A 72,089-nucleotide genomic window follows, 5' to 3' on the forward strand; every position below is an offset into this window, starting at 1 on the left:
CAAGCTAAGTAAAATAGATTAGCTACACAAGCTAACAACAAGTGAGCAACTATTTTATAATAGGTATGATTAGATATACAAGAGCATACAAGAGCATACAAGAGCAACAAATACTCACTAGCATAAGTATATGAACAAGTAAATACAAGCTAGTGAGGAAAGTTGCAAACCAACGGGAAGATGATGACACTTGGCACAATGATTTTTTCTCGTGGTGTCGATGACTTGCCGGTCACCCCTAGTCCATGTTGAGGTAGATTCAAAGCACCCAACCGCTCCTCTATCAAGTCTCCACTTGATCTCTTGAGCCAAATTGGTCAATGAACCCTCAAACCTCAATTCCACTAGAGTTGCTTTTCACCGCTCCGGCGAGGCAAGCACAACGCCTCTCACAATCACCACCGCGGCCTCTTCACAATCTCCGTTGAACAGCTCACGGGGAACTACCACCAAGCCGTCTAGGAGGCGGCAACCTCCAAGAGTAACAAGCCAACGACCCCACTTAATTATCTCCCTAGTGCCTCAAAGATCAACAACTTGATGCAATGCACTAGATGGCTCTCAATCTCACTAGAATGCAATCCCAACCAATATGAGTGAGAGAGAGGGAGAGGAAAGGATCCAATATGCTCACAAGTGTTCCAAATGGCCTCCTTTTTCCTTTCAACTCGGGCAACACAAGTATATATAGCCCCCTCTCCAAAACTAGCCGTTATGGGCCAATTACCCCTTTTCTGCGCACATGCGGACGGTCTGCAATACAAGCCCGGACCGTCCGCACAAGAATCCCAATGACTATAAACGATTATAAAAATGTCAGAGCATTCAAGAATGACTTGCAGACGGTCTGCCCCTCAAGGTCGGACGGTCCGTGATACATAAAACTGAGCCAAAACGAAGTTTTGCTGACTCTGCACATTTGCTGAAATTTGTACCGCGGACGGTCCGCAATACAAAAAGGAAAACCAAAATAGTACTTCTCGAGTTCTGTCCAAACACCAGTCCTTCAACTACGGACGGTCCACCACCTCGGACCAGACGGTTCGTAGTACAAAAACTTCGCGAAACACAGAAACTCCGTGTTTGTGCCCATCACCTCAAGTTAGACCTATGGACGGTCCGCCATGCTGGCCCGGACGGTCCGCGGTACCTCAATTCAGCCCACATTTAAGAAATCGCTTTTGAATAAGTTTTTGTTTCATGAACCAAAGCGTTGTTAGTCCTCATGCAAATGCACCAACTATATGAGCAATGGGGAACTAAAGACATGTCAAGTAAGATAATTGACCCCTCTTGATAGTACGACTATCTAGCCTACTAACCCGGTCAATTATCAACCTCTAAGCACCTTTTGACTGGTAAAACAAAAACCTATTGTTATACCTTTGTCTTGAGCATTCATTTCCATCTCCTTAAATGATGAACAATGGGCATCCATAAGTGTAGCCAACCATGATACCTTTTACCATTTGTCCATAGCATGAAGTTCCTTCACCATCATCATCAAGCCACTTGATCAATAGCCCAGACCAACACATGGCATGATAATTCTATAATGATATGATCCACTCCATGTTATCCCATGGCCTTCTTGGTTCATCAATCTCAACATAGCTTGCTCTTCACCATTGCTTTATGTCCATCGGTGCTAAGTCCTTGCTCTAGCTTCACCGCCATGTGGTCCATCACACATGAGACTTTGACTTGCCCTTCACACTAGCCACTCAGTCCATCGAAATCAAGCCATATTCTTGATCTTCTCCATATAGCCACATGACACCATGTCATGTCTTCATATGCAATGAGCTCCTTTATCACACTAGTTGAGCATCTCAATATCACCAAGCCACATCACCACCATGGCTTAAATAACTCAAACTAGTGTACCTGTGGACTAATCACATGTGTATCTCAACATAAACACTTATTAGGTCATATAAGTTGTTAATCAATTACCAAAACCAAACAGGGTCTCACAGCAGGCTACTGCTTCAATTATGCGGAAGGTTGATCGACTCCCAACCAATCCGAAGCGATTAATCATTGAGTCAAGTCAAGAATGCTTTAGTGTTGACATTCCGCACTCGGCAGACACCGGAGACCCGACAAAAACGCGATGTGATGGTGATCCTCCGCAACATAGAAAGAGAGGTGTTGCTGCCGATGCTAAAAAGCTCCTAATGCCTAGTGTGGATGATGATGATGACTTTGAGCCCCTAAAAAAGAAGTGTAATATCAAAATGGATGCTCCAAACAAGACGCAGGTGAGTTTACAACATTGCAGAAACTTATCTTTTCCAATATTTTAATCATGCATACAATCACAATGTATGCTTTCTGTGTTGAAACATACAACTTACTATATTACCTTAGCACATCAATCCAAAATAGTAATAGGCCATGGAACTATGTAAAAATAAGAATGCAGATATTATGATATTTAATTTTTAACATATTTATCCATCTATCCACCTTTTTTTACAGAGACTCAACATCAGATGCAACCTAGGAGATGTTCTTGCGTCCATTCAGATATTGAATGAAAGACAACATCAAGCTATAGTTAGAAAAGGTTTCTCCAGTATTCTTGACATGACAATTGATGCAATTGGATGTCAGACACTTCTTTGTTGGCTCATGCAGAAGCTGGACCCCAGAGACATGACTCTTCGTATTGGTCCAGACAAAGAACTGAAAATCACCAAGAAGACTGTCCATCTGATATTGGGTCTTCCAAATTCTGGTGGTAGGAAGCCACTAAATATTGACGAAGCGAATGCTACGGCAACCCTTTGGTCCTCCCTGAGTATTAGCAAGGATGAGTTTGTGATTTCAAAGCTACAAGACAGACTGAGGCTAGGCAACGATGATGAGCTCTCAATCCGATGTTTTTTATCCTCTTCAACCGACTGCTTTTTCCAATAGCTAGCTGGTCGATATCTTACAACGAGATTCTACTGATGGAAGAATTGGAGCAGTTCCCTCACATTGATTGGTGCCATCTCATTTTCAGCGATCTGTGTGAAGCTGCCCAGAAATGGCACAATAGGAGCACTAATAACGTCTCGGCGACGTTATACTGGTGTTCCATCGTTGTTCTTGTAAGTTTCATACTTAATATGATAAATCTTCTATTAGATTAATCAATTGCAATCTAAAAATATATACATATATTATGTGTTTATGTTCACTTATCTTCATTTGCATATGACTCACATGTTATCTATATGTTATGTAGTTGTATTATTTGGATCACTTGCACCATGCCGCAGCTCCCAACAACAAAAGTGGCACTCCACACATCAAGTATTTTAACAAGAATATCATAAGGGCGCTCTCAATGGCTGATAAGCGTAAGCCTCGACAGGGTGGCGAACCATTTGGTTATTGCCCTGTGAGTATTCACTTCTTCTATCATAATTTTAGCATTATGCACATTGTTTTGGTACTATATTTGTTTTGTAGTGTTTCCATTTTGCATAATATAAGGTGTCATCTATGTTAGGTGTATCACATCAGATTTTTTTTGTTTTTTACAACAATGTTATCTATGACTATTTTTAAATCCAATTGATTTTAGTAGTTATCTCATGATCTCACTTGATGGTACGAGTCAATCCATATACATAATTATTAATTTTCATTCGGTTTCATCAGTTTTGGAGCAGCATTGAGACTTGTTACGTCTCAAAATTGGGATTTATTGGCTAGCTCGAGGTTAGATCACATACCCACACTGTTCTTTGTGTGTCTGTTTCTTTAACATATTTATTATCTTATTATATTTTTTTACTTCAGCATACAATTAGGCCAGATTCCGGTGAGGTTGACCCAAATGAACATGGTCGACTTCCCAACATAAACATCCAACTGCCTCTTATCCAAGATCGGATGTCAACTAAGATCCAGCAGCTTCCTATACATCAACGCTCCAAGTTCCAAGCTAAGTTGCTTGCTTATGACTCAGAGGTTGGCAAGATAGTTGCCACTATGAAGCAAAGTCTGATTAATATTGGTAGGAAGCATTATAAGCTAGCTCATACATTTGGAGAGTTGATTGACGAGGTTCTTCGGGCTGAGTCATATAGTTCAGACATTGAAGATAATGTGACACAATCTTGCAATAAATCTGTTCTAGGTCAGTTGTCATTTTCATATATGTATCCTTCATGCAAACATATGATGCACTAATCCATAGTTTTCAATGTGTTGAACCAGCCTCCCAATCTGGTGATCAATTTGTATCTGAACCATTGATGACACCCACCCAGATGGAGTCGCAGATGACTCCTAGTCAAGTGGAAAAGTTAGTTATCAGATAGCAGGAAGTGCGATGAGTCTTCGATAGTTGCCCTGATGAATCTGTTACACCTAATACTGTTAGTATTTAAGTTTGACTTATATATAATTTCTGGCTTGATATTGTGCATTTGACGTTTACATATTATGATGAACGAATACTTCACTTTTTTGTGTAGCAAGGTCACACCGTGCTAGGTGACATAGTTGACCATGACTCTGGCCCAGTCTTTGACAAGACTCCTATTGGAAGTGGCGGATCGAGAAATAGATGAAAAGGGGGGCTGAATTATGTATTGGAGAGACTAAATATGGCCCCACAATGTGAATTAACGAAACCACTGTGGAGAGGATGCGCGAATTACATGGACATATAGCTTGTTACCATGCATCAGCAATTATGGAGCTTTCTTCCCATGACTATGCTAAAATTTCTATAAAATAGTATAGAGTAACAACTTTGTCGAAATATAAAACTAAAATTCTAATAGAAAAGGGTTAAAATAAAAAATCATCACTGTAACGCCGCCAGCGTGGCGGCTGAAAACGACAAGTAGTGCCACCTCGAGTTCGACTACGCAGACGTAAAACAAAGACCAAATAGACGTGCGTATGTAGCGCGGGATAACAACTACTCATATAGAGGGTATGTTCACTTTATAGATTATCTTTGTGATATGGCAGATTAACTGGCCAGGCAGAAATGACAGAAGCAGAAAAGATCAGAGTTCTGAGGAGACACGAGCTGCTGGACCGGGGCTGCAGCCCCGACAGCTCCGGTCCTGGATCCGCCCCTGCCTATTGGTCGACTTCCCACCACACACACACACACACACACACACACACATATATATATATATATATATATATATATATATATATATATATATATATATATATATATATATATATATATATATATATATATATATATATATATATATATATATATATATATATATATATATATAGCAGGTATAATGGGAGCCCTGAGCTTCCAATAGTTAAAGGAAGCCTAGGCCGACCACCCCTACAACCTGGTTCAACCTAGCGCGCTGACTCAACCATGTTGTGCGCCACCCGCCCTACGTCTGAGCCCGCAAAAAAGGAATGCACGCATGAGTCAAACACGTTCCCTTGCATGCGCGTAAATTTAGGAAAGATATGTGTTGCAGTTTCTATTTTTAAATGCTTTATTTCCTCCATATGTTTAGGATCGCTACAATAGCCATGCAGCTAGACGCGTAAGGACCATTTTATGATATATACTGATACTAAATATGCTACACTGTGTAGATAATTATGCAATTCGGTACACTGCGTGAAAATCTGTTACCAGCTGCATGCACACGAATTTATAATGGAAAGAATGTGCAATGAAAGGAAATGAATTGCATGCATAGAAACAAAAAATCGTATTTAATGTTTTATTTCCTTCATAAATATAGGATTCCTCCAACAGCCATGAGGTTAAACACATTAGAACTAGTTTATGATATATATTGATACTAATTATACTACACGGTGTAGGTATTTATGCAATTCGGTACACTGCGTAAAAAATCTGACATGTTATTCACTGGTGGATGCATCTACAGGTTGGAGCGTAAAAACCTTAAGTTTTGAGCAAAAAATCTCTCAATTATAAGCGTAAATACCGAGCCAATGTGAGAGGTTGATAGCTCTAGTAGGTTGTTATTACGATCTTATTTTTATGGCAGATCCGAAAAACATGGAAGCCACATGCATGCGGTTTCTATTTTTATACCGATCCAAAAATTATGGGAAAATGCATGCATGAGTCAAATGCGTTGTCTTGCATGCGCGTAAATTTAGGAAAGATATGTGTGGCGGTTTGTATTTTTAAATGTTTTATTTCCTTCATAAATTTAGGATCGCTGCAAAAGCCATGCGAGTAGACTCGTAAGAACCATTTTATGATATATACTGATATTAAATATGCTACACTGTGTAGATAATTATGCAATTCGATATACTGAGTAAAAATCTGTTACTAGCTGCATGCGCACGAATTTATGATGGAAAAATGTGCAATGAAAGGAATTGAATTGCATGCATAGAAACAAAAAATCGTATTTAATGTTTTATTTTCTTCATAAATATAGGATCCCTCCAACAGCCATGCAGCTAACCACATTAGAACTAGTTTATGATATATACTGATACTAATTATACTACACGGTGTAGGTATTTATGCAATTTTGTACACTGCGTAAAAAATCTGACATGTTGTTCACTAGTGGACGCATCTCCAGGTTGGAGCGTAAAAACTTTAAGTTTTGAGCATAAAATCCCTCAATTATAAGTATAAATACCGAGTCAATGTGAGAGGTTGATAGCTCTAGTAGGTTGTTATTATGATCCTATTTTTATGGCAGATCCGAAAAACATAGCAGCCGCATGGATGCGGTTTCTATTTTTATACAGATCCAAAAATTATGGCAAATCGTGAGAGTTTCCATTGCATGCGCACAAATTTTGGATTATATTTTCCTTTCCCGTTCATGCGCCCAAAATATTGGATGACATGAGTCACATAGAGCATAATTTATTATACAACGTCGCATAAATATTTACACCGTGTAGCATAATATATCGGTTCAACTAAGAACACCAACAAAAATTAGAGACGGTTTTATGGCAGACGCAAAAATCTGGCATTTACAAACATAAGTGATTTGATTTTTTATGATAATTATGAACAGCATAAATCAAGGAATTGCCTTTTCAATGTGCATGCAAAAAGATATGCATGCAAAAAACTGATATATGAACTCCATGTTCAAGTATAAAATCGTACAGTTTTTAGTGTAAACAGTACATGCGGTAGGCATAAAACATAATAATCGAAAAAACACGAATTGGATGAGGTAGTGGCTGGAGGACGTCGTTGATGACACAAGCACAAGTGTAGGTCGTCAATCGGGCCGCTCAAACTGCGCCGGATCGGAGGATGTCACGAGCGATCAACGCTGCGCGCACCTCGCGCCTTCCGTGACGCCGCTCGCTCAAACCTCGCGCCTCATGCGTCGCTGTCGCTACTCGCACGTCGAGGGGCGCCGCTTGCTCGCCGGCCTTGGAAGTGCCGCCGCCTCGGGGCCCCGGGGACGCCGCCGCTTGCCCGCACAAGGGTCCCGTTGTCGCTCACCCTCTAGATCGGGGAGCCGCCGTCGCAGACCTGGGAACCACCGCCACCGCGCGTCGAGGTCAGGGAGTCGCGGCCACCGGCTGGGAGTCCACCGCCGCGCACGCTCTCGGGCAACCGCCGTCGTCGCACGCGCCATCGCTAATGAATCAGGGTGGAGCATGAAAAACTAAACCCTAGCACTCTGGGTCTTGTTTTATAGACGTCCGGACCTGGTCCGGCTCGATCGGATTGCACCGTCCGACCCGGGCTTCCTCTAGTTATTGGAAGCCCAGGGCTCTTATTATATAAACTATATATATATAATTAAAACTGCAACTTTAGCATAAAATATGTGTGTAACTTGATTCTGGTGCACATATGAGATACATATGGATTCGTGGATGTGATAGATCTTCATAGAAACGATATTTGAAACCAGTGTTCTGGTTTTAAAACAATCGAAACAAAAGTCGATGGACGAAAACTCATTCTCTAGGAGTGCTTCTTCCCCTTGTACTTAATTTAGATGATTTTAGATCTATGGCTGTGGTCGGAGATGGAACTCTCCTACATGCTATAGAGTTTGTCAAATTGGAGCATCTGGTTGGCAGCACTTCAGTCCATGTGAAAGCTATTTTTGTCGCGGGCCGGGGCAATGGCGCCTGTCAGTACCCTAAAACAGGGGTACCCCTTACTACCGTATGAATATGCAGTACCCACGCGGCTATCTTTAGTCGCGTGGTAAAGGAGTTGTGCGTGGGACCAGACCATGGCTCACCCCAGGCTCGGGCGACTACTCTGGGCCAGCGACAGCACCCGACCCCTCCACGTGGACGGTTCCGGGGCCGCCACATGGCTAGAGAAGATGATATACTCCAAGATATCAACAGTGAGTCCGGACCCCCATGGAAAAATGTCGGACCCCTGTATATACAGACCGGGCCTCCGGGTAAGGTCCAGGACCCCCACGGGCGCAAATCGGACCCCTAGGATGGGGTCCGGACCCCTAGGATGGGGTCCGGACCCCTCTATGTGGGGTTCGGGCCGCTCATAGCTGGGTCCCGAGATTCTGGGATAGAGAATACCCAGACCTTAATCAAGGCCAGGCGGGGGTCCGGAGCCGACACATGTCCGGACCTTATCGTATACACTTCTGCTCCCCGCCCAGGCGGAGACCCAATGCTGCCACGTGGCCTACTACACGTGACGTAAGCCAACGGGCAAAGCCTGACGTAAGGCCTCGGGACTGCGCGGCCTCTGCATTTATTGCAGATAAGGCGCGCCGCCCTGTCCATTCCGCTGGCAGGCGGCGACCAGTCCGTTCTGCAGGCGGCGTGCCTATCCATTCCATTGGTAGACGGTACGTCCATACTGCTGCGTGCATTATGCTCATCATCACTCGCGCGTTACCAAGGAAGCAGTCGCCGCATATCAATACTGCGTGGACTGCGGATATCAGGGCGCCAAGAGAATGCACAGTTGTTAGTTACTCCTATAATATATTCCTTCTGTTATGTTCCTGGGCCCACATGTCGGGGCTCAGCATCCTTGTATGTGCCTCCCTTGAGCTATAAAAAGGAAGGCACACAACGTTACAAGGCAGGTTCACTCAGACTCTCAGACTCACAAGTTCATACAAGCTTTCAAGCTCAAAGACTCAATATAGCACACAGTGGAGTAGGGTATTACGCTCCGGCGGCCTGAACCACTCTAAACTCTAGTGTCCTCGTGTGTTCTTCCACCTTCCAATAGACAGGCAAAACGCTTAGGCCCCTCCTCATCTTAGGATTTAGGGCGAGTGCGTTCCGCCACCCAGCCGGAGATTTTCCTCTCCGACATTTGGCGCGCCAGGTAGGGGCTTAGCATTAGGTTTTTGCTTGTTTTCCTGCTCGACATCATGGTTCAGATCGTCGAGCACCATGACTTCATTCCCGACGACTTCCCAATGGAGGAAGAAGCTGCGTCCTCCACGCCACGGGCCTCCAGCCGCCCTGCGCCTGGTGCTGCTGTTGTGCGCTCTGCGCGGCAACACACTCCTGCGTAGACATCCAGAGTGTCAAGGGCAGCGCCTGGGGCCTTGTCTGCAGCCAGGGAATTGCTACGCCACCCTCCTAGCTCCACAGCCCCGCCGGGGGCCATGAAGCAGTGGTGAGACGATGTCGACCGTCTGCTCGGCATGGCGCATTCTGGCTCACCCAGGCCCAGGCCTCGGTCATCCCAGCGTCAACAAAAGGCATCAGCGTCAGTGCGCTCACCCTCGGAGAGGGCCGCACTGACTGAGGACCTGCGGGCGGAGCTCAACCACAGGCGTGCGGGAGAGGACGCTCCAGTCTCTCTGGAGAGGCCGGATGACCTGCGGACAGAACTCAACCACCGGCGTGCGGGCGAGGACGCACGAGTCTCTCTGGAGAGGGTGCGTGAGCGCTGGCTAAACTTCGAGGGTCGCAACCTCAATCAAGACTTCGCTGCGGTCGCACCGCAAACTCCAGTGGGTGCCCGATTCCAGGCGGGTGTCCCATTGGCCGGTGTGGGCTACGCCGCACTGGCGGATCATCTCCGCGCGGCGACTTGGCCATCCAAGTTCCGGCCACACCTGCCGGAAAAGTACGACGGTAAGTCAAACCCGTCGGAATTCTTGTAGGTATACGTCACCGCTATTACGGCAGCAGGTGGAGACACTGTTGTAAGGGCAACATACTTCAATGTAGCCTTGTCTAGGCAGGCCCGGACTTGGCTCATGAACCTCACCCTAGGATCGATCTACTCCTGGGAAGAGCTCTGTGCGTGGTTCACAGCGAACTTCGCCAGCGCTTATCAGCAACATGGCGTGAAGGCTCACCTCCATGCAGTGAGGCAGGAGTTCAGGGAAACACTCCGGGCTTCATCTCCCGCTTCACCAAGGTACGAGGGACTATACCTCATATTTCTGATGCTTCCACAATCACCGCTTTCTGCCAGGGGTACGTGATGAGAAGATGCTGGAGAAGTTGGCCACACATGACGTGGAGACTGTCACCACACTCTTCGCTCTGGCTGACAAGTGTGCCAGAGCTGCAGAGGGCCGTGCATGGCACTCGACACCACAGACCGGAGTTGCCCAGACGGGTGGCTCAGGTGCCGTCGCCCAGGACGGCAAAAAGAAAAAGATGAAGAACCGTGGCCACGAGAGGCTGTAGACTGTTGCTCCGGTCATCGCAGCTGCGACTGGGGGCCGGAACGAGCACAACAAGCGCCCGCGGCCACAGGGAGGCAACAATGGCTCATGCCCTATGCACCCCAACAGTCGCCACAGCACCGCAGAGTGCTGCGAGATTATAAAGCTCGCGAAGCGCGTCAGCAAGCGGCACGAGCAGACTTCCAAGGATGGCTCCCCACCTCGTCGCCGGCCTGGCAAGGAGAGGGTCGACGACGGTGATGTGGCCGCGGAAGAACGGGACCTAGGGTATTAGTCCCTCAAGCAGGTCCTCAAGGATATCCTCATCGGAGACTCCGACTTCGGTGATGATACCGACCGTCGCAAGAAGCTGTACGTGATGTACGACGGAAGCTGGGAGCTCACCTGGCGCAGGAACGTGAAGTCCCTGCGCCGTGAGGTCCTATCGGCGACCCCAGGGGTCCCGAAGGCGACCCCATAGCAGCGGTGGTGGAGCACCACTATCTCCTTCGGGGTATCCAACTGCCCTGGGAACATGGCAGGGGCCAGCATACTGCCGCTCATCACCGCCCCTGTCATTGCCAACATCAAGCTGCATCATGTTCTGATCGACGGTGGGGCTAGGCTCAACGTCATCAGCCACGCTGCGTTCAGGCAGCTGCAGATCCCAGGGTCTCGACTGGGACCCTCTCATCTATTCTCCGGAGTGGGCGCTCAACCGATGTATCCCCTTGGGAGCATCTAACTCCCGGTTACATTCGGGACAGAGGAAAACTTCCGCACAGAGAACGTTCAGTTCGATGTTGCGGAGGTTAACCTCCCTTTCAATGCCATCATTGGCAGGCCGGCCCTGTACCGGTTCATGGCCATTTCCCTTTATGGGTATTTGGTCCTCAAGATGTCGTCTCCAGCTAGGGTCCTCACTGTGCGGGGCGACCGCACCACTGCGCTTGCGGCTGTGGAGAAGCTGCACGCCCTGGCGGCGGAAACTGCTCGCCCGGACGATGGAGGGAGGAGCCCCTCGACCTCTAGTACCAAGGCGCCCACCAAGGTGCCAAAGGTGCAGCCATCCGGAGTAGACGACGTCCCCATCAAGGCCATCCGGCTCTGCACGGATTCCCTCCAGACCACTCGCATTGCGGGTGATCTGGAGGAAAAATAGGAACTCGCGCTCGTCACCTTCCTCTAGGCAAATGCCGATGTGTTCGCATGGGAGCCATCGCAGATGCCTAGGATCCCCAGGGAGGTGATCGAGCACCATCTGAAGATCCACCCTGACACCAAACCGGTGAGTTAGAAGCCTCGGAGACAGTCCGTTGAGCGGCAGGACTTCATCCGAAAGGAGGTCCGGAAGCTGTTGGACGCCGGCTTCATCGAAGAGGTTCATCACCTAGTGTGGCTGGCCAATCCAGTCATCATCCCAAAGGCAAATAGGAAGCTTCGGATGTGCATCGACTACACCAGCCTTAATAAGGCTTGTCCCAAGGACCCGTATCCACTTCCACGGATAGATCAAATCATGGATTCTACCTCCGAATGCGACCTCTTGTCCTTCTTAGATGCTTACTCTGGTTTCCATCAAATCTAGATGTCTAGGGAAGATAGGAAGCATACCGCTTTTGTAACAATGTATGGGCTTTACTGCTATGTCGTAATGCCTTACGGTCTGAAAAACGCCTTGCCAACATTTGTGCGGGCGATGAGTAATATTTTCGGGGACCTGATTAGGGGCAGAGTAGAGGTATACGTCGATGACATCGTGGTCAAGACTAAGAGAGGGTCGACCCTAGTGGAAGACTTAACCCTGGTCTTCGACAAGCTGCAGGCAACATGCACGAAGCTGAACCCGGACAAGTGTGTCTTTGGTGTCTCCGCAGGAAAGTTGCTGGGGTTCCTGGTTTCGCACCGGGGCATTGAAGCAAACCCGGAGAAGATCAAAGCAATTGAGGCAATGAGGCCTCCGGCCCGTATCAAGGACGTCCAGAAGCTTACGGGGTCATTAGCCACCCTTAGCCGCTTCATTTCAAGGCTGGCTGAGAGGGCGCTGCCTGTTGGGGACTTGTTCTCAAATACTATGAATTAAGAACAAGGCAACACAAAAGAAGGTTAAATGATTAATGCCCTTCGTCCTTCGAAACATTATTTCCCTTGGGATATAACGATCTTCGGACGAAGGCCATGAAGGACACACCTTCATCATTATGATATATGATAGTAATAATGAAAAACATATGAATAACAAGAGATACCGTAAACATTTATATATCATTATTAAATCATTCCTATTTTATTAACACGGAAAAAATAGAAATGACATTAAATTACAAGTGTAAATTCGGCTTGAGCAAAAGTACAAGCGTGACGTATCCATGATTATAGGATCGCGTGAACAGTACCGGGATACTATTCACCTATTTATAGGCACAGGATGCAACCTGCGCAAAATTACATTTATGTCCTTTACAATCAACTATAATAATGACACAAAACATCATGGGTCTTTAAGTCAATTCATCTTTAAGTCGGTTTGACCCTTCATCTTGAGATTTGTCTTTGTGCCGAAGCTTTACAGATAATAGCTTCGGCGCTTGCTTCTGAGAAGACCTTTCGAAGGTGTTCTTTTTGGGATCTTCGGCTACGAAGCATACCCCCAACAGTAGCCCCTTCGCGGTGCTAGATCGTTTTTCGTAACGAGCTTGATCCATGAAAAAGTCTTTTAAGCTTCGGGGCGCCGAAGATCCAAAAAACACCTTCCCTGAGCTCGTTGGCGAGAAATGATTAAAATAATCGTCGCGCGCGCGCCTCATCTTGTACCAATTACGCGCGCGCCAGCGATTTACCTTCTCGGACTCTGTGGCCCACCGCTCAGTGAGTGCGGGTGACTGCTTGTTCGGTGCTGGGGATCTTGCCGATTCACCTTCCCACCTGCGGCACTATATAAACAGACGGGTAGGTGTGAAGTTACCACGACATTCATTGCTATCGCATTGTTTTGCTGCCAAATTTTTAGTCATAGCCGAAGCTTAATCATCGTGCTCAAACGAAACTTCGCTTGTGCTTCTGCTTCGGAACAAGAGTAAGAGCTTCGAGAAAAACAAAAAAGTCAACACCAAAAACTTCAAGTAAGTCATAATCAAAATGGCCAGAGTTCGCTCTACTGCTTGGGTCGATCGTGAGGGAGACGAGACCGAAGCTGCTGACATTGTTCCTATTTCGGAAGCAATGAAGCGCTCTGGGTTGGTAACACCGGAGGACGTGCCTGCTGCCGAAGACATCCCTGCTGCCGAAGACATCCCTGCTGCCGAAACAGAACGGACTGCTGTTGAAGAATTTGATTCCAAAGATGACTACAGTAGCGCAGTGCCGAGCAAGCCTAGCCACCTGGACTTCAGAAAGTCCACCATATCCGAAGCTGATTTTCCTAAGATGGTGAAGTTGGGCTATCTTAGTGAAGCAAAGAAGGAATTGATTCGTTTCGGTGGAGAGGAAACTATCCCGAAGCCGAGAAAAAATGAAGTGGTGGTTTTCAAGAGTCTTCTTAAAGCTGGTTTAAGATTTCCTCTGAACAAGATGATTGCTGGTGTATTGAAGAAATATGGGATCTACCTTCATCAGCTGACGCCTAACGCTATCGTTAGGCTGAGTGTTTATATTTGGGCCCTCCGAAGCCAGGGGGTGGAACCATTCTCTGAAGGTTTCTGCCGAGTACACGAACTGCACTACCAAACCAAGGCTAGGGCGGATGGTTTGCATGAGAATTTTGGCTGCTACAACTTTGCTTACCGCAAAACTACAAAGTTCCCAGTGATTAGCTATCGAAGCAAATGGCCAGCAGGGTGGAAATCTGAATGGTTTTATGTCAGAGTTGACGAAGATGAAGATAAATTGGTCCAGAGTCCATTAGAACTGACCTTCGGAGAAACAAGACCCTCGTGCAACATGATACGGGGGAGCCCGAGCCAGATTGCTTTGGCTGAATTTTGAGTAATTGCAGATCATATTGGTACTAGAGACTTGGTGCAGGAATTTTTGGCCTTCAGAGCATTTCCTACTTTGAAGGAATGGGAAATGCCGAAACTGGAGGGGGAGAAGAAGAAGGGGGAGCTTATTCGGTTGCCTTACCACTACAAGTTCAAAAAACATTTCAAAGTAGCATGCCAAGAATGGCTAGATACAATTGAAGTAATGTGCAATGAGATTCTTGGAAATTACTCTAAAAAAGAAGATCAGTTGATGATAGCGGCCTTCGGCACCCGTCCGAAACGAAGGCTAAACAGGGTGATGGATGCTATAGGATTTGAATATCCTGATTATGAGCGACTGGACAAAGGTGCCGAAGGGCAAAAAAGAAAAAGAGTGGCCAGCGCTTTGAATAAAGACGACGAAGATCAATCAAAGAAGAAGAAACAAAAATCTGAGGCGAAATTACTTGCTTCGAAGAAAAGAAAAGACTCGCCCCAAAGCAAAAATCAATTGATAAGGAAGAAAAGACTTCTGTGACATCTTCTGATGCTGAAATAGAGGAAATCCTAAAGGTAATGACTAAAACTTTGCTTGTCAAACTAAGTCCATTGGGGCTTCATCTGACAAAGCTTTTTCATAAGGAAAAGGAGCCCACAGAAACAAAGGCACCTAGGACAAAGAGGCAAAGGATTGTTACTGTGACAAAAGTGATTGAAGCAACACCGCCAAAGGCTTCAGCTCCGAAAGCGCCTGTTATTGAAAGCGTAACAGCCACCGAAGCTGCACCTTCGGAGGCCGCAGAAGAAGCTGCTGGAGCCACCGAAGATATCAATTTGGAAAGTGTGGCTCTTGATATAGATAAAATTCTGCTAGACATGGCCGCAGAGGAAGCTGCTGGAGCCACCGAAGAGGCTTCGGCCCCAAAGGCCGAGAAAAAGAAAGGAATTGCCGAAGAAACACCAGAAGATGAAATTTTCAATTTTCAAAACTTGGTTGGTCAAGAATTAACAAAAGCCGAAAAAGAAGAATTAAAAGAATATGCCATTTCCTGCGGCTACCGACCAGGGGCACTTCTCTTCGGAGGTGTTGATGAAGAGAAGCTAGGCTGCATCCAAGATTAGACCGGAGCAAAGGTTATTGGTACTCTATCAAAGAGTATCGGTTTCCCGAAGCTCAAAGCCGATATTAGCCGCTACCGGCGACAACACATCGTCGGTAGTCTGTTTTATTCCAATTTCAAGGTAAACAATCTCCCTCTAACTTTTTATTTTCATAAAACATGCTTTGTAACGAAGGTTATTCATGTACAGAGCATGCTATTGAGCAAAGCTTTGAGGATGCAACAAGATTTAGAAGACAAAAAGCACGAGGTTATAATTGAAAACCTGGAAAACAAAATAAAAGATCAAACAACTGCTTTTGAGAAAAAAGAGTTCGAACTCCAAACAACTGAAGGTTTACTATCGAAAGCCGAAGCTAAAATAACATAACTGAATACGAAGCTTCTCGGTTCCGAACAAGAAAAGCTGAAGCTTACTGAAAAACTTGAGGCTGAAATCCAGAATGGTTTAACTTTGAAAAAATCATTGATAGACCTTCAAAACAAATGCTTGAAATTCAGCAATCAATGTGTTCAACGATTGAAGAAGGTGTTTTATTCAGTTGGGGCCAGTAGTGAAGAATTTATTCCTTCGGCTGAAGATCTGCCAGGAGCCTTTGAACACATCGAAGGTGAGATTGATGACCTTGATGATGTTATTGCTGGACACGGCGACTTTTGTGCCCTGGTAGCTTCTCGGGGCACCGCTGCTGCGTTCCTAAAATCTGGCTGTGAGCATGGAAAAATTATCAACAAACCCAATTTCAGCCTATCACTAGCAATTTTAGATGATATTCCTAACCTCGCCCGAAGCATTGCGAATAAATTTATAAAGGTGATATGGACGAAGGGTGGGCGAGAGAAAGCTGGTGACGAAGCCCGAGATCACCTTAAGCTGGTAACAATACTATACCTTATGATTACCTTTTCCTTTGAATTTTGAATTCAGCTAATAATACTTACATACATGTTGACCAAGCCGAAGCTGAATCTGCAAAATAGAAGGAAGAAGCTCCAGAGATGCTGTCGAAGCTCGAGTAGTCTGTGAAAATAGCTCAAAAAACTCCTGTGATAACTTGTATAAAGTATGATGTAATTGAATTTCACTTTGTAATATAATCTTCATTTTCTGTCCATGTATGAAATGCTTTGGTGTGGACGAAATTAATACTTTTGAGCCATAGGCGAAAAACACCTTCCCTTCTTTACGTACACAGCGAAGCATAAAATTGCCACTTTTTCTCTTTTTCCGAAGCCTTCTCTTTCGAAGCCGAAGCAAGTTTGTATGTTATGCTGATGATGATCCTATGTATGTCTAAGTGAATGTTTATGAATGCAAATGTATGATGTAATGTATCGTGCAAATGAATGTTCGAAGACACATATGAAACCATAATAACAAATCTTTGCCGTTTATTTTTCGGCTTCACCGCTTATTTTTCGGTGTATCAGTGCTGACTTTTCGCTGTAAGCCTCCCTTAGGAGCTTCTTCGCCTTTTATTTCGGCGGAATCAGCGTTGACTTTTCGCTGTAAGCCTCCCTTAGGAGCTTCTTCGCCTTTTATTTCGGCGAAATCAACGTTGACTTTTCGCTGTAAGCTCTACATTCCCTTAGGAACGACTTTTGAGCAGAAAACTTACACTGCGCTCCCTTAGGAACGGCTTTTTTTGTAGCTTCGTCGTGCTCTGCATCCCCTTAGGGACGACTTTCGAGCTTCTCCGTGTTTTTTTCTTTTTATCGTTGCACTCGATGGTGCATACCCAGCTTTTACATTTACATCTTCGGTGGATATTGCTCTTGTAGAGCTGATATAAGAAAAAAGAGAAATTACATGCTATGGCCCCATTAAAACCCTTTCTCCCCCTTTAGAAAGGAAAAGGGTGCCATAGGTGTAACACTCCGGGTTCCACAAACAACTCGGAATGCTACTGAACTACACTTCCGACGTCCATATATAAAATTTCGGCAGCATCCCCTTTGCAAGATTGCATAAAAGAGGGGGCAACAGAGTATAAACATATATCAGGACTAAAACATACTAAGTATTATTAATCGGCTAGCAAGGAAAGATAAACATACGACCTGAACTGAATTAACCAGTGCGCACGACCATATAAAGAAAACAAACTTCCTTTGACAATAAGTTTCTAATTAAATCATGGCTGTGCCTGGGCAGCGTTATTGTGAGAGTAAAAGTGGACGTGCTGCTACTCCCCTCATTCCCAACATGTATCAAGTACCTGCTTTGAGTAATACAAGAGTGAGATGACACATCTCAGCAAGTAAAATAATATCAAACAGTTTAACCACATAAGAACATTGTTTTACCACCACTTGATTCCACAACCTTCTTATTACGAAGGTGCAGCACGTATACAACGTACAACACACCTAGTTACCACACCTCGCAAGTAGAAACCACAATAGTAACATAGTAATGTCACACTTCATATATTCCTCATGAGTGCAAATGTCTGCAAATGCAAGGATGACTTCTGCCTTCATACCACTAAGGATATGAAGTCGCATCGTACCCCTCCTCGGGCAACGTAAGATGCTAAAAATGTACCGGTACGGTCGGACCATAAGATCACGACATAACTTCAAAATGCAAGATGGATGATGCGATGTGCATGTCATGCCTACAACACTTCATATAACATGATTCAAAAAGATACTTCAACTTCATCCAAGATGGGAATCAACCACATATATCCTTACCAAATTATGATCATCCACAATATTAGACAATTGAGAATTAATACTTCCAAACAAATAAACTTCATCATAGAATTCAATGATTAACATAATTAAAACTTATGCATACTCAATGACAGGGAATATGATGCAAACCAAACGGTAGCAACCACCACTGTATTTACTTGCCTTTACCGGAAGTTCGGGCAAATCCCTAAGTACGATCCGGAAGTCCACCACCTGTTTTTGACACCCAATTTCACATAATCAGGCTCATAAGTGACGTCGCACCTACGCACAAACTCAAACCCCGCCGCGGGTTACATCTCTCCCTACACCCACCAAACTGCAGCGGCGCTGCTTAATAATTTCATAACTTTAAAATTATGACAGAAGCGGTAACAAACAAAAACTCCAGAGGCATCTACATAAAATTCCCCACAAGTTTTGTATACAATTTATAATTAAATTCCAATATCTAATTAGCCCAAAACAGTCCACAAGATGAACCCTGTAATCTGTTTTTCTTTGTCTTTTGGACAGCGACATACCCGGATTCAAACAGCGATATCTTTTAAAATATAATTCCAAATCAAGCGCATAAGTACTAATTGGAAAGATAAGACAAATATCTACATGATTATCATACTGGTTAACACTAATTACCCACGAAAAATTCCCAGAAACTGTTAATACCACTGCTGTTCACCCACCTGAAAATTGTGTTTTTTTTGGACAGCGACATAACCGGATTCAAACAACGATATCTCCTAAATTATAACTCCGAATCGAGCGCATAAGTACTTGTTGGAAAGATAACATAAAGCCCTACATGATTCTCATACTGATTAACACTAATTACTCCCCAAAAATCCCCAGAAACTGCTAATACTGCTGCTGTTCATCCCCTGAAAATCTGTTTTTTTGGACAGCCACCTACCCGGTTTCAAACGGTGATAACTTTTAATTTATAACTCCAAATTGAGCGCATAAATACTCGTTGGAAAGGTATGCCAAAGTTCTACATGATTACCAAACTGATTCCCCTTAATTCTCCACGAAAAATGCCCAGAAAACACTAATTCTGCTGCTGTTCGTCCACCCCCTTAAAATTCTGGACAGCCCTTCTACCAAATCGCACACGCAACATCTAAACAATTGGATTGCCGCATAAAATGAACAAGAGATAAACACAAAAATCACCTTGGGTTCTCCCCCTTTTCTTCCTCCCTTCCTCCCTCCACCGAAAACCGTTGAAGATTTGCACCACGCGACGGAGATCCGTGCGGCAACGAATGGCACCATGGGAGGAGGAGATGGGGGGGGGGGGGGGGCTAGGGTTTGATGTGTGGCTGCAAGTGCTTGAGAAAGGAGGAGATGGGAGGGGGGGGGGGCGGCCAAGAGGGTAGGGGAATGGGGGGGGGGGGGCGGCTGCACAAAGAATGGGGGGGGGGGGTTAGGGGGAGGGCGGCTAGGGTTATGGGGGTTAGTGGGCCGAAACAAGATTTGCGGCCCAACACGCCCACGCGACGGCTCCCGACCCCGTTGCAAGTGCCTAACCAAAGAAATTCTACTGCCCAACTGGTGAATGTTTTTTTCCTCAAATTCCAAATTCCCAAAACGCAACTACCAAAAGAGAGAAAAAAACAAAAAGAATACCCTCCAACTTCTCTTCTTTGCAAACCGGGTGTCACACTCTACCCCCCTTAAAAAGAATTCGACCTCGAATTCCGACGCTTATATCGGAACAACAAAAGAAAGATTAATGAATCAACAAAACTCACACATAAAGAAAAGTTCGAGTACTTCTGCTGCATCAGCTCCTCAAGCTCCTAGGATTCCAAGATACGCAGTAGGTGACACTCTAGAGTCTGCTCTTGCTACACAGGAATCGGCTCTAGCTCGATTTGATGGTCTGGATTCCACAAATACTTCCTCAACATAAAGATATGGAATACTTTGTGTACTCTAATCATAGATTCCGACAATTACATGTGCTAAGCCCAGCTGCCAACTCGGCCAAGATAGTAGACGGTCCTATATACCTCGGACCAAGCTTTCCTGACACCAAATCAATCATTGACATATGCAAGTACTTCAAGGAATGTATATATGAATGCAAGGCATATAATGTTCCTATAGCCTAAACCAAACTTAGCCAAACAAGAGCAACTTCAAGAGAGCAACTTAATGCTTGCATATTTCTAGATAGCAGCACAGCGGTTAATTGTTTTGCTCCTAACTCACAAAATATGCATCGAAAATTAGTAAACTAGGACTTTATGGAAAGCTTATAAAGTCCACTATACCCTTGGTATTTGAGAGCACCTAGAGGGGGGGGGGGTGAATAGGTGATCCTGTAAAAACTTAACTTATAGCCACAAAAACTTGTTAAGGGTTAGCACAATAGTTGCCAAGTGGCTAAAGAGGAAATCTAGCACAATACGATAATCACAGAGAATTCAACACAGAGGAGACACGGTGATTTATCCCGTGGTTCGGCCAAGTACAAAACTTGCCTACTCCACGTTGTGGCGTCCCAACGGACGAGGGTTGCAATCAACCCCTCTCAAGCGGTCCAAAGACCCACTTGAATACCACAGTATTTTGCCTTGCTTATCTTTATCCCACTTGCGAGGAATCTCCACAAATTGGAGTCTCTCGCCCTTACACTTAAGATTCACAAAGAAGCACGGAGTAAGGGAGGGAAGCAACACACACAAATCCACAGCGAAATGCGCACACACACGGCCAAGAATCAAGCTCAAAGACTATCTCACAGTTTCTCACAAGAACAGAGCTCGAATCACTTAGAATCACAAACGGATGCGCAAAGACTGAGTGTGGATGATCAAGAATGCTCAAGAGTTGCTTGGTGTACTCCTCCATGCGCCAAGGGGTCCCTTTTATAGCCCCAAGGCAGCTAGGAGCCGTTGGGAACAAATCTGGAAGGCCATCTTTGCCTTCTGTCTCGTGGCGCACCGGACAGTCCGGTGCACACCGGACACTGTCCGGTGCCCGATTTGTTTCCATAAACAGCGCATCCGACCGTTGCTGTCTGAGTCAGATCTGCGCACCGTTGGCGCACCGGACATGTCCGGTGCACACCGGACAGTCCGGTGTACCTTTCCGACCGTTGGCTCGGCCACGTGTCGCGCACCGATCGCGCGGCCGACCGTTGGCCCGGCCGACCGTTGGCTCACCGGACAGTCCGGTGCACACCGGACAGTCCGGTGAATTTTAGCCGAAGTCGCCGGAGAAAAACCCGAGAGCGGCCTCTTCGGCCGAGGCGGCCTGGCGCACCGGACACTGTCCGGTGCACCACCGGACACTGTCCGGTGCACCACCGGACAGTCCGGTGCCCCAGACCGAAGCAGCCCCTTGGCTGCACACAGCCAAGTCTTCTCTTCTCTTCTTTTTTCTGTTTCTAACACTTAGACAAATATATTAGTACACAAAACCAATGTACTAAGACTTAGAAACATACCTTTGCTCTAGATTTGCACTTTGTTCATCCATTGCATAAATCCACATTAAAGCACTTGTGTTGGCACTTAATCACCAAAATACTTAGAAATGGCCCAAGGGCACATTTCCCTTTCAATCTCCCCCTTTTTGGTGATTTATGCCAACACAACATAAAGCAACTAGAACAAGTGCAAAATCACTTCAAATAAAAACAAATTTGAGTTTTATTCAATTTTGCCATATATGGATCATCCTTTGCCACCACTTGGTTTGTTTTTGCAAATCAAACTCAGATCTCTATTTCTATGTCAAACACACATGTTGAGGCATAAAGAGAGTCATTCCAAAAGAGATTGATCAAAGATTTCAAAAACTCCCCCTATTTCCCATAATCAACACTTCTCCCCACAAGAAACCAACTTTTGACAATAGAGACAATAAAACATAAAAGCTTTTGACACAACAAAAACTCTATTCTACTATTTTCAAAATCTCTCAAGTGGTAGCTGATCCATTTATTGCTTTGGCCTTTATTTTCTCCCCCTTTGGCATCAAGCACCAAAACGGAATCAATCTTGGCCTCTCAACCCCATTGCCTCACCAAAATCTTCAATTAAGAGCAAATGGCAATAAGAGTTCATGAGATGGACTTGGAATAAGTTACCCTCTCATCGGAGTGCAGTGGAAGTCTTCCATGGTCCAAGTCCACCTTTTCCCTTTCAAGCCTCCTTGGAGACTAAATCATCAAACTCAACCACATGGTTAGTCTCAAAGGGTCAAGTTGTAACACATCTCCCCCTTAACATGTGCATCACTTTGCACCGGACTTGTGAGGTCCAGGGAGTGTTTGTACAACTTGAGCACCACAATAAGCAACAAAATGCAAAAGGAACATGATCAAAAGCATAAATACATGTATGCTATAATTCAATCCAGGTTCCGCGAATCTAAGACATTTAGCTCACTACGCAACCTGCAAAAGGTCTTCTCATCTAGAGGCTTAGTGAAGATATCGGCTAGCTGGTTCTCGGTGCTAACATGAAACACTTCGATATCTCCCTTTTGCTGGTGGTCTCTCAAAAAGTGATGCCGGATGTCTATGTGCTTTGTGCGGCTGTGCTCAACAGGATTCTCCGCCATGCGGATAGCACTCTCATTATCACATAGGAGTGGGACTTTGCTCAGATTGTAGCCAAAGTCCCTGAGGGTTTGCCTCATCCAAAGTAGTTGCGCGCAACACTGTCCTGCGGCAACGTACTCGGCCTCAGCGGTGGATAGGGCAACGGATGTTTGTTTCTTAGAGTTCCATGACACCAGGGACCTTCCTAAGAATTGGCACGTCCCCGATGTACTCTTCCTATCGACCTTACATCCGGCATAGTCGGAGTCTGAGTATCCAACCAAGTCAAAGGTAGACCCCTTTGGATACCAGAGCCCGAAGCAAGGCGTAGCAACCAAATATCTAAGAATCCGCTTCACCGCCACTAAGTGACACTCCTTAGGATCGGATTGAAATCTAGCACACATGCATACGCTAAGCATAATATCCGGTCTACTAGCACATAAGTAAAGCAAGGAACCTATCATTGACCGGTATGCTTTTTGATCAACGGACTTACCTCCTTTGTTGAGGTCGGTGTGTCCGTCGGTCCCCATCGGAGTCTTTGCGGGCTTGGCGTCCTTCATTCCAAACCGCTTTAGCAGATCTTGCGTGTACTTCGTTTGGGAGATGAAGGTGCCATCCTTGAGTTGCTTCACTTGGAACCCAAGGAAGTAGTTCAACTCGCCCATCATCGACATCTCGAATTTCTGCGTCATCACCCTGCTAAACTCTTCACAAGACTTTTGGTTAGTAGAACCAAATATTATGTCATCGACATAAATTTGGCACACAAACAAATCACCATTACAAGTCTTAGTAAAAAGAGTTGGATCGGCTTTCCCAACCTTGAAAGCATTAGTAATTAAGAAATCTCTAAGGCATTCATACCATGCTCTTGGGGCTTGCTTAAGTCCATAGAGCGCCTTAGAGAGCTTACACACGTGGTCGGGGTACCGTTCATCCTCGAAGCCAGGGGGTTGCTCCACGTACACCTCCTCCTTGATTGGCCCGTTGAGGAAAGCGCTCTTCACATCCATTTGGTACAGCCTAAAAGAATGGTGAGCGGCATATGCTAGCAAGATTCGAATTGACTCTAGCCTAGCCACAGGAGCAAAAGTCTCCTCGAAATCCAAACCTGCGACTTGGGCGTAACCTTTTGCCACAAGTCGAGCCTTGTTCCTCGTCACCACCCCGTGCTCGTCCTGTTTGTTGCGGAACACCCACTTGGTTCCCACAACATTTTGCTTTGGACGAGGCACCAGTGTCCAAACTTCATTACGCTTGAAGTTGTTAAGCTCCTCCTGCATGGCCAACACCCAGTCCGGATCTAGCAAGGCCTCCTCTACCCTGAAAGGCTCAATAGAAGAGACAAAAGAGTAATGTTCACAAAAATTAACTAATCGAGATCGAGTAGTTACTCCCTTGCTAATGTCACCCAGAATTTGGTCGACGGGATGATCCCTTTGAATCATCGCTCGAACTTGGGTTGGAGGTGCCGGTTGCGCTTCTTCCTCCATCACATGATCATCTTGTGCTCCCCCTTGATCAAGCGCCTCCACTTGAGGTACCTGTTCGTCATCTTCGGTTGGGGTATGCACCTTTGTTGAGGAAGAAGGTTGATCTCGTTCATCTTGTTCCTGTGGCCGTACTTCTCCAATCGCCATGGTCCGTATAGCGGCCGTCGGAACATCTTCTTCATCTATATCATCACAATCAAAAACTTGCTCTGACGTCTTCTTGAGTAGGCGATGAAGGTAGACCCTGTTGATGGCGTGGCAAGCCGTGTTCACGGCTTCCGTCCAAAAGCACTCGGGGGTCTTGAACTCTCCTAGCATCGTTCTCGCCATATCGATGAGCGTCCTGTTCTTCCTCTCTACCACACCATTTTGCTGTGGTGTGTAGGGAGCGGAGAACTCATGCTTGATCCCTTCTTCTTCAAGGAATTCCTCCACTTGAAGATTCTTGAACTCGGACCCGTTGTCGCTCCTTATCTTCTTCACTTTGAGCTCAAACTCATTTTGAGCTCTCCTGAGGAAGCGCTTGAGGGTCCCTTGGGTTTCAGACTTATCCTGCAAAAAGAACACCCAAGTGAAGCGGGAAAAGTCATCAACAATAACCAGACCATACTTACTTCCTCCTATGCTCAGATAGGCGACGGGTCCGAAGAGATCCATATGCAACAGCTCCAGAGGTCTTGAAGTGGTCATCACATTCTTGCTGTGATGCGCTCCTCCCACCTGTTTACCTGCTTGACAAGCTGCACAAGGTCTATCTTTTTCGAATTGAACATTAGTTAGACCTATCACGTGTTCTCCCTTTAGAAGCTTGTGAAGGTTCTTCATCCCCACATGTGCTAAGCGGCGATGCCACAGCCAACCCATGCTAGTCTTAGCTATTAAGCATGCATCTAGACCGGCATCTTCTTTTGCAAAATCAACTAAATAAAGTTTGCCGTCTAATACACCCTTAAAAGCTAGTGAACCATCACTTCTTCTAAAGACAGACACATCTACATTTGTAAATAGACAGTTATACCCCATGTTGCATAATTGACTAACAGATAGCAAATTATAACCAAGAGACTCTACTAAGAACACATTAGATATAGAGTGCTCATTAGAAATTGCAATTTTACCTAGCCCTTTTACCTTGCCTTGATTCCCATCACCGAATATAATTGAATCTTGGGAATTCTTATTCTTGACGTAGGAGGTGAACATCTTCTTCTCCCCCGTCATATGGTTTGTGCATCCGCTGTCTATAATCCAGCTTGAACCCCCGGATGCATAAACCTGCAAGGCAAATTTAGGCTTGGGTTTTAGGTACCCAACTCATGTTGGGTCCTGCAAGGTTAGCACAAATATTCTTAGGGACCCAAATGCAAGTTTTATCTCCCTTGCATCTTGCCCCTAACTTCCTAGCAATTACCTTTTTACCCTTTCTACAAATAGCAAAGGGAGCATTGCAGGCATAATAAATGGTAGAAGGTTCATTTGCTACTTTCCTAGGAGCATGAATAACATTCTTTTTAGGAACAACATTTTTCCTAGTAACATTTCTATCATACACATATGAAGAACTAGGAGCAAACATGGCATGAGAATCATAAACATGTGAATCATTACAAGCATTTCTAGCATGTCTCCTATCATGGTACATGAAAGCATGATTCTTCTTAACACTATTAGCCATAGGAGCCTTCCCTTTCTCCTTGGTGGAGATAGGAGTCTTATGGCTTGTTAAGTTCTTGGCTTCCCTCTTGAAGCCAAGCCCATCCTTAATTGAGGGGTGTCTACCAACCGTGTAGGCATCCCTAGCAAATTTTAGTTTATCAAAATCACTTTTGCTAGTCTTAAGTTGAGCATTAAGACTAGCTACTTCATCATTTAGTTTTGAAATTGAAACTCGGTGTTCATTACAAGCATTAATGTCAAAATCCTTACACCTAGTACAAATTGCAACATGTTCTACACAAGAGTTAGATTTATTTGCTACTTCTAATTTAGCATTCAATTCATCATTAATGCTCTTTAAGTTAGAAATAGAATCATGGCATGTTGACACTTCACAAGCAAGCATTTCATTCCTCTTAATTTCTAATGCAAGAGATTTTTGAGCCTCTACAAACTTATCATGTTCTTCATACAACAAATCTTCTTGCTTTTCTAAAAGTATATTCTTTTCATTCAAGGCATCAATTAATTCATTAATTTTGTCTATCTTAGATCTATCTAAGCCCTTGAACAAACATGAATAATCTACTTCATCCTCATCACTAGATTCGTCCTCACTTGAAGAAGCATAGGTAGAGTTGCGAGTACATACCTTCTTCTCCCTTGCCATAAGGCATGTGTGACGCTCGTTGGGGAAGAGGGTTGATTTGTTGAAGGTGGTGGCGGCGAGTCCTTCATTGTCGGAGTCGGACGAGGAGCAATCCGAGTCCCACTCCTTGCCTAGATGCGCCTCGCCCTTTGCCTTCTTATAATGCTTCTTCTTTTCCCTCTTGTTTCCCTTTTCCTGGTCACTTTCATTATCAGGACAGTTAGCAATAAAATGACCAAGCTTACCGCATTTGAAGCATGATCGCTTCCCCTTGGTCTTAGTCTTGCTCGGCTGTCCATTGCGGCCCTTTAGCACCGTCTTGAATCGCTTAATGATGAGAGCCATTTCTTCATCATTAAGCCCGGCCGCCTCAATTTGCGCCACCTTGCTTGGTAGTGCCTCCTTGCTCCTCGATGCCTTGAGAGCAATGGGTTGAGGCTCGTGGATTGGACCGTTCAACGCGTCATCGACGTACCTTGCCTCCTTGATCATCATCCGCCCGCTTACAAATTTTCCAAGAATTTCTTCGGGCGACATTTTGGTGTACCTGGGATTCTCACGAATATTATTCACCAAATGAGGATCAAGAACAGTAAAGGACCTTAGCATTAGGCGGACGACGTCGTGGTCCGTCCATCGCGTGCTTCCATAGCTCCTTATTTTGTTGACAAGAGTCTTGAGCCGGTTGTATGTTTGAGTTGGCTCCTCGCCCCTTATCATCGCGAACCGTCCAAGCTCGCCCTCCACCAACTCCATTTTGGTGAGCAAGGTAGCGTCATTTCCCTCATGAGAGATCTTGAGGGTATCCCAGATTTGCTTGGCGTTATCCAAGCCACTCACTTTATTATATTCATCCCTGCACAATGAGGCTAGAAGAACAGTAGTAGCTTGTGCATTCTTATGGATTTGCTCATTAATGAATATAGGACTATCCGAACTATTAAAGTGCATTCCACTATCTACAATCTCCCATATGCTAGGATGGAGAGAGAATAGGTGACTACGCATTTTGTGGCTCCAAAATCCGTAGTCCTCCCCATCAAAGTGTGGGGGCTTGCCGAGTGGAATAGAAAGCAAATGTGAATTTGAACTTTGCGGAATAGTAGAATAGTCAAAAGAAAAGTTAGAATTAACCGGTTTCCTTTGTTTGTCGTGGTCGTCGTCCTTTTGGGAAGAAGAGGACTCATCGCTGTCGTAGTAGACGATCTCCTTGATGCGTCTTGTCTTCTTCTTCTTCCCATCTTTTCGCTTGTGGCCCGAGCCCGAGTCATTGGACTTGTCATCCCTTGGCTCGTTGACGAAGGACTCCTTCTCCTTGTCGTTGATCACAATTCCCTTCCCCTTAGGATCCATCTCTTCGGGCGGTTAGTCCCTTTTTGAAGAGAACGGCTCTGATACCAATTGAGAGCACCTAGAGGGGGGGGTGAATAGGTGATCCTGTAAAAACTTAACTTATAGCCACAAAAACTTGTTAAGGGTTAGCACAATAGTTGCCAAGTGGCTAAAGAGGAAATCTAGCACAATACGATAATCACAGAGAATTCAACACAGAGGAGACACGGTGATTTATCCCGTGGTTCGGCCAAGTACAAAACTTGCCTACTCCACGTTGTGGCGTCCCAACGGACGAGGGTTGCAATCAACCCCTCTTAAGCGGTCCAAAGACCCACTTGAATACCACAGTATTTTGCCTTGCTTATCTTTATCCCACTTGCAAGGAATCTCCACAAATTGGAGTCTCTCGCCCTTACACTTAAGATTCACAAAGAAGCACGGAGTAAGGGAGGGAAGCAACACACACAAATCCACAGCGAAATGCGCACACACACGGCCAAGAATCGAGCTCAAAGACTATCTCACAGTTTCTCACAAGAACAGAGCTCGAATCACTTAGAATCACAAACGGATGCGCAAAGACTGAGTGTGGATGATCAAGAATGCTCAAGAGTTGCTTGGTGTACTCCTCCATGCGCCAAGGGGTCCCTTTTATAGCCCCAAGGCAGCTAGGAGCCGTTGGGAACAAATCTGGAAGGCCATCTTTGCCTTCTGTCTCGTGGCGCACCGGACAGTCCGGTGCACACCGGACACTGTCCGGTGCCCGATTTGTTTCCATAAACAGCGCATCCGACCGTTGCTGTCTGAGTCAGATCTGCGCACCGTTGGCGCACCGGACATGTCCGGTGCACACCGGACAGTCCGGTGTACCTTTCCGACCGTTGGCTCGGCCACGTGTCGCGCACCGATCGCGCGGCCGACCGTTGGCCCGGTCGACCGTTGGCTCACCGGACAGTCCGGTGCACACCGGACAGTCCGGTGAATTTTAGCCGAAGTCGCCGGAGAAAAACCCGAGAGCGGCCTCTTCGGCCGAGGCGGCCTGGCGCACCGGACACTGTCCGGTGCACCACCGGACAGTCCGGTGCCCCAGACCGAAGCAGCCCCTTGGCTGCACACAGCCAAGTCTTCTCTTCTCTTCTTTTTTCTGTTTCTAACACTTAGACAAATATATTAGTACACAAAACCAATGTACTAAGACTTAGAAACATACCTTTGCTCTAGATTTGCACTTTGTTCATCCATTGCATAAATCCACATTAAAGCACTTGTGTTGGCACTTAATCACCAAAATACTTAGAAATGGCCCAAGGGCACATTTCCCTTTCAGTATTATCATCACAACAAGATTTGACACTTAGAAAGGTCAAACAATGCTAAACGTAAATTCTGTCCAGACTTGGACATAATTCAACTACTCAATTCAAAAATCCATAATTGGAGTCTCAATCATCCAATTCAGGTGCTCCCAGACTTTTTAGAAAGCTAGTAGAATTGTCTATAATTCATTTATAAACATATCAAGTTAATTCAATGCATATTAAGGTCAAAAGACACGAGAAAGGCTCTGCTGTCCAAATTTGGACAGATTCAGAGATCACACTTAAAACAGTTGTAACTTAACTTAGAGATCTCCAAAAAATTAACCCAAAATTTGTTGGAACGATTAAGAAAAGTACTACAACTTCTTTATAATTTATAATAAGTTATTTGAAGTTTAAATTGGGCAAACAAGGTCAGCTTCGAAATCTGTACAGAATCTGCACAGATTTCAAGACTGGACTTGAGAAAATCATAACTCCCAAACTACTAGACCTATGGTCATGAAATTTTTACACAAGTAAGATAAAGAAGTTGGCTACAACTTTTATATATAACATCTCTACAGAAAAGATGGTTTACTTCATTGAACTAGCTGCATAACTAAAACTGGTCATGCAGTCCCAATAGCAAGCAATAGATTTTATCAGGTTCATTACTCTTCTAAGATTAAGCGTTCATTGAAAGACTAATAACTTTAGGTTCTTCATTACGAGACACCTAGAACAAATATAAGTATAGAAACAATATGATAACTTTTTAAATCATTTAAGCCTAATCTCACATCCTGCAAACAAAAATCAATTTAAGCATGTTATGTCTGCCCACATATTCATCCAAGCACATTCTATACATGATATCATAACTCCCTGCAGCTAACAAAATTTTGCAAATATAAACTCATTGAAAAGATTATAACATTCCCTAGAACTTTTATTATAATGAGTGTCTCGGAATTGGTTTCCAAACCGATAAAACAATGCAACTCTTTTGTTGCAAAACTGATAGGATTGAAACAATGAACAACTAAAATTCAAAAACCTATAACTCCTGCTATACTCAACTTAAACTACAACGAACACGCGTTGGAAAAGTTTTGAAAATTGTCCACGACTTTTGCAATAAAGTTGCACCCAAATTTATCCTTATAGCCCTCAACTCTGCATGACCTACAGCTAAAATCAGCCTGAGATACTACACATTAGAGATTCGACTTATATCCGGGCAACCACCTCTCCAAATCTATTTAATAGACAGTTACAAGTAAATACCCATTAAAAAGGTACTGAAAAGACCTACAAGTTTTGCTTAAAGAGAATTCGCAAATTTGTGCTCTGCAACTATCAAAACGCGGTCGATTTATTGGTGATTATAACGACGCCTAAAGTTCAGACACAACAGTGCAACAACTTCAGAGCAACCTAACTCCAATTATATGCAATGAGAATTAGAAACCCATACTCTTTGAAAAGATCATGAAATTACTAAAACTTTCATAATCCACAAAGACCAAATTATACCATCTTCAATGTCTACTCTTCCGTACAAAATTAAAGACTCACTCTGCTAGAGACACCAACAAAGATGTTTTAAGAAACCCATATCTCTCAAATGTTTAGACCAAACATGGTGATTAAGCATCCTATGGAAAGATGAAGAAACATACTACAAAACATTCTAGATAAGTGAAGCCTGATTCAGCCTCCAACTAATTTAAAATGCCTCCCGAAACCAAACAACACATTATCAACAATAAAAAAACAATATAAAATGAAACTCAAGTCATTGGCAGGTGCAATCAACACTAGGATTTTCCACTACCAAACTGGGATGCAACTCCACAAAGTCTTTAAATAACACTCTACCAAATAGGTTAGAACACTAAGCACAACAATCCATGAATTCAACAACCTCGTTTGTTAATGCCACTAAGGTCAAACATCCATGTATCAACAATGTATGAAACACCTGACATATCCGTCTCCAGCACTATAAAACATGGTTGTTATTACACTAGAATCCAACTACTAGAAATCTCCAAAACTATTCTGTTGACGTGAAGCAAATGGTGCTCATGTCATATAACATCTTTTTCTCCTCTCAAAAGAGATAAAATTTGCAATACTCATAAAGCAATGGAGGGATAACAACAAGAAAAACTAATGTACTTCTTGACACAGACTCATGCAAAAGCTTCATAAATATTACTTTCAACACTAAAATAATAACACGATACTATGCTCAACAGGAGTAATTGGACTTCAATAAGACAATCCACCTAACCAAACTACCTTGATTAACCTCACATACAACAATACCTCCTATTATTGCACTTTAACAATTTGTACCTAGTGATGTCATAGGATGAATTCAAAGTAGTAGACATACATGATCTATCAAACCATCATTCATATAAAAAAAAATCTCCATCTGATGCAACAACCACATGATTATAGAGATAGATGACTAACAAACATAAGCAACTTCCAGTTAAACATTGACTTTGTTTAAGATAAAGTGGTCCAAATAATAATTCAACAAGCATGCATAGAGAACTGATCATATAAAAAAACTACCATATATCATCGGCGATTAAAAACAATATAAAACGGGTTGTCCATATCGTCCACATGACTAGCCTCCAACAAATAAAAATTATGCATAACCTTTTTGGCTATAGAAACAAACCATAGAAGGAAAACATGCATGCCTCTTCAACTATAATATAGACATAAAATCCACTTGAAATCACCCTATTTATTATTAAAAATAAGGTTGCACACCATAAGAAAACCTATCATGTAAACATGGTTGAACTTATCTATCCACGTCATCTTACCAATTCACTTGAGTTCTACCAGTCTCAAGATTTCATAGACAGTACAACATTGCCTTTGCTCTATGGAGACAAACCTATTGTACTCTAAGATCAAGTTGTCAAGTAGCCACACTAGCCAAAAAAAAGGTGAGGTGTAAAGCACTGCACCCATGGAAATATTACATTGATAAGTTGGGTTGTAACCCAACAGTCAATCAAACTCAACAACACCATAAAACTACATTGTATAGTGTTTTCACACTACACCAAGTCGGATTAGATCCTCTATACACAAGCTCAATAAACAATCGGTCCTACAAGTACTAGAACCCAAGAATCCTTTTGGGAAAAAAACATCCACAGTCAAGCATATAGAAATATATGATGGTAATAGCTCAGAGATTAGTAAACATTGCATCCCAAAAAAACATCATGACAATATGTATATAAAACAAGTACATTAGTAGCTTCACTTGCATAATAATTTCAATAACAACCACATCAAGAAACCAATATTAAATAGAAGTAACATTTCATATCAAGCATTACGTCGTTAACGACATACCCCATCAAACCATAAAGGGATTTGGAGTAAGGAAATTCTAGTCATCTATACAATAAAATACTAATATGAAAGATATATGAACCCATACCCTTCCTATATGTGCAAGTGTGTCAAATTTATCTTCAAATTGCGTAGAATCTAAAGCCTATGCTTTGATACCAACTGTAACACTCCGGGTTCCACAAACAACCCGGAATGCTACTGAACTACACTTCCGACGTCCATATATAAAATTTCGGCAGCATCCCCTTTGCAAGATTGCATAAAAGAGGGGGCAACAGAGTATAAACATATATCAGGACTAAAACATACTAAGTATTATTAATCGGCTAGCAAGGAAAGATAAACATACGACCTGAACTGAATTAACCAGTGCGCACGACCATATAAAGAAAACAAACTTCCTTTGACAATAAGTTTCTAATTAAATCATGACTGCGCCTGGGCAGCGTTATTGTGAGAGTAAAAGTGGACGTGCTGCTACTCCCCTCATTCCCAACATGTATCAAGTACCTGCATTGAGTAATACAAGAGTGAGATGACACATCTCAGCAAGTAAAATAATATCAAACAGTTTAACCACATAAGAACATTGTTTTACCACCACTTGATTCCACAACCTTCTTATTACGAAGGTGCAGCACGTATACAACGTACAACACACCTAGTTACCACACCTCACAAGTAGAAACCACAATAGTAACATAGTAATGTCACACTTCATATATTCCTCATGAGTGCAAATGTCTGCAAATGCAAGGATGACTTCTGCCTTCATACCACTAAGGATATGAAGTCGCATCGTACCCCTCCTCGGGCAACGTAAGATGCTAAAAATGTACCGGTACGGTCGGACCATAAGATCACGACATAACTTCAAAATGCAAGATGGATGATGCGATGTGCATGTCATGCCTACAACACTTCATATAACATGATTCAAAAAGATACTTCAACTTCATCCAAGATGGGAATCAACCACATATATTCTTACCAAATTATGATCATCCACAATATTAGACAATTGAGAATTAATACTTCCAAACAAATAAACTTCATCATAGAATTCAATGATTAACATAATTAAAACTTATGCATACTCAATGACAGGGAATAGGATGCAAACCAAACGGTAGCAACCACCACTGTATTTACTTGCCTTTACCGGAAGTTCGGGCAAATCCCTAAGTACGATCCGGAAGTCCACCACCTGTTTTTGACACCCAATTTCACATAATCAGGCTCATAAGTGACGCCGCACCTACGCACAAACTCAAACCCCGCCGCGGGTTACATCTCTCCCTACACCCACCAAACTGCAGCGGCGCTGCTTAATAATTTCATAACTTTAAAATTATGACAGAAGCGGTAACAAACAAAAACTCCAGAGGCATCTACATAAAATTCCCCACAAGTTTTGTATACAATTTATAATTAAATTCCAATATCTAATTAGCCCAAAACAGTCCACAAGATGAACCCTGTAATCTGTTTTTCTTTGTCTTTTGGACAGCGACATACCCGGATTCAAACAGCGATATCTTTTAAAATATAATCCAAATCAAGCGCATAAGTACTAATTGGAAAGATAAGACAAATCTCTACATGATTATCATACTGGTTAACACTAATTACCCACGAAAAATTCCCAGAAACTGTTAATACCACTGTTGTTCACCCACCTGAAAATTGTGTTTTTTTGGACAGCAACATAACCGGATTCAAACAACGATATCTCCTAAATTATAACTCCGAATCGAGCGCATAAGTACTTGTTGGAAAGATAACATAAAGCCCTACATGATTCTCATACTGATTAACACTAATTACTCCCGAAAAATCCCCAGAAACTGCTAATACTGCTGCTGTTCATCCCCCTGAAAATCTGTTTTTTGGACAGCCACCTACCCGGTTTCAAACGGTGATAACTTTTAATTTATAACTCTAAATTGAGCGCATAAATACTCGTTGGAAAGGTATGCCAAAGTTCTACATGATTCCCAAACTGATTCCCCTTAATTCTCCACGAAAAATGCCCAGAAAACACTAATTCTGCTGCTGTTCGTCCACCCCCTTAAAATTCTGGACAGCCCTTCTACCAAATCGCACACGCAACATCTAAACAATTGGATTGCCGCATAAAATGAACAAGAGATAAACACAAAAATCACCTTGGGTTCTCCCCCTTTTCTTCCTCCCTTCCTCCCTCCACCGAAAACCGTTGAAGATTTGCACCACGCGACGGAGATCCGAGCGGCAACGAATGGCACCACGGGAGGAGGAGATGGGGGGGGGCTAGGGTTTGATGTGTGGCTGCAAGTGCTTGAGAAAGGAGGAGATGGGAGGGGGGGCGGCCAAGAGGGTAGGGGAATGGGGGGCGGCTGCACAAAGAATGGGAGGGTTAGGGGGAGGGCGGCTAGGGTTATGGGGGTTAGTGGGCCGAAACAAGATTTGCGGCCCAACACGCCCACGCGACGGCTCCCGACCCCGTTGCAAGTGCCTAACCAAAGAAATTCTACTGCCCAACTGGTGAATGTTTTTCCTCAAATTCCAAATTCCCAAAACGCAACTACCGAAAGAGAGAAAAAAAACAAAAAGAATACCCTCCAACTTCTCTTCTTTGCAAACCGGGTGTCACAATAGGAAAGAATAAAATAGATTACATCATGTTACACATAATACCGCAGAAGCTCATCCGCGTTCCAAGACCTAGGAATGTCGCTGTCGTCCATATCCTTCAGCCTGTAAGAGCCGGGTCTTGACGAAGATACTACCAGGAAAGGCCCTTCCCATTTCAACTTTAGCTTGCCCACTGTGTCTGGGTTGGCGACTCTCCGAAGTACCAAGTGTCCTGGCTTAATATTTTTAAGCCGAACCTTTCTGTCACGCCATTTTATTGTCTCGGCTTGATATTTATTGATATTCTCTACAGCCTGAAGCCTGATCCCTTCTATAGCATCTTTTGCCACAGAATAGTCAGCTTCGTCTTCTGCCGAAGCCATTGTTCTTATTGATCCCGCTTTAGCTTCTTCTGGAGTTATTGCTTCGTCACCAAACAACAATTTGAATGGTGTAAAACATGTTGACCTTGATATTGTTGTGTTGTGGCTCCACACCACTTTAATTAATTCATCCGGCCACTTCCCCCTTGGCTGGTTGAAGATTAACTTCATTATTCCTGTCATTATAATGCCATTAGCTCTTTCTACAAGTCCATTTGACTCCGGATGCCGAACTGATGCAAAATGGATCTTCGTGTCAATTTGTTCACAAAATTCTTTGAAAGCTTCGGCATCAAACTGTGTTCCGTTGTCCACGGTAATGGCCTTCGGCACTCCGAAGCGACAAACAATATTTTGCCAGAAAAACTTTTGAACAGTAACTGAAGTTATTGTGGCTAAAGGCTTTGCCTCAATCCATTTAGAAAAATATTCCACTGCCACTACAACATATTTCAAATTCCCTTGTGCTTGTGGGAGTGGGCCTAGCAAATCAAGGCCCCATCTTTGCAATGGCCAAGTGGGCTGTATTAATTGAGTTAGAGACAAAGGTTGTTTTTTATCTCTTGCACATTTTTGACAACCTTCGCATTTTTGGACTAATTCTGCTGCATCTGAAGCTGCCTTCGGCCAATAGAATCCTTGACGAAAAACTTTACCCAACAGGGGCCTGGATCCGATGTGAGATCCACACAGGCCTGCATGTATTTCTTTCATCAGCTCTATACCTTCAGTTCTGGATAAACATTTGAGTAATGGAGAACAGACTCCATGCTTGTATAACTCCCCTTCTATTATTACATATGGACGTGCTCTCGCTGCTATTCTCTTTTGATAAGCTTCGTCATCTGAAAGAAAATTGCCCTGGAGAAAGGAAATGATCTCGGTTCTCCAATCTTCGCTATAAACAGGAGATATATTGAGCACTGCTCTTTCAAGAAGGTCAACCGAAGGTGCTTTTATTGTTTCAAAGAAAACTTCCGAAGGTAGTGGCAGCCCCTGTGCTGCTGACTTGGCTAGTAGATCAGCGTGTTCATTTTCTCCTCGTGGAATATTCTTAACAGAAAACCCTTCGAAGGAGGCTTCAAGTCTTCGAAGTGTATCCAAATACTTTTCAAGCTTCGGATCTCTTGCTTTGCAGCTTTTGTCAACATGGCCAGAAATAACTTGAGAATCAGTTTTGAGGACCGCCCTTCTTATCCCCATTGCTTTCAACTTTCGAAGACCCAAAAATAAGGCTTCGTATTCAGCAATATTATTTGTACAACTAAAATCAAGTTTCACTGCGTAGCATGTTCTGACTTTGGAAGGTGCAATTAAGACGGCAGCTGCTCCTGCCCCGAAGGTTCCCTAAGAACCATCTTTGAAGCCCTAAAATTCGTATAAGGTAAAAAAATACATGGATTTACATAATAGTGTTGCGCGAATTTGAAGACCTTTGAAAATCTATTAGGACTCTCTCCCCTCATCTTCAAACAATAATAGTAAATTAATTAAGGGACCAATAAATATATAAGCAGGGTTGATCTCTTGGTAATTTTGTGGTGATGTATTTTATGGAAAACATGTAATCGGACCTCCAATTTTAATGAAGACATAAGAATAGAAAATAAGAAAGGGAATTTCTAATGAAACCATTTATTCCATCCATAAATAAATGACAATGTTATATTTAGAATTGTTAAAGTTAGAAGTAGGACTCAAAAACTAGAAAGTGAAAATCAATTAATAAACCTAAAGAATTTCAAATATTGATGTGCGTAAATTATTCTATTCTGCTCTCTCATGAAGTAAGCATTAGTATTATTGATAATAAACAAAATAATTAATAAAATATTATTGAATCACGTTGAGATTATTTTTGAGTGTTGCGTTTGTATTTCAGTGCAAATTTGAATACCAAATGTGAAGTATAAATCTGAAAAAAAAACTAAGAAATTAAAAAAAGAAAGAGAAGAAAAAGGAAGACTCATACCTTGCTGGGCCGGTTTTCCTCTGCTCGGCCCACTTACTCGTGCGCGTTGGCCCAGCGTCCGCACTGAACCACTCCACGACACCGACATTGGGGCCTCCATCGTCAGCCTCGCTCGCGCGGGCACTCTGGCAACACCGCCGCTGTCGCGTGGGTCCCATTGGTCAGCCGACCCCTTTCCCCCTACCTTTCGCAACAACCCTTGGGTGCATGGCGATGAATCTCTCCGTCGCGGTTTCCGCGGGGATTGTTGCAGCCGCCTGGATCGCTCACCTCGCAACCATATAAGTCGCGCCCGACCTCCTTGATGTCCATCGAGCGCCAACACCAAGCTGCATCACGGAGTGAGTCAGCAGCGTGCGATCGAAGGGGAGCGAACCAAAAGGGAGAGAGATCAGGGCATTGCTGATGCCTTTCGGCTGCCTCGCCGGTCGGGCCAAATTGGGAGGACAGGGAGCTTCACCGACACCCACCTCGTGTTTGCGTGACCTTTCGGGGTGGGGAATGGCGGGACTCGTTGGGAATTCGTCGCCAAACCTGGTGGCGCCGCCGCGGAGCCACCTATACCGTGGGCGGGGTACGTAGGCGTCCTATATCCATGTAAAAGTCCCCTGGCACTTTCGATTCGTACTCCATGCGATGTTGCAGCATTCGGATTTGAGCTTGGGGCCCTGGCGCGCAATGTGGACAACATCGGCCATGGCGCCACCGTCCCTGCTCGAGGGCCACCATGCGTGGCCGGGTTACGTGGGGAAGGAACCCCCGGCGCCGTTGGTCGATTGATGGACGGCTCGGATTTCCTCAGGGGTACCGCTTTGGTAGAATTGAAATCGCGACCGTTCGATTCTGATCCTGCGTGGGTGAAACATTGGCGCTGTTTTGAAATAGTGACCGTCCGATCGGAATCGGACAGTCTAGGCTGCGTACCGGTTCAGAGTTGTAAAAATCTAATCTGGAGTGTATCCTTTTAATCCAACGGCTCTGGTTGTTCCTTACCTCTTCGCCGTTGGCTTTTTGCTTAAGAGCCCCTTGGGTTATGGGGAATCAACCCGCCATCCTGTGTGGAGTTCTCTGTGTCTGGGGGATTTCACGTGTTAGCCCCCGAGTTTTCGAAAAATAGTGGCCGCCGTCCAGAGTCTGGGAATTTCAGGAAATAAAAATCTAAAATTATTTTTAGGATAAAAATAAATATGATAAGCTTAGAAAATTCATAACTTGATGAATTTAGCTCCAAATTGATTCATTCTAGTGGGATTAATTTTGTTTAAGTATTGTTTATTACCTAGTACATTTGTCTAACCATGAAACTTGATTTAAAATTATTCACATGAATAACTCTATTCTAGGTATTAAATAACTTCAGAAATTCCTAACTTAATAACCGTAGCTCCGAATTTAGTGGTTCTTGTTTCTACGATCTCGTAGCTTCGCGTAGATTAATATTATGCAGTTTGTTCTTATGTTTGGTGTGATGTTAATTTAGCCTACACCATGTTTGTCAGTATTGCTACGAATAGCGGTGAGGTTACGAGTCACCTGGAGAGCAAGTTGGTACCTGGAATCTCAAGTCCCAGGCAAGTTGTGCCCTTGATCACTTCTTTTTACCCACTCATGTTCTAATTAATCATAATGATTTGCATAGGTTAATTTTGATGGGACCAAATAGGTTACCCTAGTTTGACTATCTTTATACCTTGTTCACCACTGGATTTTTGGGTAGTACCTGCTATTGCTTTATGTGGTTTTGGGTATAGGGATACATTTTATTCATGATTATCTTTTATTATCAGTTATTATTTACTGTTCATGATAAGATCATTATGTTAATTGGAACATGGAGAACCACCCGGGAAAACAGTGCTACCACATGGGTTTAATGGGACACCCTTGGCTGATTAATTAGGAAAGCTAGTAGATGACTACCTTACCCGAAAGAGGCAAGGGCAGTAGGAGAGTGGTCAGTGTAGGGAGGCCCTTGGGATGATTTTGCTGCGATGGCGGTCATGCGAGGGATTCCTGCATTGGAGCTTCCTATAAACTGTAGCGGGTTTTCTGAAGCTAGTGGAACTTTGTAAAGGCCTCGTAGTGTTACCCTGCCTCGCCTCCTCGGTAGAGGTGTATGGGATTGGCCGTCTCTTGGCAGATGGGTAACATGACTTGTTGGTAAAGATGCGCAACCTCTGCAGAGTGTAAAACTGGTATACTAGCCGTGCTCACGGTCATGAGCAGCTCGGACACTCACATGATTAAATTATGGAACTTAAACTCAATTTGTCATATGCATTGCATCGTAGGTGAGGTTGTTAATTTTGTTCTACTACTTAATTGGGTTGGTACTTACTTATACTTAGTAATTGCTAATAAAATTTTGACCAACTTTAAAAGCAATGCTCAGCTCTAACCATCCTATTTGGTAAGCCTTACACTTCACGTGAGCTCCCACCTTTGGCGAGTTCATGCACATTATTCCCCACAACTTGTTGAGCGATGGACGTATGTGATCTCACTCTTGCTGTCTCACACCCCCCCACAGGTCAAGATCAGGTACCACAGGATGAGGTGCATGGAGGATGTTGTGATGTGTTCGTGAGAGGTCTAGGTCGTCGTCTCCCAGTCAACTTTGGGTTGCTGGACCGTTGTCTCCTTTTGATGTAATTATTTATTTATTTATTTTGTATAGAACTCCTATTATATAGTAAAGATGTGACATTCGATCCTGTGCCATGATTCATCATATGTGTGAGACTTGGTCCCAGCACACCTGGTGATTATGTTCGCGCCCGGGTCTTGGTGCTCCGAAACCCGGGTGTGACACCATCGCAGAATACTGTCCAAGCTTCGGCATCTTTACTTGCTTCTTCTTCCTGAGCCCTAGGCGTCCAGTCAGCAATGAAGTCTGCTAACGCCTAGGACTGAATCGAAGATCTATGCACATAATCAATGCAGAACTCATTGAGTTCTGCAGCCCATTTTCCAACCCTTCCAGTAGCTTCTCTATTTCTCATAATATCCTTCAATGGTTGTGAGGAAGGGACAATTATATTGTATGCTTGAAAATAATGCCGAAGCTTCCTGGAAGCCATCAAAACAGCATACAGCACCTTCTCCAATTCTATATAATTTTTCTTTGATAAACTAAGAACTTCGGAGACAAAGTATATTGGGGCTTGCTTTTTTGACTTGCCCTTCAAACTTCTCTTGGACAAGTGCCGCACTTACCGCTGAGTGCGAAGCTACCACATATAACAATAGAGGAGCCCCTGGCGTTGGTGGAGTTAATGTCGTTAGGTCTATCAAATACTGCTTCAGCTCGTCGAAGGCTTTCTGCTGAACTGGTCCCCATTGAAAAACTTTGGCTGACTTCAGCACTTCAAAAAATGGTAGACTTCTCTCTGCTGATCTAGATATGAATCGGTTCAGAGATGCAAGTCTTCCCGTCAGCCGTTGAGCCCCCTTCTTTGTGCTTGGTGGTTCCATTTGAAGAATAGCTTCGATTTTATTTGGATTAGTCTCAATCCCTTTTGTTGAAACTAGGTAACCAAGGAATTTCCCCTTCTTTACTCCGAAAACACACTTTTCTGGATTCAGCTTTAGACCAGCCTGTCTAAAATTAGCGAAAGTCTCCTGCAGATCAGCAATGTGATTCTCTTGCTTCGTGCTTTTTACAATGATATCATCAACATAAGTTAGCACATTTCTGCCTATCTGAGAATGAAGAAACTTCGCTGTCATTCTGCTGAAGCTTCCTCCAGCATTCTTGAGCCCCTCAGGCATCCGAAGGTAACAATATGTTCCGCTAGGGGTTATGAAGCTGGTTTTTGGCTCATCCTCCTTCTTCATCCAAATTTGATGATAGCCTGAATAACAATCCAGCAGACTCATAAGCTCTGATGAAGCTGCTGCATCAACTAGGGAATATATCCTTGGTAATGGGAACTCATCTTTCGGACAAGCCTTGTTGAGATCGGTAAAACCAATACACATCCTCCATTTGCCATTGGCCTTTTTAACCATAACAGTGTTGGCTAGCCATTTTGGGTACTTCACTTCTCTGATGACTCTGACGCTAAGGAGTCTTTTTACTTCATTCCGAGCACCTTCGGCCTTGTCATCAGACATTTTCCGAAGCCTCTGCTTTCTGGGTCTAAAGGATGGATCAACATTGAGCGAGTGCTCAATAACATCCCTGTTGACTCCACAGAGATCATTAGCTGACCATGCAAATACATCTTTGTTGTTGAACAGAAACCTTATCAGAGTCTTCTCATGTTCGTCAGACAATTGAGATCTCAATAGCACCTTCTGTTCTGCTGTATCGTCACATAAAAGCATGGGCTTCGACTGATCAGCCGAAGCAGCTTTCTCCCTTCTGTACTTGTATTGCTCACAAGCTTCAGCTCCATCTATGTTATGGATTGCTTTTGAATCTGTCCAGTTTCCTTCGGCCTTTCTGGCAGCTTCCTGACTTCCATGAATGGCAATAGGCCCTTGATCCGAAGGTATCTTCATGCAAAGATATGCTGGATGGAGAATTGCTTCAAAAGCATTGAGAGTACCACGACCAATGATTGCATTGTAAGGGTACTCCATATCAACAATATCAAACACAACTTGTTCAGTCCTTGTGTTGTTGATAAATCCGAAGGTTACTGGCATCATGATCTTTCCAAGTGCTACAATCTGTCTTCCTCCGAAGCCACAAAGGGGATGTCTGGTGTCATGGATCTTATCTTCGGGCTCTTGCATCTATCTGAAGGCCTTAGCAAATATAATATCTGTTGCACTGCCTGTGTCAACCAAAACATTGTGGACCAGAAATCCTTTGATAACACAAGAGATAACCATAGCATCATTATGAGGGTAATCCTTGAGCTGAAGATCCTCTTGGGAGAAGGTAATCGGGATATGAGACCATCTTGACTTGATGAAGGGTCCTTGCACCCCTACATGTTGTACTATTCTCTGTGCCTCCTTCTTCTGCTTCTTGTTAGCCGGCTCTGAGCATGAACCGTCTGTTATCGGGAGTACAAGCTTTGGAGCCAAAGCAACTCCAGCTTTGAACGAAGCCATCAGCTCAGAAAGTGAAAGTGGGTTCACCGGAGGTGGGCGCCAATGTTGGGGACTTGTTCTCAAATACTATGAATTAAGAACAAGGCAACACAAAAGAAGGTTAAATGATTAATGCCCTTCGTCCTTCGAAACATTATTTCCCTTAGGATATAACGATCTTCGGACGAAGGCCATGAAGGACACACCTTCATCATTATGATATATGATAGTAATAATGAAAAACATATGAAATACAAGAGATAGCGTAAACATTTATATATCATTACTAATTCATTCCTATTTTATTAACACGGAAAAATAGAAATGACATTAAATTACAAGTGTACCTTCGGCTTGAGCAAAAGTACAAGCGTGACGTATCCGTGATTACAGGATCGCGTGAACAGTACCGGGATACTATTCACCTATTTATAGGCACAGGATGCAACCTACACAAAATTACATTTATGTCCTTTACAATCAACTACAATAATGACACAAAACATCATGTGTCTTTAAGTCAATTCATCTTTAAGTCGATTCGACCCTTCATCTTGAGATTTGTCTTTGTGCCGAAGCTTTACAGATAATAGCTTCAGCGCTTGCTTATGAGAAGACCTTTCGAAGGTGTTCTTTTTGGGATCTTTGGCTACGAAGCATACCCCCAACACTGCCCTTTTTCAAGCTGTTGCGGAAGTCCAGCCCATTCTATTGGACCGAAGAGGCGGAACAAGCCTTTCAAGAATTGAAGCAGCACCTGGTGTCCCTACCAATACTGGTAGCTCCAGAACCTGGGGAGTCGTTGTATTTATACATCGCGGCGGTTGCAGAAGCGGTGAGCATGGTGCTGGTCGTCAAAAGGACGACACAAGAAGACCAGGTGGCGCTAGAAGGCCAGGAACCTGAGGGCTCGACAGGGGTGCGGACCGTTCAGAGGCCGGTCTACTACGTCAGCGAGGTCCTCCATGAAGCAAAAGCCAGGTACCTTGAGACGCACAAACTCCTTTATGATGTGCTTGTTGCGTCTAGGAAGTTGCGCCACTATTTCCAGGCACGCAGGGTCGTGGTGGTGACCTCCTTTCCGTGAAGGGCCATCCTCCACAACTCTAACGCCACAGTCAACATCGCCAAGTGGGCCGTGGAGCTTGCTGAGTTCTAGCTGGACTTCCAGCCTCGCCACGCTATCAAGAGCCAGGTCCTGGCTGACTTCATCGTGGAGTGGACACCTCCCCCGAGCACTCCTGGGGGTCCGGATCCCGATTTGGACCCCACACCTGCGGAGCCCAGGGGTCCGGTCTTCACCGAGCCCCACTGGACCCTCTTCTTCGACGGATCCGCCCATCAGCAAGGTGGCGGAGCCGGAGTGGTCCTCATCGACCCAAGTACATGGTGCACCTTGAGTTCAAGGCCACCAACAACATGGCGGAATATGAAGCGCTGATCTTCGGCTTGTCTGCGGCCCTATCCCTGGGGATCCGCTAGCTCCTCGTGAAGGGGACTCCCAGCTGATCATCAAGCAAGTCCACGAGGAGTGTAGCTGCAACGAGCCCAGGCTCGCAGCTTACCTCCTCCACGTAAGGAAGCTGGAAAAAGACTTCACGACCCTCGAACTGCAACATGTTCCTCGGGCTGACAACTCGGTGGCAGATGAACTCTCCCAGAGGGCATCAACTTGGGCACCCGTGCCCGAGGGCGTCTTCAAAAGACGGCTGCTGAGACCCATCGCCCAGCCTGCCGAACTGGACGAAGGGGGCAAGACTAGCACCTTGAAGCTAGCGGTCCCGATGGCGTACCATCTATAGAACCCACCTAAGACTGTGTGCTACAACAGGTCCTGCCAACCTTGTAGCGCCGCAGCCAGAGTCTCAGAGTGGTCCCGATGCATGGATCTCTGAGATCCGGGACTACCTGAAAGAAAACATCCTTCCTAAAGACCATGTAGCCGCAGAGCGCATAGTGTGGTTGGCTAAACGACACACGGTGGTGGAAGGGGATCTCTACCGCCGTGGCGCCAATGGTATTCTCATGCAGTGCATCACCCAGGAGGAGGGTTGTGAGTTACTCACGGAGATCCATGGAGGAGAGTGCGGAAGTCATTCAGCATCCCACACACTGGTTGGTAAGGCCTTCCGGCATGGCTTTTACTGGCCAACAGCTCTCTAGGATGCAGCTGAGATGGTAAAGTCCTGCAAGGCGTGTCAGTTCCATGCAAAGCAGATACACACACCAGCTCAGGCTCTGCAGATGATTCCACCCTCCTGGCCATTCACCGTATGGGGGTGGATATCCTGGGACCATTCCCCAGGGTCGTCGGCGGGTACTGTTTCCTCTACGTCGCCATCGACAAGTTCACAAAGTGGCCTAAGGCCACCCCTGTGGTTAGCATCACCTAGGGTGCTGCTGTTGCCTTCCTCAAGTCGATCGTCTGCAGATTCGGTGTCCCAAGCCGTATCATTACGGACAATGAAACCCAGTTTACAAGTCGGCTCTTCCAGGAGTATTGCGAGGGCATCGACACCCAGCTCTGCTTTGCGTCTGTGGCTCATCCCAAGAGCAACGGCCAGGTAGAGAGGGCAAACACAGAAATCCTCAGGGGACTCAAGACACACACCTATGACTGCTTGAAAAAGCATGGTGCAAATTGGGTCAACGACCTTCTGTCTGTGCTATGGGGGAACCAGACCACCCCAGCCAAGCTACCGGGGAGACCCCGTTCTTCCTGGTCTACGGTGCAGAAGCCTGCCTCCCCCGGAAATCCTTATGGGCTCCCCATGGGTCCAGTCGTTTGATGAGTCTATGCAGGAACAGCTATGGCGTGAGGACGTGGACTTCATCGACGAGCGCAGATGGCAAGCGGCGATCAGAAATGCACGGTACAACTAGGCGCTACCACCAACGGTTCGTGCATAGTAGGGAGCTCGGGGTCGGGGACCTAGTCCTAAGGCGAGTACTAAACCGAGAAGGGCTCCACAAACTCTCCCCCAGTTGGGAAGGACCCTTCAAGGTGACGGAAGTATGCCGACCCGGGTGTGTCCACCTTGCCACAACTGAAGGAGTGCCTCTTCCCAACCCCTGGAACATAGAGCATCTTCGTAAGTTCTATCCATAGGAGCAAGTCTGAGGGGTTAAGGTTTCTTCTTTTTGTAACTAGGTTGTGCATATGTGTACGTCAGTCCGGTGAGGTCCGCCCTCATAAGCCCGGCCTATTGGTCTGCACCCATGCATATCAAGTTATAAAGAAAGGATTTACCCCCCAGTTGTGCTTCTGTGATAGTTTTATTCTGCTATAGTTTCTAGATATTATTTTTTATCTAACTCACACATACAGTTCCCACCCTTGCTGGTATGATGACATTCGAATTGAATAAGCCAGGCTTGCAGTTTGGGACCCCTATCCTGATACAGGGGGTCCGGCAACCTGCGGGTCCGGTTCTAGAGAATGGGCGCTTGTTTCCTGGAGTAGTCCGGGGCTGTGTAGCCGCTTAGCCTGGTCTCGTACCCTAAGCTTGCACCTCCACCACTCTGCAACAGGTGCTATTTGGAGCTGTGATCTTGTAGGTCCGGGCATAAGGCTTGGTTTCCTAGGCTAAATCCTGCAGGTCCTGTTGCATGAATCAAAGGATGGCAGATACCAGACGATGGGTCCTATGGGTGTGCTACTAACACTTCCTAGCTGAAGCTGTGTACAGGTCCAGGTCCTAGTCGAGACTACCTCCTAGGGGTCGGGTCACCAACTCTTTCTTAGGTATACTGGTATCCAGCCTCGACACGTCGAGCCTACATCCCAGGGGGGCCAAGTACCAGGGAGGAGTTGGTAACGCCACACACAGCAAGGACAAATAGCATACAGATAAGTGCTAATACTGCTTGATAAATAGTACTCAAAAGTATCTTACAAAACCAAAAAATATTACAAAGCCGCTTCCCAGCGGGACCCTTGCCTTCTCTCTGCAGATCTACCTACTCATCATCAATAGGATCCCACTGGAAGCGTTCGGCCACCAGTTCTACGACACCTTGTATGCCCTCCTGGGCGGCGTCTTCAGTGTCGGCCACCGGACCCGCGATCACCGGCTCCAAGGAGATGGCCGGGTCGTGGATCCAGAAGCACGTCAAGATATACTCGATTACTGCCCGGCAGAGCCTGTCGCCCTTGGCCTCCAGGTGGGTGCCGAGAATCTGGTCCAAGCGTCGGAGGCGGTCGGCGGCGGAGTCCAGCACCGGGAGCGCGTCGGAGATGGACGTCGGCAGCTCTCATCCCTAGTGGCACCAGAGTCGTGCTCGCCTCGCTGGTCCATGCGGCGATGCGCTGGACCCCAGCGTGATGCTCCGCCTGGAGATCTTCAAGTGCTTTCTTCGTCGCCTCCACCGCCTAGGGGTCCGGTGCCGCCTGCACCGCCTGAAATTGCCGGATCCGCTCTTCCAGCGTTATCTCCTTCTCCTCCGCCTCGAGCTCATGCTCGGCCAGCAACTTATCCCGCCTTTGGAACATTTCCTCCCTGAAGGCGAGATCCTTCTCCCACCAGGCGAGATCCACCTCCCGCCTATCCAGGGATGCATCCTTCTCCTTGAGGTTCTCCTCGGCTAGGGCAATGTTGCTGGCCTTGTCCTCCAGCTCCCGCTCCCATTTTTGGATCCTCTCCACAGCCGCGGTCTGCTGGATCCGGTGCTCTTCCAGGATTTCATTCATGGCACTCAGCTTGGCCCGGAGCTCTATGACGACCTCCTCCCTCTGGTTCAAGGCCTCCTCCCTCTTGGCCAGCCTCTTCTCCTTTCGGCTCGCCTCCAGCTCCCGGGCATACACCTTCTGGAGGTCCTTTTTGTAATCCTTGCGGTCCCGCTCGAGCTCAGACTGCTCGGAGGCGAACTGGAGGGACGCCGCCTTGGTACGCTCCTCCAGCTGGGTGCGCCAGTCGTTGAGGCGCTAGTGCTCGGCCTCAAGCGCCTCCCACTCCCGCAGGATCGCTGCCTCAGTCTCATGAAGAGCCTGATGGGCACGAGACAGCACCCGGGGGAGGGGAACCGACACTGCTTCTGGCTCGGCGCCCAAAGACCACCTCCGTCTCCTCCAGAGTGGGCGGCGGAATGGAGCTGGACGCGCCCCCGCGTCACCCTCGATGGTGGCGGTAGGTGCAGTTGGGCCCTCCTCCGCCGCTGCTGACGGTGTACTCGATGGCATCGCCATTGTTGGGGCTGCGGTAGCCGTCGGCGCAGTTGCAGCAGCCGGGGGCGGACCACCGGCGCCACTCCCAGCAGACGCCTGCTGCTGGAAGCCAGACCCGTCGGGCATGGTATCTGGAGGAGGAGGCGCGGCCTTGGGAGCAGAGGGGAGGAAGCCCTGACAAGCAAAGGATGGGTTAAGACCCGTCGACATGATAAATAGACTAATGGAAAAAAGGGGTACACTCACTTGGGGCCCTGGACTTTCCAGCGACCCTGGAAGCGGGGCGATCGCTGTTGCTACTGTTGCTGCTGCTGTCGTTGCTGCTGCTGCTGGTGCCTCTAGGGGAGGTTACTCCCAGGTGGTGGTGGCGGCGACGGACCCGACGGTGGTGGTGGTTGTGGTGGCGGCGGACCCGATGTTGGTGGTGGCGGAGGACTGACGCGCCTCTGCGTGCCCTGGGCCTAGGAACCGGCCTCCTCAGCACCACCAGCAGTCCTCTGACGCTTCTGAGGGGGTCCAAAACAAATGACATGTCGGCGCGGCGCAGCCGACGTCGCCTCTCTTCCTCCGACACCCCAGTGCCACCTAGGGCAGAGGAACTGCCTGCAGCCCCTTTGCCCTTGTCCAAGGGGCGGGGGGCCACGGTGGGGGCACTGGGAGCCACGCTGGCAGGCTGGGGGCCTCCAGCCGGCGCATCGGAGATCCGGATCCCGCGGTGAGGGTCCCGGCCGCCGGTCTGGTGAACCTCCATGCCGCTCTTGTTGAGGGTTGGCAGCATGGCCAAGATCGTCGTCCTCAACCATGGGTCATCGCAGAGCGCAGGAATGCCCTGGGGGAGGATCAGGGACTCAGGAATGAAGGACTCACCAGTAATCCCCTTCACCAGGATTTCCAGCTTGTCCCAAGACAGGTCGGTCCCTGACCCACGTTGGATCCAGCCGATGTCGTTTGGGCCGGTGAACCAGCAACATAGGCGCCCCTCCGCTGCAGCGGCGCGATCCGGCGCTTCAAGAAATCGCCGACCACGTGCATCGATGTCAGGCCGCCCGTAGCCAAGCTCTTTATCCTGTCTAGCACGGGCAGGAACTCCGACGCTAGGGATGGCTTGGCCCTCCATTGCTTCCGATCGAGTGCTGGACTATCGCTCGGCAGGACGAGGCAGTCGTTAGCCTCGGCGCTGGCGATCACCCAGTCGTCGCGCCAGTTTTCCCACCTTGCGCCGCCAAGGGTGGGGATGTAGGCCACGGCTGAGTCCGACCTTGTCTAGAAGTAGTAGGCGCCGAGGTGGTCCTTAGCCTTCCCAGACTCCACCAACACGAAGAAATGGCAGAAGAGGGAGGTGCAGGGGGCCACCCCCACGAACATCTCGCAGAGGTGGACGAAGATGGCCGCCTGGAGGATGGAGTGGGGCGTGAGGTGCTGAAGCTGGAGCCCGAGCTCCTCCAGCAGCAGCTGGAAGAAAGGCGAGATTGGCAGCTCCAACCCACAGGAGAGGTAGGAGACAAACATCACGAACTCCTCGGCGGCGAGATCGCCGAGGGGAGTGGCACTGGCGCGGATCCTTCCGGCGAGCGCCGATGCGCTCCACCCGAGCAAGTTGCGCACCAGGTTGAGCGCCCCCCTCAGACTAGAAACGCTCGGGATGAACTAGCGAAGCCATGGCGACTACGGCGGCGCAAAGCAGAAGAGCGTGAATGCAAAGGGGCGCAGAGAGCACGAAGGCGAAAGGGCACAGCGATTGGGAGAGAATGCGAAAGCGTAACTGCTGCACGCGAGGTGAATCCCTCTTCAAGGCAGACTCTCCTACTCGTGCCCCGAGACGCTACAGGAAATCCCGACCGATGCACACCTGACACCCAGGCGGCCCAGTCTCTGACACGGGGGGCTCGGGCCCACGAGTCATTCTCCTTGGGTGCCGGTTCCTGGGTGCAGAAAAAGCGAACCGCCGCACGCGCCGGTAGTGCGCTTCCTCAGGGCCGCGACAGAAGACGGAGAAGGTGATTTTTAAACCAATGCAGTGGTATCGAGGCGCCTCACGCGTGGCCCGGCGAAACTACCAGGCGTGGGGGCCGTGGGTCAGTCAGCCGCGGAGACAAATATGGCAGTTGGCGTGACCGAAGGCGGATTGACGGGTAGTACGTCAGCAGACGCACGGAAGCGGCGCGCCAAACACCAATCAGGCTATTGGCCCCACCTGCAGGCTCGCATCCTCCCCTGAGGTGGGCCCGGGGGCCACTATCAGTACTCTAAAACAGGGGTACCCCTTACTACCGTATGAAGACGCAGTACCCACGCGGCTATCTTTAGTCGCGTGGTAAAAGAGTTGTGTGTGGGACCAGACCATGGCTCGCCCAAGGCTCGGGCGACTACTCTGGGCCAGCGATAGCACCCGACCCCTCCACGTGGATGGTTCCAGGGCCGCCACGTGGCCAGAGAAGATGATATACTCCAAGATATCAACAGTGAGTTTGGACCCCCATGGGAAAATGTCGGACCCCTGTATATACAGACCGGGCCTCCGGGTACGGTCCAGGACCCCCACGAGCACAAACCGGACCCTAGGATGGGGTCCGGACCCCTCTATGTGGGGTCCGAGACGCTCACAGCAAGGTCCCGAGATTCTGGGACAGAGAATACCCAGGCCTTAATCAAGGCCAGGCGGGGGTCTGGAGCCGACACGTGTCCGGACCTTATCGTATACACTTCTGCTCCCCGCCCAGGCGGAGACCCGATGTTGCCGCGTGGCCTTCTGCACGTGACATAAGCCAACGGGCTAAGCCTGACGTAAGGCCTCGGGACTGCGCGACCTCTGCATTTATTGCGAATAAGGCGCACCGCCTGTCCATTCCACTGGCAGGCGATGTGCTGCCTCGGCATTTAATGAGCCCTGTCCATTCCGCTGGCAGGCGGCAACCGGTCCGTTCTGCAGGCGGCGTGCCTGTCCATTCCATTGGCAGACGGTACACCCATACTGCTGCGTGCACTATGCTCATCATCACTCGCGCGTTACCAAGGAAGCACCCGCCACATATCAATACTGCGTGGACTGCGGATATCAAGGCGCCAAGAGATTGCACAGGCGTTAGTTACTCCTATAATATATTCCTTCCATTATGTTTCTGGGCCCACATGTCGGGGTTCAGCATCCTTGTATGTGCCTCCCTTGAGCTATAAAAGGGAAGGCACACATCGTTACAAGGCAGGTTCACTCAGATTCTCAGACTCACAAGTTCATACAAGCTCTCAAGCTCAAAGACTCAATACAACACATATTGGAGTAGGGAATTACGTTCCGGCGGCCTGAACCACTCTAAACTCTCGTGTCCTCGTGTGTTCTTCCACCTTCCAATAGACAGGCAAAACGCTTAGGCCCCTCCTCATCTTAGGATTTAGGGCGGGTGCGTTCCGCCACCCGGCCGAAGATTTTCCTCTCTCACAGCGCCCGTATCGCCCATTCAAACTTTTGGATGTCCAGGCGTAGAGGTGGGCACTTTTTTACTGTAAACCAAAAACTGAACCGAACCGTACCGAACCGAACCAAAATTTCAGTTTTTTGGTAATTCGGTTCAGTTTCGGTTTTTGTATCTCAGAAGTTCGGTTTTCGGTATCGTAATCGGTTTTCACCGTATACCGAACCGAAATACCAAAAAAACTGAAAACCAAACTTTATCAATTCTAAAATTTGACTATTCGATTATGTGAACAAAATGTGTGAAGCAATTAAATTGTTACTCACTGATTTATATGTGATGTATGATGTATCTCTAAATATTTGTACCTATATAATTTTTACTTTTTAAAATTATGTGAAATCTATCATATAAACTTGTTGTATGTGTTGTCTTGAGTATAAGTCACTACCGGAAACGGGCGCTTTGCCGAGTGCCCGAAGCACTCGGCAAAGCCTTAAAAACACTCGGCAAAGGCTTTGCCGAGTGTGACACTCGGCAAAGAAGGCTCGGCAAACAGTGCATCGGCAAAGCCTTCTTTGCCGAGTACTTTTTCTCGGGCACTCGGCAAAGAGGTTTGCCGAGTGCCAGGGAGCACTCGGCAAAGAAAAGCGGTCGTTACGGCGACGGGACACGGAGACGGCTTCTTTGCCGAGTGTCAAGGATGACACTCGGCAAAGGAGTCGCCTTTGCCGAGTGTCTGCCCAGTAGCACTCGGTAAAGATTCAATCTTTGCCGAGTGCCACCTGGGACACTCGGCAAAGAGCCCGCCAGGGAGGGTCCCCATGTCAGGTTCTTTGCCGAGTGCTCTGTGCGGCACTTGGCAAAGCATGCCTCTTTGCTGAGTGCCAGCGACATAACACTCGCCAAAGTCCCTAAACCGGTGCCCAGGTCTTTGACACACGGCAAAGCACCTCTTTGTCGAGTGTTACACTCGGCAAAGTGACCAGTATGCACCTTTTTATTTGTTTTTTGTATTCCATCCACACAAACAAAAGATATCACATATATATCACATATATACATCACAGATATCATCACAAACATAAATAGCCAACACAAACATAAAACCGTCACCACAAACATAAATATCCATCACAAACATAAGTGTTCAACACAAGTATCAAACACAAACATAAGTCTCAAACGTCTCAATCTCTCACATAAGTATCAAACACAAACATAATTATTATACACAAGTTCTGAAGTCTAAACAATGAAAACACAACACTCATGGAGGTGGGCGGTTTGACTGGGGCTGCGTTGGGCTGAACCCTTCCGGAGGGTTGTTGGATGCCGCCCCAGATTGGCCCTGCACAGAGAAGAGATTGCATGTGTTATACCAGATGCATTACAAACATCTAACTACAATTTTGATACTCACAGGAGTGTGGAAGAGAGCAGGGTCAACTGGAGGGAACAATGGAGGTGGCGGAGCGATGCCCTGTGCGGCACCAAGGCTTTGCATGTACTGGAACATCTTCGCCATCCTCTGATGATCTGCCCGGCGCTTCGCCTCCCGCTCCGCCATAATCCTCGCCTCCATCTCGTGACGTTCCCTCCTCTCTTCTTCTAGTTGGGTCTGTAATATTACAAGCCAACGTTATAGTAACTCAAAGAGAAGGTATATAACTAAAGGAAGGACGAGTTACAGAAGCACTAACCTCGAGTTGCTGTATGCGAAGCTGTGAGCTGTCGTGTTGAGGTCGTATGGCTGGACTCGAGCCCGTGCTCCTTGCTCTCACCTGAGACAGAGTGGGAGTGGAGGACGAGTCGATTGCCCCGTCGGCAGTCCAGTACCGCCCATGTCTCTTGCCTCCTCCGACCCTCATGAGCACATCGAGGTCGATCGGCTCGGTGCTCGGATCATAGTCTAGGCCATGGACCTCCTGCGCCATGGCGGTGTAGTCATGGAGGCGGCTATAGACGACGGGGTTGGTGTAGGCCTCGGGCCCGTCATCCGGGTTGTAGGTGACGTCGGACGTCGCCTTACCCTTATGGGCCATAGCATAGACCGAGAAGGTGGAGCAAGGTCGGCCACCATGTGACGCTGACTGCAAAGAAAACCAACGAGATAGTTAGAAATAATATCTAATTCAGTGCTATATATCTAAATAAAAAAGACGGCGTACCCATGCTTCGGCATATTGACCCAGGCTCCGGCTGCCTTGGTGGTGGGAGGGGCCTTGCATCATCAAACGTCGTTCCCGGCTAGCGGTGTGCGCCTCGTCCCACTCAGCTGAACACCACCTATCCACCATCTGCTCCCAGCACAGAGGACGTGCGGCACACCAATGTGGAATCATCTACAAAGTAAACACGTAAAGTGCATATCAGAAGATAAAATAAAATTCATGCATGGAGTACTGGTACCAAACATGCATGACTTTACCTGCAGGTACTGCTCCCTGGTCAACGACATGGTTCGGGCTTGAGGTTTGGTCACCCTCTCCCCAAGGACGGAGCCGTGGTAGGTGATGATGGCCTGGATTCGGGCCTTGTCGGCGTTTCGAGACCGGGGGGTCCCTAAGCCGACGAGTGAGTGTGCCGCGTGCCCCAGCCCAGATGGGTCGAGCGCGTGGGCGAGCGCAAAGGGGGGAAGCGAGGTGGCCGGAGACGGGCGTGAGAGAGGTGGAAATCCCGCGGCCTTCGTGTTCGTCCCGCGCCCAGGTCGGGTGCGCTTGCAGTAGGGGGTTACAAGCGTCCACGTGGGTGAGGGAAGCGAGCGGCCCCAAGAGAGCGCCTGTCCCGTCCTCGTCCCCGCGCGGCCAACCCTCTCTAAGAAGGCCCTGGTCCTTCCTTTTATAGGCGCAAGGAGAGGATCCAGGTGTACAATGGGGGTGTAGCAGAGTGCTACGTGTCTAGCGAGGGGAGAGCTAGCGCCCTAAGTACATGCCAATGTGGCCAGCCGGAGAGATCTTGGCACCCTGCTGGTGTGGTGTCGTGGCTGTCGGAGGAGCAACGGAGCCTGGCGGAGGGACAGCTGTCGGAGCGGTTGAGTCCTTGCTGACGTCCCCCTGCTTCCGTAAGGGAGCTGAGAGCTGCCGTCGTCACAGGGCTAGCGGGGCGCCATCATTGCCTATCTGGCGGAGCTAGCCAGATGGGACACCGGTCTTGTTCTCTGCGGCCCGAGTCGGCTCGGGGTAGGGTGATGATGGCGCTTCCTGTTGACGTGGTTGGCCTGGGTCGGGCGAGGCGGAGGTTGTTCGGCAGAGGCCAGGGCGGAGTCCGAGCCCTGGGGTCGGGTGAAGCGGAGTTCGTCGTCTTCCGGGGCTGAGCCCGAGTCCGAGCCATGGGTCGGGCGGAGCGGAGTTCGCCGTCTTCCGGGGCTTAGCCCGAGTCCGAGCCCTGGGTCGGGCGGAGCGGAGTTCGCCGTCTTCCGGGGCTTAGCCCGAGTCCGAGCCCTGGGTCGGGCGGAGCGGAGTTCGCCGTCTTCCGGGGCCTAGCCCGAGTCCGAGCCCTGGGTCGGGCGGAGCGGAGTTCGCCGTCTTCCGGGGCCTAGCCCGAGTCCGAGCCCTAGGTCGGGCGGAGCGGAGTTCGCCATCTTCCGGGGCCTAGCCCGAGTCCGAGCCCTGGGTCGGGCGGAGCGGAGTTTCCTATGGCGCCTTTGGCAGGGCCTGACTGCCTGTCGGTCTCACTCTGTCAAGTGGCACTGCAGTCGGAGTGGCGCAGGCGGCGCTGTCCTTCTGTCAGACCGGTCAGTGGAGCGGCGAAGTGACGGCGGTCACTTCGGCTCTGCCGGGGGGCGCGCGTCAGGATAAAGGTGTCAGGCTACCTTTGCGTTAAATGCTCCTGTGACTCGGTTGGTCGATGCGGCGATTTAGTCAGGGTTGCTTCTTAGCGAAGGCAAGGCCTCGGGCGAGCCGGAGATGTGTCCGCCGTTAAAAGGGGGGCCTCGGGCGAGACGGAAATCCCTCGGGGTCGGCTGCCGTTGCCCGAGGCTAGGCTCGGGCGAGGCGTGATCGAGTCGCTCGTATGGACTGATCCCTGACTTAATCGCACCCATCAGGGCTCTGCAGCTTTATGCTGATGGGGTTACCAGCTGAGAATTAGGCGTCTTGAGGGTACCCCTAATTATGGTCCCCGACAGGCCTCATAGTGCATGTCCACGATGAGCTTCTTTTAGCTCGTGGTGGCCACCACATCCGCCCTAGCCTCGTATCCAGCATCGCATCTGAAGAAATCATGCATACAAAAACAATGTATCCATACATTATTTGAAGATTTTGCAACGAATGCGACATATTTTACATTATACTAAGACTTACCCACAGCTCTTGCTTCACCCGCTCTGCCTTGTTATTGAATTCCCAGCCATCCCGGTCTACTACATCGGGGGCGACGGCGTAGTGGTCGAAGGTGAAGGCTGGGCCCGTCACTCCGGCGTACTCCACAAGTCTAGGGAAGTGTTCCCTGCACATCAGGTCGAGGATGCCATTGGGGGCGACGATGACCCCCAGCATAATCCAAAACCGTCCAAGACCTGTCCAAGTGATAAATAAAAAGTATTAGTTTATATTATCATTTTGAACACATAATATGAACAAGAATGAAGAACATAAAGTTACATACCTCTCCCCTTCCGGCCAAATCAGCGGCCGCCTGTCTCGAAGTATGGGACGCTGAGGGAGACTCGCGGGGCCTCGCAGGTAGATGCTCCTCGAACTTGAGCCGCCTGAACCTAAGGCGTCCTGCTGCTGGTCGTCGTCATCCTGCTGCTGGTCGTCGTCGTCGTCGTCCTGAGGCGCCGCCTGCTGCTGGACAAGGTCGTCCTGCTGCGCTTCCTGCTCTGCCTTGTCCGCCGTCCTACTCCTCCTCCCCCTCCTCCTCCTCAGCCAATTACTGCCGACCATATTTGTCCAAAAATCTGCAATTAAGAGTAAACAAATAAGCATATATAAAAAGATGTATTTAAAAATAGGTGTGAAATAAAAAGTCATATAGCATTACATTGATTAAAAATAATCTCATTATGTGTTGGGGTTAGCCGGATCATAACTCTCATCATCACTATCAACCATTTCAATCTCAACACCATCGGAAGACGCAAGTTCGTCATTAATGTCATTGCCTTCAAGGATTACTAAGTCATTATCATTTTGCACCTCATCATCCTCCTCATCAACAACCATTTCAATATCTACATTCATTCCGATAGCTTCGGTTAAGTCTATCCCAAATTGCCCTTTTAGCCCATCTTCTTGGAAGAACTCTCCATCATATGTGTCCGGGTCTAAGTTGTAATCTTCATCGTTAGGAACAGGTAACCTCCCGTGCGGCGATACCTTATACACAACATCCCAACCCTTAAGATATTCTTTCGTTTGGCACGCATATGGGGGATAATGCACTTGTGTGGCCTGTTGGGCCACGATATAGACATCATCTCCTAGTAAGGTGGAATCTTGTCGAATTTCGACTATCCCAAGATTAGAATGTGTCCGTCTCGTCACTTGAGGGTCAAACCAATGACATTTGAATATCACTGGAGTAAGAGGTTTGGAACCATAAAAATGGAGCTCATATATTTCTTTGATTCGTCCAAAATAATCGACATTGTCAAGGCCGGGCGTAAACACTCCAGAACACGTTGTTTTCCGATTGGGCCGACTTTTGTCATAGTTTGTTGTGCAAAAATGGTATCCATTGATGTCATACCCAGAATATTTCTTGACCCTATAAGCAAAGTCGTTGGCTACTTGTCTCAACTCGGCACTCATAGACGGATCTCTTTGGCCCTGCAAGTATTCGCAAGTTAAAACACGCTAAATTGAGTTCAAAGACGTATCTATTTTACAAACTAAGCATGTACCTTAAGTTTGAACCAGGAAATGAAATCGGGCAACCCATTTCTCGCACCCTTTCTAAGAAGAGCGTCATATTCCTGTGGAGTGGGGTCCCTTGATCGACGCCAGAATTCATGAAGGAATTGTTCCATGTATGACGTCACCTCTTCAAGGTTGGTCAATACATATAGCATGATATGCCGCCACTCTTCATGTGTCAGGGTCTTGGTGGTCGAGCCACTTGCGCTTCCGAGTTGGCCTCGAAATATGCTAAGATTCGATTCATTGTCGCCATCATTGTAACGAGGGGGTGGATTATGCACGCTCGGCAGTTTGTCACCATAATAAGTTGTTGTGAAGTTTGAGACCTCCTCTAGAATGTATGCCTCTGCAATGGAAGCCTCGATTTTGCATTTATTTCTACATTTCTTTCGAATAGTCTTTAGACATCTCTCGATTGGATAGCACCAACGTCCCTACATGCCCCCCCCCCCATTCGTGCCTCATAGGGGAGATGAAGAATCAAATGTTGCATTAGATTGAAGAAGCCGGGTGGAAATATCTTCTCAAGCTTACACAGTAACACGGGTACCAATCTTTCCAAGTCTGCAACCACGGTCCGAGATAACTCTTTTGCACAAAGCTGACGGAAGAAATAGCTCAACTCTAAAAGCGCTAGCCAGACATGCTCAGGGACACAGCCTCAAACCATCGCATGAAGAATCCGTTCAACCCATATGTCGGGGACCATAATTAGGGGTACCCTCAAGACGCCTAATTCTCAGCTGGTAACCCCCATCAGCATAAAGTTGCAAAGGCCTGATGGGTACGATTAAGTCAGGGATCAGTCCACACGAGTGACTCGATCACGCTTCACCCGAGCCTAGCCTCGGCCAAGGGCAGCCGACCTCGAGAGACTTCCGTCTCGCCCGAGGCCCCCTTTTTATGGCGGACACATCACCGGCTCGCCCGAGGCCTTGGCTTTGCTCAGAAGCAACCTTGACTAAATCGCCACACCGACTGACCAAATTGCAGGGGCATTTAACGCAAAGGTGGCCTGACACCTTTATCCTGACACGCGCCCCCGGCAGAGCCGAAATGACCGCCGTCACTCCACCGCTCCACTGGCCAGTCTGACAGAAGGACAGCGCCGCCTGCGCCACTCCGACTGCAGTGCCACTCGACAGAGTGAGTCTGACAGGCAGTCAGGCCTTGCCAAAGGCGCCACGGCGAACTCCGCTCCGCCCGACCCCAGGGCTCGGACTCGGGCTAAGACCCGGAAGACGGCGAACTCCGCTCCGCCCGACCCCAGGGCTCGGACTCGGGCTAAGACCCGGAAGACGGCGAACTCCGCTCCGCCCGACCCCAGGGCTCGGACTCGGGCTAAGACCCGGAAGACGGCGAACTCCGCTCCGCCCGACCCCAGGGCTCGGGCTCGGGCTAAGACCCGGAAGACGGCGAACTCCGCTCCGCCCGACCCCAGGGCTCGGACTCGGGCTAAGACCCGGAAGACGGCGAACTCCGCTCCGCCCGACCCCAGGGCTCGGACTCGGGCTAAGACCCGGAAGACGGCGAACTCCGCTCCACCTGACCCCAGGGCTCGGACTCGGGCTAAGACCCGGAAGACGGCGAACTCCGCCTCGCCCGACCCCAGGGCTCGGACTCAGGCTAACACCCGGAAGACGACGAAACTCCGCTTCGCCCGACCCCAGGGCTCGGACTCCGCCCTGGCCTCGGCCGAACGACTTCCGCCTCGCCCGACCCCTTGGCTCGGGCTCGGCCACGGCAACGGAAGGCAGACTCAACCTCGGCTTCGGAGGAACCCCCACGTCGCCCTGCCTAGGGCACAGACCGCCACGTCAACAGGAAGCGCCATCATCATCCTACCCCGAATCGACTCGGGTCACGAAGAACAAGACCGGCGTCCCATCCGGCCAGCTCCGCCGGAGGGGCAATGATGGCGCTCCACAAGCTCCATGACGACGGCGGCCCCCAGCTCTCTTACGGAAGCAGGACGACGTCAGCAGGGACTCGACCGCTCCAACAGCTGTCCCTCCGCCAGGCTCCGCCGCACCTCCAACAGCCACGACATCACGCCAGCAGGGTGCCCATATCTCTCCGGCTGCCACATTGGCATGTACCTAGGGCGCTAGCTCTCCCTCCGCTAGACACGTAGCACTCTGCTACACCCCCCATTGTACACCTGGATCCTCTCCTTACGACTATAAAAGGGAGGACTAGGGCCTTCTTAGAGAGGGTTGGCCGCGCGGGACCGAGGACGGGACAGGCGCTCTCTTGGGGCCGCTCGCTTCCCTCACCCGCGTGGACGCTTGTAACCCCCCTACTGCAAGCGCACCTGACCTGGGCGCGGGACGAACACGAAGGTCGCGGGACTTCCACCTCTCTCACGCTCGACTCCGGCCACCTCACCTCTCCCCCCTTCGCGCTCGCCCACGCGCTCGACCCATCTGGGCTGGGGCACGCAGCACACTCACTCGTCGGCTTAGGGACCCCCCTGTCTCGAAACGCCGACAGTTGGCGCGCCAGGTAGGGGCCTGCTGCGTGCTGACGAACAGCTCCCCGTCAAGCTCCAGATGGGCAGTCTCCAGCAACCTCTCCGGCCCGGGACGGTGCTTCGTTTCGGGACTCTTGAGTTCATGTCCTTCGACAGCAGCTACGACATGATACTTATTCCACCGCCGCGCGACTACGACAATGGCGGCCGGCAACCCGCCCGCCGGCGGCGGAATCGACGACGTCTTCCCCGCGTGGTGGAAGGGCAACATTCGGGCTCGCTCCGTTCTCTCCCCCGCCAACGGAGGAGGAGGCGGGGCCGTCAAGGCCAGGTGGGAGGCCGCGCTTCGTCGGCCGTCGAGCGAATCGACGCCCCCGACGCCCCGACGGAAGGCACGCCGGACGTCGACCTCGCGTTCAAGACGGAGGCAAGCGCCGTCCCCCCGCGGCACGCTGACCCCGAGCAAGAAGACGACGCCGGCGCGCTCGCGGAAAGCCTGCAGGATGTCGCCCTCGAACCAGAGATGACGGTGCAACCAGTCCCCGATGTGACTATGTCGCTCCTCGTCGACCAAAAGGTACCGACTAACTCCCATCTTGCGTCATTTCGACTCGGCCTCAACCCGCCAAACGGCCTCGTTTTGGCGGGCGCTCTCATTGAGGCGAGTGCAACCCCACTGAGGTTTCGTATGCGGTCGCCTTGGGACCGACTGACGGACGTCTCGACCTACAGGCCCTCTGGGTCCGAGGAAGATGACGATCCCAGCATCGGTTGGGATTTCTCCGGACTTGGCAACCCCAGTGTCGTGCGGGACTTCATGACCGCATGTGACTACTGCCTATCCGACTGTTCCGATGGAAGCCGCAGCCTTGGCGACGAGAGCTGTGGCCCAAGCCGCGAATGTTTCCACATCGAGCTAGGGGATCCCTCCGAAGGCAACCATCTTGGCATGCCGGAGGACGGTGATCTCCCTAGGCCGGTACCTCGCGCCGACATCCCACGGGAGCTAGCTGTGGTCCCCGCTCCGGCGGGGGGTTACGACCCACAACTCGAGCAAGTCCGCGAGGCGCAGGCCAGGCTCAACGAGGGAACAGGAGCGCTTGAGCCGGTCCGTCGGGACGTCGGACAGGCATGGGTGGGCCAACCCCTGGCCGGAGAAATACGTCACCTGCCCCAAGGTCTCCAGCACCGCGTCGCCAACGATGTCAGGATCAGGCCGCCGCCCGCATCCAGCGGGGTTGGTCAGAACCTGGCAAGCGCAGCAATGCTCATCCGCGCGATGCCGGAGCCGTCAACCACCGAGGGTCGGCGAATCCAGGGAGAACTCAAGAATCTCCTGGAAGGCGCTGCGGCCCGACGGGCCGAGAGCACTGCCTCCCGAAGGCAAGGATGTCCCTCGGAACCTCATGCCGCGACTTCCCGATTCATGCGGGAAGCCTCGGTCTACACCGGGCGCACGCGCAACACCGCGCCTGCGGCCCCGGGCCACCTCGGCAACGAGCACCATCGGCGCGACCGTCGGGCCCACCTCGACGAAAGTGTGCGCCGAGGCTACCACCCCAGGCGTGGGGGGCGCTACGACAGCGGGGAGGATCGGAGTCCCTCGCCCGAACCACCCGGTCCGCAGGCCTTCAGTCGGGCCATCCGACGGGCGCCATTCCCGACCCGGTTCCGACCCCCGACTACTATGACGAAGTACTCGGGGGAAACGAGACCGGAACTGTGGCTCGCGGACTACCGCCTTGCCTGCCAACTGGGTGGAACGGACGACGACAACCTCATCATCCGTAACCTCCCCCTGTTCCTCTCCGACACTGCTCGCGCCTGGTTGGAGCACCTGCCTCCGGGGCAGATCTCCAACTGGGACGACTTGGTCCAAGCCTTCGCTGGCAATTTCCAGGGCACATACGTGCGCCTCGGGAATTCCTGGGACCTTCGAAGCTGCCGGCAACAGCCGGGGGAGTCGCTCCGGGACTACATCCGGCGATTCTCGAAGCAGCGCACCGAGCTGCCCAACATCACCGACTCGGATGTCATCGGCGCGTTCCTCGCCGGCACCACTTGCCGTGACCTGGTGAGCAAGCTGGGTCGCAAAACCCCCACCAGGGCGAGCGAGCTGATGGACATCGCCACCAAGTTCGCCTCTGGCCAGGAGGCGGTCGAGGCTATCTTCCGAAAGGACAAGCAGCCCCAGGGCCGCCCATCGGAAGAAGCTCCCGAGGCGTCTGCTCCGCGCGGCGCTGAGAGCACCTAGAGGGGGGGTGAATAGGTGATCCTGTAAAACTTCAAAACTTAAGCCACAAAAACTTGTTAAGTGTTAGCAGTTATGGCCAAGTGGCTAGAGAGGGGTCAAAACACAATAACCACAAGAAAGCAATCACAGAGTCGACACGGTGGTTATCCCGTGGTTCGGCCAAGTACAAAACTTGCCTACTCCACGTTGTGGCGTCCCAACGGACGAGAGTTGCACTCAACTCCTCTCAAGTGATCCAATGATCAACTTGAATACCACGGTGTTTTTCTTTCCTTTGATCTTTTCCCGTTTGCGAGGAATCTCCACAACTTGGAGTCTCTCGCCCTTACACTTGAGTTCACAAAGAAGCACGGAGTAAGGTGGGAATGAGCAACGCACACAAGACTCGAAAATCAGAGCAACAACACGCACACAAGTCGCAACAAGAGCTCGCAACGCAACTCAAAGAGTTCACAACTCCACAAGAGCTCTATCTGCTATCACAATGAAACGAATGCGTGAGATTGATGTCTTGGTGCTTAGAAGAGTTGTAGGAATGCTTGTTTTTTTCCTCCATGCACCTAGGGGTCCCTTTTATAGCCCCAAGGCAGCTAGGAGCCGTTGAGAACAAATCTGGAAGGCCATCCTTGCCTTCTGTCGTCGGGCGCACCGGACAGTCCGGTGCACACCGGACACTGTCCGGTGCCCGATTTCTTTCCTTAACAGTCGCAGCCGACCGTTGCCAACCGTTGCAGATCTGGCGCACCGGACAGTCCGGTGCACACCGGACAGTCCGGTGCCTCCTTCCGACCGTTGGCCAGACCACGTGTCGCGCGCAGATCGCGCGGCCGACCGTTGGCCCGGCTGACCGTTGGCTCACCGGACAGTCCGGTGCACACCGGACAGTCCGGTGAATTTTAGCCAAAGTCGCCGGAGAAAAACCCGAGAGCGGCTGGTTTGCGCCGCGCTGGTCTGGCGCACCGGACACTGTCCGGTGCACACCGGACAGTCCGGTGCCCCAGCCCGAAGCAGCCTTTGGCTGTACACAGCCACTCTCCACTTCTTTTTCTTTTTTCTGTTTCTAACACTTAGACAATTATATTAGTACACAAAACCAATGTACTAAGACTTAGAAACATACCTGTTCTCTTGATTTGCACTTTGTTCATCCAGAAGCATAAATTCACATTTAAGCACTTGTGTTTGCACTTAATCACCAAAATACTTAGAAATGGCCCAAAGGCACATTTCCCTTTCAATCTCCCCCTTTTTGGTGATTTATGCCAACACAACATAAAGCAACTAGAACAAGTGCAAAATCACTTCAAATAGAACTCAAATCTATTTTGGTTCATTTTTGGCATATATGGATCACTCTTTTGCCACCACTTGGTTTGTTTTTGCAAATCAAATTCAATTCTCTATCTCTAAGTCAAACACACATGTTGAAGCATAAAGAGAGTCATTCCAAAAGAGATTGATCAAAGATTTCAAAAACTCCCCCTATTTCCCATAATCAATACTTCTCCCCACAAGAAGCCAACTTCTCACAAAAGAGACAATAAGAGTTTTGACAAAACAAAAGCTCTACTCTACTATTTTCAAATCTCTCAAGTGGTAGCTGATCCATTTATTGCTTTGGCCTTTATTTTCTCCCCCTTTGGCATCAAGCACCAAAACGGGATCAATGTTGGCCTCAAAACCCCATTGCCTCACCAAAATCTCTAATTAAGAGCAAATGGCAATAAGAGTTCATGAGATGGACTTGGAATAAGTTACCCTCTCATCGGAGTGCAGTGGAAGTCTTTCATGATCCAAGTCCACTTTTTCCCTTTCAATTCTCCTTCGAGACTAAATCAAGCAAACTCAAGCTTATGGTTAGTCTCAAAGGGTCAAGTTGTAACACATCTCCCCCTTAACATATGCATCACTTTGCAACGGACTTGTGAGGTCCAGGGAGTGTTTGTACAACTTGAGCACCACAATAAGCAACAAAATGCAGAATGAACATGATCAAAAGCATAAACACATGTATGCTACAATTCAATCCAAGTTCCGTGAATCTAAGACATTTAGCTCACTACGCAGCCTGCAAAAGGTCTTCTCATCTAGAGGCTTGGTAAAGATATCGGCTAGCTGGTTCTCGGTGCTAACATGAAACACTTCGATATCTCCCTTTTGCTGGTGGTCTCTCAAAAAGTGATGCCGGATGTCTATGTGCTTTGTGCGGCTGTGTTCAACAGGATTTTCCGCCATGCGGATAGCACTCTCATTATCACATAGGAGTGGGACTTTGCTCAGATTGTAGCCAAAGTCCCTGAGGGTTTGCCTCATCCAAAGTAGTTGCGCGCAACACTGTCCTGCGGCAACATACTCGGCCTCAGCGGTGGATAGGGCAATGGAGGTTTGTTTCTTAGATTTCCATGACACCAAGGACCTTCCTAAGAATTGGCACGTCCCCGATGTACTCTTCCTATCGACCTTACATCCAGCATAATCAGAGTCTGAGTATCCAATCAAGTCAAAGGTAGACCCCTTTGGATACCAGAGCCCGAAGCAAGGCGTAGCAACTAAATATCTAAGGATTCGCTTCACCGCCACTAAGTGACATTCCTTAGGATCGGATTGAAATCTAGCACACATGCATACACTAAGCATAATATCCGGTCTACTAGCACATAAATAAAGCAAAGATCCTATCATTGACCGGTATGCTTTTTGATCAACGGACTTACCTCCTTTGTTGAGGTCGGTGTGTCCGTCGGTTCCCATCGGCGTCTTTGCAGGCTTGGCGTCCTTCATCCCAAACTGCTTTAGCAGATCTTGCGTATACTTCGTTTGGGAGATGAAGGTGCCTTCCTTGAGTTGCTTCACTTGGAACCCAAGGAAGTAGTTCAACTCGCCCATCATCGACATCTCGAATTTCTGCGTCATCACCCTGCTAAACTCTTCACAAGACTTTTGGTTAGTAGAACCAAATATTATGTCATCGACATAAATTTGGCACACAAACAAATCACCATCACATGTCTTTGTGAAAAGAGTTGGATCGGCTTTCCCAACCTTGAAAGCATTAATAATTAGAAAGTCTCTAAGGCATTCATACCATGCTCTTGGGGCTTGCTTAAGTCCATAGAGCGCCTTAGAGAGCTTACACACATGGTCGGGGTACCGTTCATCCTCGAAACCAGGGGGTTGCTCCACGTACACCTCCTCCTTGATTGGCCCGTTGAGGAAAGCGCTCTTCACATCCATTTGGTACAACCTGAAAGAGTGATGAGCGGCATATGCTAGCAAGATACGAATTGATTCTAGCCTAGCCACAGGAGCAAAAGTCTCCTCGAAATCCAAACCTGCGACTTGGGCATAACCTTTTGCCACAAGTCGAGCCTTGTTCCTTGTCACCACTCCGTGCTCGTCCTGTTTGTTGCGGAACACCCACTTGGTTCCCACAACATTTTGCTTCGGACGAGGCACCAGTGTCCAAACTTCATTCCTCTTGAAGTTGTTGAGCTCCTCCTGCATGGCCAACACCCAGTCCGGATCTAGCAAGGCCTCTTCTACCCTGAAAGGCTCAATAGAAGAGACAAAGGAGTAATGCTCACAAAAATTAACTAATCGAGATCGAGTAGTTACTCCCTTGCTAATGTCACCCAGAACTTGGTTGACGGGATGATCCCTTTGAATCATCGCTCGAACTTGGGTTGGAGGTGCCTGTTGCGCTTCTTCATCTACCACAAGATCATCTTGTGCTCCCCCTTGATCACACGCTTCCTGTTGATGAACCTGTTCATCGTCTTGAGTTGGGGGATTCACCATAGTTGAGGAAGAAGGTTGATCTTGCTCTTTTTGTTCCTGTGGTCGCACATCACCAATCGCCATGGTTCGTATAGCGGCCGTCGGAACATCTTCTTCATCTACATCATCAAGATCAACAACTTGCTCTCTTGGAGAGCCATTAGTCTCATCAAATACAACGTCGCTAGAGACTTCAACCAAACCCGATGATTTGTTGAAGACTCTATACGCCTTTGTATTTGAGTCATAACCTAACAAAAACCCTTCTACAGCTTTGGGAGCAAATTTTGAATTTCTAACCTTCTTCACTAGAATGTAGCACTTGCTCCCAAATACACGAAAGTAAGATACATTGGGTTTGTTACCGGTTAGTAGTTCATACGACGTCTTCTTGAGGAGTCGGTGAAGGTAGACCCTGTTGATGGCGTGGCAAGCCGTGTTCACGGCTTCCGACCAAAACCGCTCGGGGGTCTTAAATTCTCCAAGCATCGTCCTCGCCATGTCGATTAGTGTCCTGTTCTTCCTCTCTACCACACCATTTTGCTGTGGTGTGTAGGGAGCGGAGAACTCGTGCTTGATCCCTTCCTCCTCAAGAAACTCTTCCACTTGAAGGTTCTTGAACTCGGACCCGTTGTCGCTCCTTATCTTCTTCACCTTGAGCTCAAACTCATTTTGAGCTCTCCTGAGGAAGCGCTTGAGGGTCCCTTGGGTTTCAGACTTATCCTGCAAAAAGAACACCCAAGTGAAGCGGGAAAAGTCATCAACAATAACTAGACCATACTTACTCCCTCCTATGCTCAGATAGGCGACGGGTCCGAAGAGGTCCATATGCAGCAGCTCCAGGGGTCTTGAAGTGGTCATCACATTCTTGCTGTGATGCGCTCCTCCCACTTGTTTACCTGCCTGACAAGCTGCACAAGGTCTATCTTTTTCGAATTTTACATTAGTCAATCCTATCACGTGTTCTCCCTTTAGAAGCTTGTGAAGGTTCTTCATCCCCACATGTGCTAAGCGGCGATGCCACAGCCAGCCCATGCAAGTCTTAGCTATTAAGCATGCATCTAGACCGGCCTCTTCTTTTGCAAAATCAACTAAGTAAAGCTTGCCGTCTAATACACCCTTAAAAGCTAGTGAATCATCACTTCTTCTAAAGACAGACACATCTACATTAGTAAATAGACAGTTATACCCCATGTTGCACAATTGACTAACAGATAGTAAATTGTAACCAAGAGACTCTACTAAAAACACATTGGAAATAGAATGCTCATTGGAAATTGCAATTTTACCTAACCCTTTTACCTTGCCTTGATTCCCATCACCGAATATGATTGAATCTTGGGAATCTTTATTTTTGACGTAGGAGGTGAACATTTTCTTCTCCCCCGTCATATGGTTTGTGCATCCGCTGTCAATGATCCAGCTTGAACCCCCGGATGCATAAACCTGCAAGGCAAATTTAGGCTTGGGTCTTAGGTACCCAACTCTTGTTGGGTCCTACAAGGTTAGCACATATATCCTTAGGGACCCAAATGCAAGTTTTATCTCCCTTGCATCTTGCCCCTAACTTCCTAGCAATTACCTTTTTACCCTTTCTACAAATAGCAAAGGGAGCATTGCAAGCATAATAAATGGTAGAAGGTTTGTTCACAACTTTTCTAGGAACATGAGCAATATTTCTTTTAGGAACAACATTTCTCCTAGTAACATTTCTATCATACACATATGAAGAACTAGGAGCAAACATGGCATGAGAATCATAAACATATGAATCAAAATCATTACAAGCATTTCTAGCATGTCTCCTATCATGGTACATAAAGGCGTGGTTCCTTTTTGCACTACTAGCCATAGGGGCCTTCCCTTTCTCCTTGGCGGGAATGGGAGCCTTATGGCTTGTTAAGTTCTTGGCTTCCCTCTTGAAGCCAAGCCCATCCTTAATTGAGGGGTGTCTACCAACCGTGTAGGCATCCCTAGCAAATTTTAGATTTTCAAAATCACTTTTGCTAGTCTTAAGTTGAGCATTAAGACTAGCCACTTCATCATTTAGTTTTGAAATTGAAATTAAGTGTTCACTACAAGTATTAACATCAAAATCCTTACACCTAGTGCAAATTGTAATATTTTCAACACAAGAGTTACTTGCTACTTCTAGTTTAGCAGTTAAAACATTAATTTCACTTTTTAAAGAAGAAATGGTTTCATTACAAGTAGACAGTTCACAAGAAAGTATTCCATTTCTTTTAACTTCTAGAGCAAGTGAATTTTGTGCACTAACAAATTTATCATGTTCTTCATATAAAAGGTCTTCCTGTTTCTCTAAGATTCTATCCTTTTCATTTAAGGCATCAATCAACTCATTAATCTTAGCTATCTTAGTTCTATCCAATCCCTTGAATAAACTAGAGTAATCAATTTCATCCTCACTAGATTCATCATCACTAGAAGAATCACAAGTATTAGCATTACTAGTGATTACCTTCTTTTCCCTTGCCATGAGGCAAGTGTGATGCTCGTTGGGGAAGAGGGCCGATTTGTTGAAGGCAGTGGCGGCGAGTCCCTCATTGTCGGAGTCGGAGGAGGAGCAATCCGAATCCCACTCCTTGCCTATATGCGCCTCGCCCTTGGCTTTCTTGTAGTGCTTCTTCTTCTCCCTTTTGTTCCCCTTTTCCTGGTCACTTTCATTATCAGGACAGTTAGCAATAAAATGACCAAGCTTACCGCATTGGAAGCATGATCGCTTCCCCTTGGTCTTAGTCTTGCTCGGCTGTCCATTGCGACCCTTTAGCACCGTCTTGAATCTCTTGATAATGAGGGCCATTTCTTCATCATTAAGACCGGCCGCCTCAATTTGCGCCACCTTGCTGGGTAGCGCCTCCTTGTTCCTTGTGGCTTTGAGAGCAAAAGGTTGCGGCTCGTTGATTGGTCCATTCAGGGCGTCGTCCACATACCTTGCCTCCTTGATCATCATTCGCCCGCTGACGAATTTTCCTAGAACTTCTTCGGGCGACATTTTGGTGTACCTGGGATTCTCACGAATATTATTCACCAAATGAGGATCAAGAACGGTAAAGGACCTGAGCATTAGTCGGACGACGTCGTGATCCGTCCATCGCGTGCTTCCGTAGCTCCTTATTTTGTTGATAAGAGTCTTGAGCCGGTTGTATGTCTGAGTTGGCTCCTCGCCCCTTATCATCGCGAACCGTCCAAGCTCGCCTTCCACCAACTCCGTTTTGGTGAGCAAGGTAACGTCATTTCCTTCATGAGAGATCTTGAGGGTGTCCCAGATCTGCTTGGCGTTATCCAAGCCGCTCACTTTGTTATATTCATCCCTGCACAATGAGGCTAGAAGAACAGTGGTAGCTTGTGCATTCTTATGGATTTGCTCATTAATGAATGAAGGGCTATCCGAGCTATCAAATTTCATTCCGCTTTCCACAATCTCCCAAATGCTTGGATGGAGAGAAAATAGGTGAGTACGCATTTTGTGACTCCAAAATCCGTAGTCCTCTCCATCAAAGTGAGGAGGCTTGCCAAGTGGAATGGGGAGCAAATGAGCATTTGAGCTATATGGAATGCGCGAATAATCAAAAGAAAAGTTTGAGTTAACCGTCTTTTGTTTGTCGTGGTCATCGTCCTTTTGGGAAGAAGAGGACTCATCGCTGTCATAGTAGACGATCTCCTTGATGCGTCTTGTCTTCTTCTTCTTCCCATCTTTTCGCTTGTGGCCCGAGCCCGAGTCATTTGACTTGTCATCCCTTGGCTCGTTGACGAAGGACTCCTTCTCCTTGTCGTTGATCACAATTCCCTTCCCCTTAGGATCCATCTCTTCGGGCGGTTAGTCCCTTTCTTGAAGAGAACGGCTCTGATACCAATTGAGAGCACCTAGAGGGGGGGGTGAATAGGTGATCCTGTAAAACTTCAAAACTTAAGCCACAAAAACTTGTTAAGTGTTAGCAGTTATGGCCAAGTGGCTAGAGAGGGGTCAAAACACAATAACCACAAGAAAGCAATCACAGAGTCGACACGGTGGTTATCCCGTGGTTCGGCCAAGTACAAAACTTGCCTACTCCACGTTGTGGCGTCCCAACGGACGAGAGTTGCACTCAACTCCTCTCAAGTGATCCAATGATCAACTTGAATACCACGGTGTTTTTCTTTCCTTTGATCTTTTCCCGTTTGCGAGGAATCTCCACAACTTGGAGTCTCTCGCCCTTACACCTGAGTTCACAAAGAAGTACAGAGTAAGGTGGGAATGAGCAACGCACACAAGACTCGAAAATCAGAGCAACAACACGCACACAAGTCGCAACAAGAGCTCGCAACGCAACTCAAAGAGTTCACAACTCCACAAGAGCTCTATCTGCTATCACAATGAAACGAATGCGTGAGATTGATGTCTTGGTGCTTAGAAGAGTTGTAGGAATGCTTGTTTTTTTCCTCCATGCGCCTAGGGGTCCCTTTTATAGCCCCAAGGCAGCTAGGAGCCGTTGAGAACAAATCTGGAAGGCCATCCTTGCCTTCTGTCGTTGGGCGCACCGGACAGTCCGGTGCACACCGGACAATGTCCGGTGCCCGATTTCTTTCCTTAACAGTCGCAGCCGACCGTTGCCAACTGTTGCAGATCTGGCGCACCGGACAGTCCGGTGCACACCGGACAGTCCGGTGCCTCCTTCCGACCGTTGGCCAGACCACGTGTCGCGCGCAGATCGCGCGGCCGACCGTTGGCCCGGCTGACCGTTGGCTCACCGGACAGTCCGGTGCACGCCGGACAGTCCGGTGAATTTTAGCCGAAGTCGCCGGAGAAAAACCCGAGAGCGGCTGGTTTGCGCCGCGCTGGTCTGGCGCACCGGACACTGTCCGGTGCACACCGGACAGTCCGGTGCCCCAGCCCGAAGCAGCCTTTGGCTGTACACAGCCACTCTCCACTTCTTTTTCTTTTTTCTGTTTCTAACACTTAGACAATTATATTAGTACACAAAACCAATGTACTAAGACTTAGAAACATACCTGTTCTCTTGATTTGCACTTTGTTCATCCAGAAGCATAAATTCACATTTAAGCACTTGTGTTTGCACTTAATCACCAAAATACTTAGAAATGGCCCAAAGGCACATTTCCCTTTCAGGCGCCAAGAAGAAAGGCAAGAAGAAGTCGCAATCGAAACGCGACGCCGCTGACGCGGACCTTGTCGCCGCCGCCGAGTATAAGAACCCTCGGAAGCCCCCCGGAGGTGCAAACCTCTTCGACAAGATGCTCAAGGAGCCGTGCCCCTACCATCAGGGGCCCATCAAGCACACCCTCGAGGAGTGTGTTATGCTTCGGCGTCACTTCCACAGGGTCGGGCCACCCGCCGAGGGTGGCAGGGCCCGCGACGACGACAAGAACGAAGATCACCTAGCAGGAGAGTTCCCCGAGGTCCGCGACTGCTTCATGATCTATGGAGGGCATGCGGCGAATACTTCGGCTCGGCACCGCAAGCAAGAGCGCCGGGAGGTCTGCTCGGTGAAGGTGGCGGCGCCAGTCTACCTAGACTGGTCCGACAAGCCCATCACTTTCGACCAGGCCGACCACCCCGACCATGTGCCGAGCCCGGGGAAATACCCGCTCGTCGTCGACCCCGTTGTCGGCGATGTCAGGCTCACCAAGGTCCTGATGGATGGGAGCAGCTGCCTCAACATCATCTACGCCGAGACCCTCAAGCTCCTGCGCGTCGATCAGTCCTCCGTCCGAGCAGGCGCTGCGCCCTTCCACGGGATCATCCCTGGGAAGCACGTCCAGCCCCTCGGGCGACTCGACCTCCCCGTCTGCTTCGGGACACCCTCCAACTTCCGAAGGGAGACCCTGACGTTCGAAGTGGTCGGGTTCCGAGGAACCTACCACGCCGTGCTAGGGAGGCCATGCTACGCGAAGTTCATGGCCGTCCCCAACTACACCTACCTGAAGCTCAAGATGCCGGGCCCCAACGGGGTCATCACCGTCGGCCCCACGTACAAACACGCGTTCGAATGCGACGTGGAGTGCGTGGAGTACGCCGAGGCCCTCGCCGAGTCCGAGGCCCTCATCGCCGACCTGGAGAACCTCTCCAAGGAGGTTCCAGACGTGAAGCGCCATGCCGGCAACTTCGAGCCAGCGGAGACGGTCAAGGCCGTCCCTCTCGACCCCAGTGGCGACACCACCAAGCAGGTCCGGATCGGTTCCGGGCTCGACCCCAAATAGGAAGCAGTGCTCGTCGACTTTCTCCGCACAAACGCCGACGTCTTTGCGTGGAGTCCCTCGGACATGCCCGGCATACCGAGGGATGTCGCCGAGCACTCGCTGGATATTCGGGCCGGAG

The sequence above is a fragment of the Zea mays genome, chromosome 1 (assembly GCF_902167145.1).
Source record: "Zea mays cultivar B73 chromosome 1, Zm-B73-REFERENCE-NAM-5.0, whole genome shotgun sequence".
In the NCBI taxonomy this organism is placed as follows: domain Eukaryota; kingdom Viridiplantae; phylum Streptophyta; class Magnoliopsida; order Poales; family Poaceae; genus Zea; species Zea mays.